This window comes from Lotus japonicus, chromosome 3 (genome assembly GCF_012489685.1).
Source record: "Lotus japonicus ecotype B-129 chromosome 3, LjGifu_v1.2".
In the NCBI taxonomy this organism is placed as follows: Eukaryota; Viridiplantae; Streptophyta; class Magnoliopsida; order Fabales; family Fabaceae; genus Lotus; species Lotus japonicus.
In genome coordinates, this window is record NC_080043.1 from 35,696,831 (window position 1) to 35,768,919 (window position 72,089).

General features: G+C 39.2%; 4 protein-coding genes and 1 pseudogene across 4 annotated transcripts; 2 read left to right on the forward strand and 3 right to left on the reverse strand.

Annotated features, from left to right (window-relative positions):
- The first annotated feature begins 8,287 nt into the window (after positions 1-8,287).
- LOC130748771 (probable inactive poly [ADP-ribose] polymerase SRO1) lies at positions 8,288-11,373 on the forward strand (annotated as a pseudogene).
- A 2,372-nt stretch (positions 11,374-13,745) lies between these two features.
- Positions 13,746-16,685, reverse strand: LOC130749776 (NADPH-dependent aldo-keto reductase, chloroplastic-like). The gene is made up of 7 exons (XM_057603148.1): positions 16,354-16,685; positions 16,179-16,229; positions 15,810-15,886; positions 15,608-15,695; positions 15,146-15,421; positions 14,275-14,517; positions 13,746-14,093 (listed from the first exon to the last, which is right to left on the reverse strand). The coding sequence occupies exons 1-7, from the start codon at positions 16,471-16,473 to the stop codon at positions 14,007-14,009; spliced, it is 942 nt and encodes a 313-aa protein (XP_057459131.1). The 5' UTR covers positions 16,474-16,685; the 3' UTR covers positions 13,746-14,006.
- A 14,099-nt stretch (positions 16,686-30,784) lies between these two features.
- Positions 30,785-31,354, reverse strand: LOC130744048 (uncharacterized). The gene has a single exon (XM_057596242.1). The coding sequence runs from the start codon at positions 31,352-31,354 to the stop codon at positions 30,785-30,787; it is 570 nt and encodes a 189-aa protein (XP_057452225.1).
- Positions 31,355-35,372: 4,018 nt separating this feature from the next.
- LOC130744049 (uncharacterized) lies at positions 35,373-36,164 on the reverse strand. The gene has a single exon (XM_057596243.1). It carries the CDS (start codon positions 36,162-36,164, stop codon positions 35,373-35,375), a length of 792 nt encoding a protein of 263 aa, XP_057452226.1.
- Positions 36,165-37,898: 1,734 nt separating this feature from the next.
- LOC130749778 (CASP-like protein 5B2) lies at positions 37,899-40,710 on the forward strand. Its single transcript, XM_057603150.1, has 3 exons — positions 37,899-38,223; positions 39,566-39,698; positions 40,294-40,710. Exons 1-3 carry the CDS (start codon positions 38,093-38,095, stop codon positions 40,492-40,494), a joined length of 465 nt encoding a protein of 154 aa, XP_057459133.1. The 5' UTR covers positions 37,899-38,092; the 3' UTR covers positions 40,495-40,710.
- The last annotated feature ends 31,379 nt before the right edge of the window (positions 40,711-72,089 follow it).

Below are 72,089 nucleotides of genomic sequence, written 5' to 3' on the forward strand. Positions count from 1 at the left end.
TTTATAGAGAGAGGCAACCATTAAAATTATTTTATCTTATCAACAAGGTATTGGTCTAGTATTTTATCTTATGATCAACAATGTATTAGTGTAGTGGTAAGTAAGTTAAACCCCATAAAGATGATAGCACAACTAAGAAAGGTGGGAAGTGTTTCCCGAACAGGAAGCAACATTCATCAAAGTAAAAAAAGATAACACTATCCTGTATGGTACTTGAAATTCATCATACAGTTTCTTTCAGAGAACTCAAATCCATATATTAATATCGTAAAGCATAATGAAATTGCACAAGTGTCACCGCCTATATCAATACTTATAGGACATTGTTCCTAGTCATTTCATTCAATTCAAAATTCGAAATAAATCAATCTATTTATCTCTTTTTATTTGGTTTTTTGAATCATAAAATAAATCAATCCATTCTTTTAAAATCTGTAATAAATTCATTCAATTATTTATTTTTATTTATTTAGAATTTGAAATAAATTAATTGATATTTTTATTTTTTGAAATACGAAATAAATAAATAAATTATATTTTCATTTTTAATAAATATATATTTTTAAATTCAATTACTATATTTTAATTTTTTGGAATATTAATGTGTAAGGGTATCAAGTCTAAAATATATGTTTCAAGTGATAGACTCTATGTTAAATTTTGGTGTTTGTTTTTTCATACCAAAATAAATAAGGCCTTTCCATATGACTTTTCTCCTTTGTGTTTGTTCAAAAAGTGGAAGAAGCATTGACAGTTGCAATGGTCTAACACAATGAATAAGTCTAAAATTAAATCAATATATTTTATTAATTTTGTTTTGTTACACTTGGAAAAATTTGATAATTTTTATTTGATTTCATCAAGTATTTTTTTATATGTTTACGTTCAAAATATTCATATTATAATTTACTTTTATAATAAAAAATAATCAATAAACTTTTATATATAAAATAAGCATTTCCAATGTGAAACAATCTATATATTTACAAATAGGTAATTTCAACTAAATTAGAATTTAAATCATAAATCATCTATATATTTATATTTAATAATAAATAAATATGGAAAAAATTAATTACAATTAAATCATATTAGAATTTACTTTTGAAATGACAAATAATCAATACATTATAATATATAAATAAGTGTTTCCAATTTGAAACAATCTATATATTTATAAATAATTAATTTCAATTAAATTATAATTTAAATCAGAAGTTATCTATATATTTAAATTTAATATAAATATATTTGGAAACTTAAATGAATAAAAATTAAATCAGATTTTCCTCTTGTAACAAAAAAAAAGATTAGAATTTACTTTTATAATGAGAAATAATCAATACATTTTAATATATAAAATAATTATTTCCAATGTGAAAGAATCTATATATTTACAATGAGAAATGGCTTAACGCCTCTCCTACGTGTATTCAGTCTTATGTTCTTGTGGTCTTTCTCATGTACCAAAAAAGTCTTATGTTCTTGTGGACATTTATCCTGAAACTTCTTAATGAAATAATTACATTTTCTGTCAAATAGAATTCATATATTTACGAACAGTAAATTTTCACTAAATTAGAATTTAAATCAGAAATTATCTATATATTTACATTTAATACAAATATATATATGGAAAATAAAATGAATTAATTAAACTTAAATTAAATCATATTAGAATTTACTTTTAAAATGAGAAATAGTCAATAAAATTTAATATATAAGATAAGTGTTTCCAATGTGAAACAAACTATAAATAATTAATTTCAATTAAATTATAATTTAAATAAGAAATTATCTATAAATTTATATTTAATGTAAATATTTTTTGAAACTAAATGAATTAAAATTAAATCAGAATAGAATTTACTTTTAAAATGAGAAATAATCAATATAATTTAATATATAAAATAATCAGTTCCCATGTGAAATAATTTATATATTTAAAAATTATTAATTTGAATTAAATTATAATTTAAATTGGAAACCATCTATATATTTGACTCCAAAATGAATTAAAATTAAATCATATTAGAATTTACTTTTAAAATGAGAAATAATATTTAAAACATAAAACAAGTATTTTTGGAAATAATTTATTGTATTTTAATTTAATTGATAAAAAAATTCTATAGTTACTTTTAATTAAATAGTTATACATAGAATTGAAGTTGTTAGTATCAATTTAATTAGTATTTAAATCAGAAATAATCCATATATGTAATTTAAAACATATATATTTTGAAATAATTAATTTAAATTAAATTATAGTCAAAACCATAATTTAAATACAAAGTAACCTACATATTTACTTTTAATTGAGAAATAATTCTCATCTAAGAAATGATTGATTTCAATTAAAGTAGAATTTCAATTAGAAATAATTCCAAAATACATACATTTCCCAATAAGACAAGAAAAATAGAAAATAAAGAAGTTTCGTTAAAAAAAGGGGATTGGATAAATGGTTAATGGAAAAGAATTTGAGGGTGGGACTTGAGAGAAACACTGAATCTGATGAAAAGTGAGTTACGCCACAGGGTCTAATAAAAGAGTATTAAAATACAAGGATCACATTTAGTGAGTAGGGATAGTATGAGGATCACATTGTAGATAGTTAATAGTTAGTTAGGCAATTATATGCTATATATAGCAAGCTCATTGTATTTTTCTATTATCAATTTTAATAATGAATGAATATTGGAATCAATTTTCCTATTCTCCCTTTTGCTATGTTTGGGATCCCATTGAAGAAATCCATGTGATTTCTAACATGGTATCAGAGCTAGTCTGATCCAAGCCATGACTTCCGCTTCAAAAAAAAAACGTAAAAAAAAAATTCGAAAAAAAAAGTAAAAAAAAAATATATTGAAAAAAGAAGAAGCAAAAATGGCAGTCCCATTTGCGCAAGCCAAGACCTCAGACGAAGGAGCACAAGTCCAAGGAACTCCGATGTTCCCGCTAGAGTACTAGCCCAGACAAAGAAAGTCGAAAGGTAGACTCATACGAAGGAGCACAAGTCCGACGACCACTGATGTTCCCGCTGGAGTGCAAAAAAAAAATGAATGGAGTCCCAATTGAGGGTGAGTAATAGAGATAATAAAGTGGTGACTCAAAGAAGTCCCACATTGCCAAGATTAGCAAGTGCACAAGTGCATATATAATAAAGAACACACACACCCATTGCCTTAAGCCTAAGGTTTTGTGGTGTTGTGTGGTTCTAACTTAGGATTTATAACATGGTATCAGAGCTCCAATGGAGCTCACCGCCTCTTCCGCCGCCGCTGCCGTCACCGAGTTACGAGCGCTTCCTCCGACCTGCTCAACGTGGCTTCAAGCGCTGCCGCCGCAGCACCACTGCGAGATTATCTTCCTTCAATTTCTCTGATTTGGTCACTGATTTTGGAGACATTGCTGTAGTTTCATCTTCTCCTTCATCGTTCTCTGATTCGATGGTCATGGATTCTGATTCTCTCATGGTGCAAGAAACATTCGTGAAGGTTGAAGATGAGGATTCTGTCTTGCATGCTCCAGTTCCTCTTTCCTCTGCGTGCTTTGATTCTGCCATAGATGAAACGATTTCTGAGAAGATTCTTGATCATTTTCCTGTTTCTTTCTTCGCCGATCGAGAAATCAAGATTCCGGCGTGGAAACCGGCGATTGAGCCGTTCGTTTTTTGGCACTATCAGCAAGGGTTTCTTCGTTTCTTCTTCATTGCTGGATTCATCGTCCACTCGCGATGCTACTACAACTTCCAATTATGGTTCTTCGTCCTTCTCTGATTCAGCCATGGTTGAAACTGTGCCTGAGAAAATTCTTGAAGCTTCCGCTTCATCAATTTCTCTCGTGGAAGAAGCCATTGCTTCTGATTCAATGTCGACCACTGATCTTGGTGTAGCATCTTCCCTTATTTCGCGTCTTTCGTTCTTTGCTGATCAGAATGTTCAATTTCTGGCATGGAAACCAGCCACCAATGCTTATGCTTTTGGAAATTTTAGTGAGGCTGTGATTAATCTTGGAGCAGATTCATCTTCCTATTCTCCATGTCTCATGAAGAATTCTGTTACTCAACAAATTGATGTTCCTCACATCATCGATCAGTCTTTTGGAGAAAGTTGTGTCACAAAGGTAACTCAAATCCTTCTTTCAATCAAAGAATTTCAATTGTCTTGACTGGGATTATGGGATTTCTCCTTTAATTGGATGAATGGTTCGAACTTGTTGCTTGAGATTGATGGTTTTTGGTGTTGTCCACAAGCTGTTTGTGAAAATGACACAATGATAGGAGATTCTTCTAAGTCAATTTTACTTGATCCTGGTGGATTCAGGAGCTGCACACAAGGTGTTTGTGTAAATGCACCCATGATTGATAGATGCTCATTAAGCAGTTTGGAGCAAGTTCAGCTTGAGTCATTTGATAAACAAATAGGTTGTGCTTCAAATTTGAGCATATATCAGGATGTATTGGTGCTTGTCTGTTGTAACAGTTGCAGAGAAGAACTTGGGCTCTTGAGATTGTTGATTGTGAATGTAGGAGATAAGTTTTTATGTGTTGAAGATGTCAAGTTTTCATTAGAAGTGCCTATGTCTCCTTAATTCAGAACTGATTCATTTTACTCCATTGCTAACACTGCTGAGAAGGAGATTGAATTGATGATATCTGTATTCTGTGCTGGATATTTTTCATTATGTCTTTATAAGATGTTCAAGGGAATAAAATGGAAGGAAATCACTCTCAAGACAACATCCATATATCTTGCTATTTCATCTGAAGTATTCTTTGTGCTAAATGCTCTTATCTGGAGGCAGAGATCTTCTGGGGCAGGGCCTTTTGATGCAGTGATTGCTCATGTTTTCTTATGGTTTGGCAACTCAATTCAACTTGTTTTTGTTGCTGCTGCCACATTGTTCATCAAGTGCTTACTTGAGTATTTGCATGATCAGTACTTGGAAGCAATAAAGCAAATAGTTCAACAACTACTGCAGCAGTGTATTAATACTGCAGAGTTTCTTAATGATGAGAGTGAACCAGTGATGGTAACTTCCCATAATCAATTTTTCCTCTCTGGAACCAAGGTTCAAGATGGATCAAGCATTATGTTTGTTATGCTGAATGAGTTCTGTTTAGAGGATAAGAGAAGGCTGCCAGTTTATGAGTACATGATATGAATTGAGACTTGAGAGCTGCGGACTATGAAGATTGCTACTGCTTATATACTGAATTTGATTTTCATCATTACATTTTTTGTTTAGTTCTATTTTCAAGCTGGATGTACTACCAAATACTACTTCCAGCTTGCGGGAGGATATTAAAATACAAGGATCACATTTAGTGAGTAGGGATAGTATGAGGACCACATTGTAGATAGTTAATAGTTAGTTAGGCAATTATGCTATATATAGCAAGCTCATTGTATTTTTCTATTATCAATTTTAATAATGAATGAATATTGGAATCAATTTTCCTATTCTCCCTTTTGCTATGTTTGGGATCCCATTGAAGAAATCCATGTGATTTCTAACAAAGAGGTTGTGAACTAAGTTTGAAGTGCATGGATCAAACCCATCATCTGTCTGAGTTGGGTTTGCTTGGAAAAGAGGTAGTGTCCGGGGAGGATTAACAGATATCCATGAAGGGAAAATGTACCCTCCATCAACATCTTCCTTTTCAAACACCCTCCATCAATTATCTTCCTTTTTAGACTCGATGCTTTCATATCTGTTGATTTGCGACGTCCTCTCCTCGCAAATTTTCTTATAAATAGGACCTTCACTCTCCCCTGACACATAGCTTCAAAGTAGTTACTGAAAGAAATAATAAGTGGTGTCTGGTTTATCGAGGTTTAATTTCTTATGTGTGTTCGCTGTTTCGAGGCAGCTCAGGTATTTTTCAGAAGCCTTCTCAATTTTTTCATTCCATGCTTTTTCCGTTTCAGAATTTGAGTGATTTTCAGTGTTTTGAAATTTTTTCATGTATATTTCATTTTTCAATTTGAGGCTTGAGTTCATCAAATGTGAGTCGGTTTCTACTGTTTCTCTTTTGTTTGAGTAGTTTTTTTTTTCCTGATTTATTTTCTTAGACATTTCATCGATGCCGATTTAGCTATTGAAAGCGATGTTGATACAAAGTGTGTGTATATAGTGTGTTCCGATTTTGAAGGGTGTCTTTGGCTGAGGTTGGACACCGCTATAACCTCTTTTTTTTTAACTATACAAAGTGCTTATTAATAAGGATGACTTTCTCGTAATCATTTCTTTCCATCTTACTAGTAGGTCTGTGGACTGTGGTATGATATTTCCTTGAAAATACGTTGTCTTTGCAATGGCACATGTTTGGTTGTTTACATTATCTATTACACAAACACCATAAGTTTTGTAGTGCAGCTAGAGGGAAAGAGTACACATTTATAAAAAAAAAAATTATCAAATGATTACTTTTTTAAAAAAATAGATTGATCGAAAATATATTATATGTGTTTTTTACTCGGGTTAATCGTCTACTTGGTCCCTGTCTTTGTCTCGCCGTCTGAAATTAGTCCCTCCCCGGAAAATTTGCAAATCCGGGTCCTCTCGTTTGCAATAAGTCTGGAGCAGGTCCTCGCCGGAGGCCGGAGCTCCGGCGAGTGATGAATAAGCATGCTGACTGGATTAACGAGACTGACGTGGCAATTAAAAAAAATAAAAAAATTACAAATCAGAATTATTTATTTAACAGACCATAATTAACCCTAAAAATTAACTAATCCTACTTAAAAAAACAAAAATATTTAACAAAACAAACCCCTAATTTAACAAAACTAAAAGAAATGCATAAAGGCAAATAATTAACAAACCTAACATCAGAATGTAACAAATTTTTTTTTAACAAAACTAACATATCAAAAAAAAAAAATTCCCAATCTTCTTCTTCATCCAAACACGCAGCCCCACCGCTTCTTCACCCTACCACCGCTGCAGTCTGAGTCGTCGGAGGTCGATGAGCCAGAGAGGGTTTTGGCGTCGTCTTTTGTGACTGGGAGGAGGAAGAAACAAGGAAGAGGATTGAGAAACAGGGGAAGAGGAAGAGAGAAGAAAAAGAAGAAGCCATGGATGGGAGAAGAGAGGGAAAGGGTTTGGCGGGTGGTTTTTCTGGGTTGGAAGGGGGGAGGGTTTTGCGCTTGGAGAAGAGGCCGCCGCGGACGGTGGAGCGGTTCTGGGCGGCCTTCCTTTCCTCCATCATCACCATCCAGTTCTGTGTTGCTTGCTACCACGGCGGCGTTAAGGAATGAGAAATTGGTCTGTGCTTCATTGTGACAATTGGGTATTGCTCAGGATCAAGGTTTGGCCACTAGATTGGTCTGTGTTTACAGCATCTGTAACTCTCTAAGAAATGACCATCTCTCGAACCAGTTCTGGCTTCCTCTCTCTTGATCTCTTGTTTGGATTCCTCTTTCTGGTCGTGTTTGGGTTTTTAGGTTTGGGTTTTTCAGGTTGAGGAACGGTTCAAGGTTCAGGTGGACGTGATAGGGGGGGATGGAGATAAGGTTTTGTGACAGTAAATTGGGGAAGAAGAGATGAAGAAGATGAACCCTAATTTGATTGGGACCTGGGAATTGGGAATAGAGGTTAATTTAGGGAATTGGATTTAATTTGGGAGGAATTGATTTTGCTAATTGAGTTAAATTATCTGATGTGTTATTTATTTATTTATTTTTTCAAAAAATCCACGTAAGCATAATTTATCCAGTCAGTATGCTTATTCATCACTCGTCGGAGCTCCGGCCTCCGGCGAGGACCTGCTCCAGACTTATTGCAAACGAGAGGACCCAGATTTGCAAATTTTCCGGGGAGGGACTAATTTCAGACGGCGAGACAAAGACAGGGACCAAGTAGACGATTAACCCTTTTTACTCATCACTTTCTCATTATTTATATCATATTTTATCATTATCCAATCCACATCAAATATGAGATAAGCTAGATAAAAGTTTATCCTCCTCTTATCCAATCATGTTCTTATAATTTTATTAAATTCTCTTATCTTATCTTACTTATCATGTCCTAACCACCAAATGGTACAACTTGATGCCATTAAGTACTATTTTATTATTTAATAAGTTATATATTATATTTTTTCAAATCTTTCTAGAGATGGTATTTTTGCAATATTTTATCTATGCAAGTGTTTCAGATCACTTGCTTTGTCATACAGGGAGTACTTTTTACTAATTAACTTCTTCCATTATATATTATGTCAAAATTAAACACGTAGGGTTCTATCTGGCTTACATCTGAACTTATATTTGTGTGTGTTTACAGATACTCATCTAATATATTGAAATGGAAGCTAGAGAGCTATATAATGACGCAAAAGTATGTTGTTGGTTGTGTTGCACATTTAAAGCAAACTTCGCAACTAGTGATTTATCAACAACCATCACTTGCATCAGCCACAAACAGAGTTGTAAAAAAATGAGATTGGAAGATTATGAAAGAAAAAGGTCAACTATTGGTCCTCATAGTGGACAATCATTTCATAGGTATTATTTGAACTATAAGAATAGTGAAAGACCTAAACGCGTGATGTTATACAATAATGGTGAATGGTTGGATTATCCTAAAGATGTTGTTAATTTGGTTAAGAATGATTTTGAAATAAGAAAGGCAATTGTGGAAATAAGGTTAAATGGTCGTGAACTTATGTTAGATTTTTTACACATGTGTCAAGTAGACTTAAAAATTGGTTTGCGACAACCCATAGCATGGATTGATGAGGCAGGGGGATGCTTTTTCCCCGGAGATTATGCTTCTTCTGAAGACAAATCTTATAAATGAGAACATGAGGGTATGAAAATATGTATTGAAATCAAAGCGAATGAGGTTGTTGAATCTAAGTTGAGGGAATATAGTGGGGAGACCAATGTGTTAGTTAAGGATACTCTAGTAGAATTTGGAAATAGAATGATCAAGTTGGACCGTGGAAATAATGGTGAACTCATCCAGCAGAATAAATTAGGTTTAGCTCCTTACACTAAATCTATACAAGGAAAACTGAATTTGAATTTTGTATAGAAAATGTTCATTGATGGAATGAGTAGTTTTGGAAATACTGATTTTGAGATAGTGGAGGCATACCGTTGCTCAGGGGCATCAATGGAAGCACGGTTGGAGCTATTCTGTACTCAAGCTAAAATTACAAAAGAATTTCATGGGGATGCTAATGTTCGATATGCTTGGCTTCCATTTTTAAAAGGAGAATTATCTACACTGATGGAGTATGGACTTAGGCATTGTGCATTATGTGCAACCAAATGCACATACGACATTGGTGTTCATCTTGCAGATGTTACTTGCCCTTATGCCAGGTTAGTTTTCTTATGATCAACTTTGAGATATAACATCTTTTACATACTAACAATAAGACTTATTTTTTCCATAACTACAGTGCTCGTTATTGTGATATTGATGAAAATGGTGTTCGACACTTGATCCTTTGATGCTTAATAATGGGGAACATGGAAATTCTTCGTCCTGGCATTGGCACCAACGCGAGTCAATTTCAATCCAGCAACTCTAAATATGATAATGGGGTGGATGACATCCAATGCCCAAGATACTATACAATATGGAATATGAATATAAACACTCACATCTATCCAGAATTTGTTATTAGTTTCAAGGTTTCTAGGGATGTTGAAGGTAATTTACATTGAACCTTTGGTTTTTTGTGTGTGTTTGCTATTGAGATATGTTTTCCTAGCAAAAATAAGTTATACATTTTTTGATATTATATAACTAGTACTCAGTAGTTTGATTAAAGGTAAGCTAATTTATATTTATAATTCACTATTTCCATTTGAAAGGAAAATTTTACAAAATTTTGTATTAGGAATTAGGGAGCCATCCATTAGCTGTTAACTCCTTGTGGTTGAACTCTCTATATAATGTTATTCCTTTAGAGAAAAAAGGATTCTTCTCAATCACTAATACATGATGCTTTGTTACAGGCCATTTTTGTGGTAATGTGGGAGAGATTAATGATTCTCGTGCTAATTATTCTGGGAATAGCTTGGCTACTCATGGTTCTAGTGACATATTCCAGGCAACCTCTTTAGTAGATAACGTAAGTTACTTGATATGAGTTTTCCATCTTTTGTTTTTCCAAGCTTTATATCTAAAAAGTGATGCTAATACCATTTTTTTAGTTGTGGTTTCATCTAAGAAAGCTTTCACATTGTATTTTAAATGTAATTATTCCCGTTTTAATTTACCATGAAAAGAATGATGACATAGTTTTTCTATTCTAAAAAGACAAAAGTGGTTAGCTTGCTATGTCTTTATTTTGTGAAAGAATTTACTGGTGAAACCGGCAAATATGGTGCAAATTTTAAGGCATATGATCATATGAATACCTTTTCTCTATGATTGGCGACATCTAATTCTTCTCATATTTTAAGGAATGTAGCTTTTTAGGTCGCCATTGTTTTATTAATTCATTTTCTTTCCTCTAGCGTTTTATGTGAGGTTGGTTGGTTGATAAACATATTCGTTTAGCTTCGATGCCTCTATGAATAATTTTTTATGGTGGGATACCTCAAGGAATAGTGGCTAACGAGGTTGCTAGCACTCCAAAAATTCCGAGATCTCCTTGGCTGCCTTTTTCTATGCTTGTTGCTGCTATTAGTGACAAGGTTGCTCCTAGTGATATGAGTCTAATCATTGCACATTATGAACTATACAAGGTATGTACAATAGCTCCAAATCTTTCATGTCTATCTTCATTGTTGAAAGAAATGTCTCTAAATATCAGTTGTTCTTGTTTAGACAAAGCAAATTTCCCATGATGATTTTGTGAAGGAGCTGCGGTTGATAGTTGGAGATACTCTACTGACAGCTACAATAACAAGTCTACAATTTCGCGTACAAAATTTCTTTTATCTTTTCCTAGATATTTAATTTGAATTAAAATTGTTGTGTTTGTGCATTGTCTTCTCTGCAGTTAATAGGCCATAATTGCCCCGTAGGATAGCTAAAGTGATAGGAGCTAGGGGGCATATGAGTTGGGTTGGGGAGGTCCAGAGATCGATTCCTGACGAGTGCAATTTATCTTTCCGATGTACCAAAAAAAAGTCATAATTTCCATTTGTTTAAAAAATAAATTGTAATATCTTATTTGCAGTCTTCTATTATGTGGTTATGCCTCTTAAATATGTTTAACTTATTGCTTGCAGATACCATCAAATAGTGAATTGGAAGGCTCAAACCAGAACAAGGTTAAGACTATAGCTATCTAAGAGGAGCCAAAAAACTTTGCACCAGAAGTTTACTGTTGTCAACTTTTTATTTGACTGTCAATATGAAGTTGTGATATTGTTTGCTCCTAAGAAAACAGTTTTTCCATGTGTTATTTATTTCTACCTAGAACTTAATTAGAATTTGTTTTACGTATCTCATGTGTTACACATTTTATTATAAAATTTATTTGTGATTTTGTTTATCTTCAAAAATGAGTGCACTTCTACTGAACCTGCATGATGTATGTTGAAGTTCATATATATGAAGGCCTCCAACATGAATTTCTATAGTGCCAATAAGGCATTGATCACACTATCTTCTATGGAATAAATATACTCGATGTTGGTGTGAAACATCCAAAGAAGCTATGGACTTCAATCATCAAATTAAAAAAAAAAAAAAAATTGACACTAGCTAAAGGACTTCTACAGAAAACTTGATGATGTTGCAATACTTTGCATCAGAAACAAGGTGAAATGTATAAAATAAGTCGCCATTGTGTTGATCAAAGTGCAGACCAAGAGGAAGAAAAAGAGTGGCAATTGGAAAATAATTTATGACTTATCCATTTCTAGCATTTTTCATTCCTTTTGGTAGTAAATCCTCAATAACAGCAAAAAAAATCTTTGCTCCTCGGTGACGCAATTCAGCTTACCTCATTTACATGTTGTGTTAAAACTTTATCGGATAGGAGAGAATAGGAAAAGCAGGTATAATTAACTAATGTTTTCCTATATATTTAGTTTCTAAAATTGCTTAGAATTTTGCAGAACTTAATTAATAGATTCACTACTCCCACATCACCAGTAATCTAAATTCATAATATTTTAGAACGTCAAACATAACATGTTAAAATTAAATCCAGATTACGATTTTGAGAGAATTACATACAACCGTGAAATCGTAAAATCTGTCTCATTGAATTAAACCAATGACAAACTATTATGATTAGAAATGCATAAATAGTTAAAAGGGTAAAAATGCTTAACTTGTTGTGCAAGAAATAAAGAATCAAAGTTTACAATATACAACCCAAGGGTACATATACATCAAATCTACTAAATAATACTAAATTTTCTAAGAAGATAGTATGAGCATGAGCATGAGCATGAGCATGAGCATGAGCATTGAGAACTGACCCATGTAGTAGCAAGTGTTCGGTGAATTCTGCTTCCTCCCCACACATTTAGCAAATCTCTCCATCTTTCAAAGTCATTTCTCCTAACATCAAATTCTGTTTAGAAGGTATAATTAGCTAGTCATTTTGGAACATACCAGCCGCTATCACCAAATATTTGGTTACAACCAAACAGTAAGCCTTAACAGAGAAGTGACCAACTTCATCAAAGCAAAAGACCAGCTTATCTTCATTCTTTATCGCTGGAACCACATGATTAATCGGATCTAGTAAGGAATTGAATTGATCAATCTCCCAAATCAACAAGTTCTTTCTTAGGGATATATATATATATATATATATATATATATATTCGATGACCAAGAAGAAATGTTCTCTCAAGTACTTACTTTTTCCTTCTATACATAGGAAATTTCCTTCTTAGAGAAATATAGTTGATGCAACTTCTATAAAGTGATTAAAGACATAAATTGACGATTTGCAATTACTGTTGGATGAACTATAGACACCAAAATGTAAGAATTCTAAAATGATGCACTATGGGCCTTTTACGGTTCTAGAACCAATGAACAACTTATGGTGATTTTGGCATGATATATGTATATGAGGAAAAGGAATGTGATTGCTTGTGAAAAGGCTGCTAAATGTCCTTTATATAGGAACACCAAACCATCATCTGAAAACAACATCTCTAGAAGAAAACCCAAACCAAAACCACCAGAAAAACACACCAGCCATACCAGCCTCAAATATGTGCATATCTAAGCAGAGCGCATGAAGAAAAAACCCCATCAGAGCAACGCTGCGAGGAGAGGAGCTCAGGCGAACGGGGACGAGCGACCCAATACACGAGAGGGCCGGAGAAGAGAAAGGAGAAGCACGCAAGGGAACGAGTGAACGACGCAGTGGCCACCCGAACAAAGCCTAGAAACACCGATGCAGAAACAGGGGAAGAAGAAGTCCCCAAATCTCGAACATCGGCATGCCTTCATCCTAGTTGTACCACCATCAACGCACCCGCAGAAGCCAGGGATAGACATAGATGAGGGCAAAAGCGCGGAGAAGACTAATCAACCGATATGAGAGCCAGAGACCCGCCGTCATGAAAGGAATGAGGAGCAGCAAAAGGTAGAAGAGGGAGGAGCCCCCACCTCATGCAGGGGAAGGGGCGCCGCTGACACACCAAGTTGAATCCTAGCAGAGCCCCTTTTCTTTCTTTGTGGTTTCTTTATAGATGGAAAGTTAGAATAAAATAGTTTTATGATACTAGTCATATAACAAGCATCATTGGACATTGGTTGATAATGCAGACCACATGATTATAAATACGATATCGACATTAATCACCGCTGATTTGATTAGATTGAAGAAAGCAAAACATGAATATCAATTTCTTTTGGCCATTACATTTGTCAAATTCACTGCTCTTATTTTGAACAAAAGTTTACATATATGAAAATTAGCATGGTTTCTTTTTCTGTTTCATCATCAACAATAACTTCACTCTGAATCTCAATACCCGAAAACATAACAATTGGTGGTTTGCATCTGGTAGCAGCAGTGCAGTTTTCATCATCTCAATGTCGAATGCTGCTCACTGTTCACCATCCCAGAGTTCTTCAACGTTCCTATAGGCACCATAGGTCTCGTGAACAGCAAAAGTACCCTTAATTAGCCTCTCCTGCATGAATAAATTCCATGTGTTATTCAGATAATGAAGCTTTTTGAGTTATCTCTAGCATTATTATTGCTCTGCTACACTTGCACGGTGAAATGGTTTAGGCCTCAAGAAAAGATGTAGAGGAAATAAATATCAAGAGAAACAAGAAAAACAAAATTGAAGTAAGTAATTTTGTACTTGCCTGCTTAATTTCAGAGAACTTGGCAAACAGGCCTTCAGGAATAGACCAGTCAAATACATCAAAATTTTGCTTGATCCTGACCTCAGTTGTGCTCTTAGGCAGCACACTATGTCCTGCTTGCAGGCCCCACCGGAGAGCAACTTGGGCTGGCGTCTTCCCTAATTTCTCAGCAACTTCTGTGATCACTGATGTCTTAAGGATGTCGCTGTTGAAAACTCCTGGTGAGCCCAGTGGTGAATATCCCTGATGAGAAATTAATTATAGTTACCAATATCAGAAAAAACAAGAATGATTGAGGTACCATCATTTGAATTTGAATAGATACAAAAAAAAGATAGACAAATTTAGGCGAAAAAAGGATATTTGTTAAGAGTATGAGGGGAGTCCAATAGGGGGGGAAGATCTCTACAATGTGCTTAAAAGATATGATCATAATAGTGATCCGACACCACATCTTGAACCAAAACTTCAGAATTTCCAACATCCCCCCTAAGTGTGAGCATGAGTCCCAACATCAAACTCTCCCTCAAGCAAAACCAAACCATCAGCTCTGATACCACTGCTGATAGAGTATGAGGGGAATCCAAGAAGAGGGGATAATTCTATAATGGGCTTAAGTGATAAGGGCATAATAGTGATATGAGTATTTGACACCACATCTTGACCCAAAACCTTAAGACATAGCTTGTGGGTCTTCACGCTTACATTGTCCTTAATTAACTCATCCTTAACCAATGTGAGACTTATTACCCACACTTGAATTTCCAACATAATTTTTCTTTTCCTGAACCCTCATGATTTTGCAACAAGTCACCAAATGTACTTGTATGACTATCAGCTCTTATAAGTGAACTATATCTGCTATACTTACAGTTAGATGAATTCCTTTAGATTCACAGAACGCATGCAACTTTGGCTGCTGAAATCCTGGGTGCAATTCCACTTGGTTGACAGCAGGAGGCACTCTAGCTATCTCCAGCAGATCTTGAAGCTTCTTTGACGAGAAATTGCTCACTCCTATAGCCTTCGCCTTGCCAGAGTCGAACAGTGCTTCCATTGCTCTCCATGTGCTGGGTATGTCAGGTTGATCAAGATTTTCAGGCTTAAATCCAACTGCTCCCTTTTTCGTGCGGATTGGCCAGTGGATCTACAAAACAAAGTCAATTCAGCAATGGATGAAATGAACTGCTGACAATTGAACCAGCGCCACATTTATTGTGTAAAATCAGTGCAGTCTCCTCAATTGAGAAACCATAATTTCAACTTAAAGCATTAGATCTTCCACCAATTTAGCAGCATAAAATTCACATTTTAGTAAAGCTCATATGCATACCAGATAGAGGTCAATGTAGTCAAGCTGCAAATCCTGCAAAGTTCTATCAAATGCTATTGGCACATCTTCTGGAGCATGATCTGAGCACCTGCAACAGTCAACAAAGCAGAGGATCTTTCATCTTTGTTCAGCAATCAAATGCAAACATTATTTTCTCCCAAAATTCAGGAAATGCATAGAATTTTCGAAAAGAGAAACAAACCAGAGTTTGGAGGTGATCCATAAGTCCTCGCGCTTAACCACACCATCATCAAAAAGCTTCTTGAGTGCAGAACCAATCTATACAAATTCAAAAATTCAAGATTTTCAGACAACAGAGTTTCAATTCTATTGCCTTGCACAAGTGATTGTTCTATTTAACTTTTTTTTTTTAATTTCAAAACAAGATTAATATACAAGGAAATGCAAAATACAATAGCATCAGCTTAATCAACCCACAATCAATCACAATTCACATCTTATAATAATATCAATGCAGAGGCATGCTTAAAAATAAAATAAAAAACAATTAAAAAGAAGAAAAATAAACCCTAAAATGACAAAAGTTGTAAGTTTTAATCAAAATTATTACCTCAGCTTGATTATTGTAGGCTTGAGCACAATCAATATGCCTGTATCCAACCTGAACAACAGTGAAAATATCTCTCAGGTTACTCTAGATCCAAATCTACTAAAAAGTTAAAATATTTACATGTAAATTCAGAAAATAAAAAAGAGGGGTGGTTGTGGTTTGGTTTTGGATATACCTGAATGGCAGTGGTGACAGCTTTGGCTACAACACCAGGATCAGCTTGCCAGGTTCCAAGGCCAACGGAAGGGATTTTAGCCCCTGTGTTCAGCTGAAAGAACTTGATTGCTGACACCATTTTTCTTTTCTCTATCTCTCCCTCTCGCAGATGACAGTACTGTGAATCAAGTGTTTGATGTTTTTTCAGTAAAGCTATGTGTTTGTGTTTGTTGCTTCTTTTATAGACAAGAAAAAAAGTAACCGAGCTAAAGAATAATCAAAGAATGCATTTAATTTTGTTGTGAAAAGAAAGGAAGGATAAGAAGACGTTTCGATTCACTCTTGAAAGAAAGTGAGAGCCAGGTGATGATATGTGCACACACGTCATTAATTCATAGAGATTGGTCGGCTTGGATCATAGCTAGTTATAGGCATGTGTTTTTTCATTGACCAAAAGTGGTTTTTTTTTGTCTGATTTGATGAGATTGAATCTGTGCCATCTCTTAATCAAAAGCTTAAACACTAGTAATAAATGACTAAATGTAATGTGGTGTCAATTCTGGTAAGTCCGCTATTATGACCCTATTTTATTCAGCTCATCAAACCTATTTTCGGGGAATTGGGTTTGGTGCCCCACCCCTTAGGCTTTGCACCCCACTTTATTAAATACGGAATTTAAAGTTCCGTATCAATACGAAAAATAAAATTCCGTATCTGTTTTAGTATATAATGAGTGGTTGAAAATGTGACACGCATGCTTAAATACAGTACGGAATTTTAAGTTCCGTATTCAATAGGGAGAATACGGAATTTTAAATTCCGTATTTGATAAAGTGGGGTGCCAAGCCCCATAGGTGGGGTGCCAAACCCAACTCCCCTATTTTCGGTATATGGAATGTGTGAGTGAGTCTTCCACCTCCAACGTAGATGAGAACTCATATTAATTGAATGTACAGAGGAACATCTTCAACTAAAGCGACCTCATACAATCTAGGCAATACATATGTAAGGCCCAAGTTTTAACGCTTTGGATAAGTGAATAAAATAAAAAAAGTTATTTGATTAAGATAAATTTGGGAAGGAAAGAGGTTCAGGAAAAGTCCAAGAATGTATCGAAAAACCGAAAGAGTTATAGCACGACTAACATACGCTTAATCCTAGGTCGAAGGTATTAGTGAATAGTTAATTTACGCTTTAGGACACGATGGAAACTAATTCCAAAAATCCTCAGAGAAATGTTAGAACTTCTCTTTTCCGTCCTTAAACAACCATTTCGATGCGAAATCCTGGAATGTACGAACGTCAAATTCCAATTCTCGGAAGTTTGCCGAAACGGAATCCCTGATAGTTCGGAAAACCTAAGATCGACAGACGATGAAGACTTTTTCTATCCGGAAACTCAAACGAAGATTCCACCCGCGTTCTCCTACATCTCTCATCATTCCTAATCTTTCTTCAGAAGGAAGTTTTCTCATCCGACGATCACTGCAAAAAGTAGTTTTTCGGGATAAACCGACTTACACCGACTTATGCCGATTTTGGATCTTTTGGTTTAATTCCAAGAATTCTATTTTGAGTTCTGGAATTCTGTCGCCAGAACCTATCTTAGAATGCGCAGAGGAACGCGCAGGAAAAATCGGAATCGCAAAAAAATCATTTTTCCGTTTTTTCCAAAACCTATAAATAGTTGAAAAATTAGATTTTTTTTCACAAAACCCATTTTCCCCACCCCCCAAAGCCGCGAGTTTCTAGAGAGAGAGAGAGATCCGGATCTTCGTCGATTCTTGCCCGTTTGCTTCACCGTTCGTCACTAATCGAAGACCTCGAGGTAGGTAATCTATACTCTCCTTCGAATCGTCGTTTCTGTCCATTTCTCCTGCGACTTTCTGAGTTCAAAATTTTGAGGTTTTTGAAAAACTGTTCAAATCAGTTGATTTCAGCGTCTAAACTTCTTCCCTGCATGCTCCTGAGCGTGTTCTGCGGATTAGATTTTGTCAAATGTCGACGAAATGCCGCCGGGATCAATTTCTACCCTAAATACCCATTTTTCGCCAAAGTCGCAACCTTTACGCTCTAATCTATCGACTTGGCTTAGTGCTAGTAGGATTTGTCGTCATAAACGTCGTTGTGGACGTCCCCATCCAATTTGTTTTTCAAAAATCCAATTTTGAAATTCTGAGCTAAAAATAATGACCAAACTACCCCTATATCAGTTTTCGATCCGAAAATTTTTCCGAGCCTAGAACCGTCTTAGTTACGGCTTATGTTAACCTAGGAACCAAGTTTGATCGAAGAAAAATCGACCCTCCCAATTAAGGAAAGTGGCCGAGAGCTATATCAAGGGGGGAGGAGAATCCGATTTTTCGAAAACTTGTCTTAACGCGTTAGATTGTCGTACCACGGAGGTAGTAGTGTACTGTGTAACCCTAGGACTCTTTGATTGCTGAGTTTCTGACTCTTGGTGTTGATTTCTGTGATTTTTGCTTAAGGTTCGTTTGAGGAGATTCCAAGAAACCAAGGAGAAGAGCTTGAAGAACATTTGGAGGAGGAAGCTGGAAGACCCACCGGTGAGGGCTACTCTCTGAATTACTAGATAATGCTTTAGGTGTCGATGAAATTCGACTTGATTTATGTGTTATGCACCTAATTGCTAAATGTCTGAAATGATTTCTGAGGCTTCGGCCGAACTTGTTGAGTACTTGATGCCATGATATTGTGTGCTAAATGATTCACATGCTATGTGCTACATGGTTAACTTAGGATGTGTTGGAATATGCTGTTTATGTCTTTTGGTTGAGCTGTTTCAATGATGCTATTCCACTTGTACCTGAGATTCTGAAAAGTGAGGATTACGGGCAGGTCATGCCGAATTTTTATGAGATTTTGAGAGAGTTTTAAAAGGACGAACGGAGTTCGGACCTTGTCATGCTCCAATGGATCGAGACCTTCTCAGGGAATTACTTGGGTTTTATGGGAACTTTGAACTCATAGGGAATACGATAAGACTAAAAAGAGCTATTTTTATAAAGAAATTCATAAGATATTAAGCAACCTCTAAACCTTTAAATAAAGATAACAATCTCGGATGCAAGCTTTGGATTGAAGTTTAGTTTTGGAAAATGAGAAGTGTCGTCGGATCCAAGTGTTGGGAAGATTTCGAGTTTTGGGTATGTTGATACTCATTCGCTCTGGGAGCAGTTTGTTTAGCCATCCAAGGGATGAGCCGAGAAGCTTCACGGAGGTGTGAGACCTTGTGAATGCGTGATACTCCACTGAGGCGTGAGACCTTGTGGAAAGCATGGATCTTCACTGAGGCGTGAGACCTCGTGAACAGCATGATACTTCATTGAAGCGTGAGACTTCGTGCAAGTGTGTAAATTCACTGAGGCGTGAGACCTTGTGAAAGCATAAAACTTCACTGAAGCGTGAGACTTTGTGAATGTGTGAGACTCCACAGAAGCGTGAGACTTCGTGAGAGCATTGATGACTCGAAGAGTTGTCGTGAGTGGTTGCACTCTTTTGTTTATGATTAATTGTATTTTGTCGCAGAATCGACATTTACCTTAGGGTATTCTTTTAGAGACTTTAAGTTAATCTAGAACACGTGGCGACGTGTCGGGTGAGGTCGGAGACGTTGTTTGGCTAATCACTTGCATTCATGCACTCATTTTGAGGTTAATACACGGCGTGATACCGGACCTCGGTGGATTCCAAAATGGTCATAAGACCCGGATTTCCATATTTAGGACACTACGGTGGTCCTCAGTAGCAGACGGAATGGCAGACCTACGGGTTCACTGCTGATCTGACTACTTTTGTGTGGTGTAAGAGACACGCGAGCAGGAAGGTACCCACCGTGGCTGGTGTTAGGGCCGTCTCGTTGATGTCCATCCTTCTTCCGGAATGCATTTTGTTACCCAGCATTGCATTTCATGCAACATACATGCTAACTTAGTTGCTGAGTGTGATTGGTAACTGTTTATCCTATTTTTGAGGCATGCTACTTGTTTTTATGGCTCTTTATATTTATTGTGATACATGCAACCCTAGGAAGCTATCCCAAAACTTATAAGCCTGAGAGGCTAGTATTTATTATCCTATAATTATATCTGGTTTTATTAATTATATAATTCTTTGGAGTTGACCCTCGCGTCTGCTGTGTGTGTTTGGGCGGACTACGCCATTTGTCAGATGAGTATGGGGGATTGGTTTACCATGGTCAGCCCGTCAGGGGGGACCAGGTACGAGATGCTTGACCAAGACGACCCAGGTGCATGGGTGGTCGATCCCGAGGGCCACCGTGCGACCTACACCGGTCGGATCATGGAGGACCGTGTCGATCGATTCGGACGCTTGACGGAGGGAGTGATGAGGAGGCACATAGTGAGCTTCAACCTGCCTCCAGGAGTACACTGTGGACCCGGCTTGGGAGTACCTCCACCGCCACCATCTCCTTCAGATGATGAGGACCCTTCTGAGGAGTTGCCAGTAGGTGGGGCTTCGACGGAGTCTAGTCCGTCTACTGCTGCTGCTGTCGTTGCGGATCTCGTTCCGGGCCCCGAGCCCGAGAGTCCAGTGCGGGAGCGCATTAGGGTGGACAGAGAGGGCAGTGTTGAGTACGTCGACCTAGTCGTCCTGGATGCAGATTCGGATGACGACCGCGCTAGCATGTAGGATCGAGTGCTAGTGTGGGCTCCTCGGGTAGGGATAGTGTAGGAGTTGTGTCGATGCTCTGACCGTCATGCTTCCGTTTTGGGGACAGGGTAGTTTTCCTACCGGTAGCTTTTGTGTGGTTTCCTATGGAGATCACAGAGAGCTGGTTGGATTTAGGGGGTCTTTTCTTAGGCCGCTGGGCCAACTTGCTCTCAGTTTTTGTAGGTTAGTGTTGCGGACACAGTATCTTCATCTTGGACTGTACATATTGCCTTCGGGCGTTACTCTTTTCTGTCACCCGACACGAGGCATGTATATATAGTTGTATAGTAGTTCCTTTTATCTTTTGTTGGGGAGTTTTATTGCTTTTTGTCTTTAGTTATATTGTCGAAAAAAAATAATTCACGTTTTTCCGCTTAAAGTATTTTCTTTTGGTTACTAAAGTGACGCCACCGAAATCGGGGTGTTACATTTGTGGTATCAGAGCTTAGTCGAGTCTTTCGGGAGTCTTTGGGGAATAGGTCTTCTGTGCTAGGTTGTGTGACTCTGCAAAGAGTAAAAATTGATTGTCTGCCAAGCGATTTTTCGCTTAGAATTGTTTGAAGTTATTGCTTAATCATATTGTATAGTTATTTTGGATGCTATCTTATGATGAGCACTAACTGTTTGTTAATTTAGCAGAACATGGTGAACGCTAACCAACTAGCTGAGATGATGGCCACTATGGCCCAAGCTGTGACTGCACAGGCAAACGATAATGCTATGAGGCGTGCTGCTGAGGAGGCACGTGATCAGCACCAACGCCAGAGGGAAGTGACAATGGATCAGAACAGAGGCCTGAATGATTTTAGGAGACAGGATCCACCTAAGTTCTCGGGGGGTACGGACCCGGACAAAGCGGATCTCTGGATCCAGGAGATTGAAAAGATCTTCGGTGTATTGCAGACTGCTGAGGGGGCCAAGGTGGGAATGGCAACCTTTCTACTGTTGGGTGATGCTGAGTACTGGTGGAGAGGCGCCAGAGGAATGATGGAAGCAAACAACCTGGAAGTGAACTGGACTTCGTTTCGTGCTGCTTTTCTGGAAAAGTATTTTCCAGATAGTGCGCGGGACGAGCGTGAGTCGCAATTCCTGACACTTCGTCAGGGTAGCATGTCCATCCCGGAATATGCTGCCAAGCTGGAATCGTTGGCCAAGCACTTTCGATTCTTCCGCAATGGGGTCGATGAACCCTACATGTGCAAGCGCTTTGTGAATGGGCTGAGGCCCGATATTGAAGACTCGGTGAAACCGTTGGGGATCACTCGTTTTCAGACTTTGGTTGAGAAAGCCACTGAGGTGGAGATAATGAAGAACAGGAGACTGAACCGTGTTGGGACAGGAGGGCCGATGAGGTCGGGCTCTCAAAATTTTCAAGGCAGAGGGAGATTTCAGAGTAGGAAGCCGTATCAACGTCCTGCAGGTAGAGGAATTGCTTCAGGATCTTATAGGCCCATGGTGGGTACTGCTGGGGGTTCTGGAGGTCAGACTGTGAACAGGGAGATGACCTGTTACAGATGTGGGCAGCCTGGGCACTATGCCAATACTTGTACTGACATGAGGCCCAAATGCTTTAACTGTAACAAGTTGGGGCATACTGCTGCTCAATGCAGAGCACCTAAGACAGAACCAGCTGTAAACACTGCTCGTGGGAAGCGTCCTGCTGCCAAGGCAAGAGTCTACACCATGGATGGTGAAGAAGCTGAAGATGTTGATGGTCTGATCAGGGGAGATTGCGAGATTGACGGTAATCTCCTAACTGTACTTTTTGATTCCGGAGCAACGCACTCTTTTATCTCTAGGGAATGTGCTACTAGATTAAAACTTCCCGTTACTGCTTTGAGTTTCGATCTTATAGTTACCACACCTGCCAAAACTCTGCTTGCCAATACTGCATGCATGTATTGCCCAGTAACCTATAGGGATAAAGTTTACCATGCTAACCTAGTGTGCCTAACTCTCAAGAACCTAGATGTTATCCTAGGGATGGACTGGTTGTCTCACTACCATTGTCTTCTGGACTGTAGCCGAAAGAGAGTGGTATTTCCTGACTCGGACCTTTCCGAGTATCTATCCGCCAATCATATTAATGTCTCTCTGAATGAAGGATCTCAAGAGTATTCAGTTTTGTTGAGCTTGGAGAGTAAAGGAAATTCGGAAGTGAGTAATATTCCAGTTGTGAGGGACTTCGCGGATGTTTTTCCTGTCGATGTACCTGGTTTGCCGCCTGTACGCGACATTGAGTTTGCTATTGACATCGTACCGGGAACAGGACCGATTTCGATTGCACCATATCGGATGGCACCTGCGGAATTGGTGGAGTTGAAGTCTCAACTTGAGGATCTTCTGTCGAAAGGATTCATCCGACCAAGCGTTTCACCTTGGGGAGCACCCGTCTTATTGGTGAAGAAGAAGGATGGGAAATCTAGACTTTGTGTCGACTATCGACAACTGAACAAAGTAACCGTCAAGAATAGGTATCCGCTACCCAGAATTGATGATTTGATGGATCAACTACGAGGAGCTGCGATATTCTCAAAGATAGACCTGAAGTCGGGTTACCATCAAATTAGAGTAAAGACTGAGGATATCCAGAAGACGGCATTCCGGACTCGTTATGGACACTATGAGTATCTAGTGATGCCATTTGGGGTGACAAACGCACCTGCTATCTTCATGGATTACATGAACAGGACATTCCATCCGTTCTTGGATCGATTCGTCGTGGTGTTTATCGACGACATTCTGATCTACTCAAAGAACGCTGAAGATCATGAAGGGCACTTGCGTCAGGTTTTACAAGTGTTGAGAGAGACAAAGTTGTACGCCAACCCTTCTAAGTGTGAATTTTGGCTCGAAGAGGTAAAATTCTTGGGCCATGTGATTTCTAAAGAAGGTATAGCTGTGGATCCAGCAAAGGTAGAGACGGTGTTGTCATGGGAACGGCCAAAGACCGTGACTGAGATCAGGAGTTTTGTCGGTTTGGCGGGATACTATCGTCGCTTCATTGAGAATTTCGCCAAGATCGTTGGACCCTTGACTCAACTCACGAGAAAGGATCAACCTTTTGCATGGACCGAAGCGTGCGAAACTAGTTTTCAGACAATGAAGGAACGTTTGACGACGTCACCTGTACTCGTCTTACCGCAACCAGAGGAACCGTATGAAGTGTACTGTGATGCTTCGCATCAAGGTTTGGGATGTGTGCTGATGCAGCATCGAAAAGTGGTGGCTTATGCTTCACGACAACTGAAGACTCATGAGAAGAACTATCCGACTCATGACTTAGAACTTGCTGCCATTGTGTTTTCGTTGAAGATCTGGAGACATCACTTATATGGATGCAATTTCACCATATTTAGCGATCACAAGAGCTTGAAGTACTTGTTTGACCAGAAGGAGTTGAACATGAGACAACGACGTTGGATGGAGTTTCTCAAGGATTACGATTTTACCTTACAATACCATCCTGGAAAAGCTAATGTTGTTGCTGATGCATTGAGCAGGAAAATGCATATCTCGTCAATGATGGTGAAGGAGCTACAACTGCTGGAACAATTCCGAGATTTGAGTTTGGACGTAAGATTATCCGAGGGAGAACTGAGGTTCGGGATGATCAGGATTACCAATGGATTGATGGAAGAAATCCGAGACCAACAGTTACAAGATGAATTTTTACTCGGAAAAAGGAATTTGGTAATTCAGGGTAAGGACCCGGAATTCAAGGTAGGAAGTGACAATATCCTACGGTGTAAGGGTAGAGTTTGCGTACCCAACAACCCTGACCTAAGGAGGTTGATATTGGACGAAGGTCACAAAAGTAAGCTGAGCATTCACCCTGGAATGAAAAAGATGTACCAGGACTTGAAGGTAAATTTTTGGTGGCCAGGAATGAAAAGACAAGTGGCAGAATATGTAGCTGCATGTTTGACCTGTCAAAAGGCGAAGGTGGAACATCAGAAATCTGCGGGTATGCTACAAAGCTTGGATGTACCTCAATGGAAATGGGATAGCATATCGATGGATTTTGTCGTGGCATTACCAAGAACTCAAAGAGGATATGACTCGATTTGGGTAATCGTGGATCGACTGACTAAGTCGGCTCATTTCATACCGGTGAGAACTACGTACAACGTGGATAAGCTATCAGAGATTTATATAGCGGAGATTGTGCGACTTCATGGAGTGCCAACAAGTATCGTTTCCGATAGAGACCCGAAGTTTACTTCACATCTGTGGGGAGCTCTTCATGAGGCTTTGGGAACGAGGCTGAGATTAAGCTCTGCTTATCATCCACAGACTGATGGGCAAACTGAGAGAACTATCCAATCATTGGAGGATTTGCTACGAGCTTGCGTGTTAGACAATAAGGGCAGTTGGGACACCCTATTGCCACTGATTGAATTCACATATAACAACAGTTTCCATACGACCATAGGTATGGCACCGTATGAGGCATTGTATGGCCGCAAGTGTAGAACACCTTTATGTTGGTATCAAGATGGAGAGAATTTGTTAGTAGGACCGGAACTTCTGCAACAGACAACTGAGAAGATTAAACAGATCAGGGAAAAGATGAAGGCTTCTCAGAGTAGACAGAAGAGCTATGCAGATCAAAGGCGCAGAACCCTGGAATTTGAAGAAGGGGATCATGTGTTTTTGCGAGTTACCCAGACTACAGGAGTTGGTCGAGCAATCAAGTCAAGAAAGCTGACGCCAAAGTTCATTGGACCTTATCAGATTACTCGTCGTGTAGGACCGGTAGCTTATCAGATCGCACTACCGCCTTTTCTATCAAACGTTCACGATGTATTCCATGTGTCACAACTGCGGAAGTATATTGCTGATCCGATGCACGTCATCGAGCTGGATGACATTGAGTTGAAGGATAACTTGTCTTTCGAGACACCGCCAATCAGCACTGGTGACACAAGGGTAAAGCAGTTGAGGGGTAAAGTGATCGAGTTAGTGAAGGTTATTTGGAACAAGGACACCGGTGATGCAACGTGGGAGCTGAAGGAAAAGATCAAGGAACAGTATCCAGAACTTTTTACTGACCCTTAAGTTTCGAGGTCGAAACTTTCTTTTTGGAGGGTAGTAATGTAAGGCCCAAGTTTTAACGCTTTGGATAAGTGAATAAAATAAAAAAAGTTATTTGATTAAGATAAATTTGGGAAGGAAAGAGGTTCAGGAAAAGTCCAAGAATGTATCGAAAAACCGAAAGAGTTATAGCACGACTAACATACGCTTAATCCTAGGTCGAAGGTATTAGTGAATAGTTAATTTACGCTTTAGGACACGATGGAAACTAATTCCAAAAATCCTCAGAGAAATGTTAGAACTTCTCTTTTCCGTCCTTAAACAACCATTTCGATGCGAAATCCTGGAATGTACGAACGTCAAATTCCAATTCTCGGAAGTTTGCCGAAACGGAATCCCTGATAGTTCGGAAAACCTAAGATCGACAGACGATGAAGACTTTTTCTATCCGGAAACTCAAACGAAGATTCCACCCGCGTTCTCCTACATCTCTCATCATTCCTAATCTTTCTTCAGAAGGAAGTTTTCTCATCCGACGATCACTGCAAAAAGTAGTTTTTCGGGATAAACCGACTTACACCGACTTATGCCGATTTTGGATCTTTTGGTTTAATTCCAAGAATTCTATTTTGAGTTCTGGAATTCTGTCGCCAGAACCTATCTTAGAATGCGCAGAGGAACGCGCAGGAAAAATCGGAATCGCAAAAAAATCATTTTTCCGTTTTTTCCAAAACCTATAAATAGTTGAAAAATTAGATTTTTTTTCACAAAACCCATTTTCCCCACCCCCCAAAGCCGCGAGTTTCTAGAGAGAGAGAGAGATCCGGATCTTCGTCGATTCTTGCCCGTTTGCTTCACCGTTCGTCACTAATCGAAGACCTCGAGGTAGGTAATCTATACTCTCCTTCGAATCGTCGTTTCTGTCCATTTCTCCTGCGACTTTCTGAGTTCAAAATTTTGAGGTTTTTGAAAAACTGTTCAAATCAGTTGATTTCAGCGTCTAAACTTCTTCCCTGCATGCTCCTGAGCGTGTTCTGCGGATTAGATTTTGTCAAATGTCGACGAAATGCCGCCGGGATCAATTTCTACCCTAAATACCCATTTTTCGCCAAAGTCGCAACCTTTACGCTCTAATCTATCGACTTGGCTTAGTGCTAGTAGGATTTGTCGTCATAAACGTCGTTGTGGACGTCCCCATCCAATTTGTTTTTCTAAAATCCAATTTTGAAATTCTGAGCTAAAAATAATGACCAAACTACCCCTATATCAGTTTTCGATCCGAAAATTTTTCCGAGCCTAGAACCGTCTTAGTTACGGCTTATGTTAACCTAGGAACCAAGTTTGATCGAAGAAAAATCGACCCTCCCAATTAAGGAAAGTGGCCGAGAGCTATATCAAGGGGGGAGGAGAATCCGATTTTTCGAAAACTTGTCTTAACGCGTTAGATTGTCGTACCACGGAGGTAGTAGTGTACTGTGTAACCCTAGGACTCTTTGATTGCTGAGTTTCTGACTCTTGGTGTTGATTTCTGTGATTTTTGCTTAAGGTTCGTTTGAGGAGATTCCAAGAAACCAAGGAGAAGAGCTTGAAGAACATTTGGAGGAGGAAGCTGGAAGACCCACCGGTGAGGGCTACTCTCTGAATTACTAGATAATGCTTTAGGTGTCGATGAAATTCGACTTGATTTATGTGTTATGCACCTAATTGCTAAATGTCTGAAATGATTTCTGAGGCTTCGGCCGAACTTGTTGAGTACTTGATGCCATGATATTGTGTGCTAAATGATTCACATGCTATGTGCTACATGGTTAACTTAGGATGTGTTGGAATATGCTGTTTATGTCTTTTGGTTGAGCTGTTTCAATGATGCTATTCCACTTGTACCTGAGATTCTGAAAAGTGAGGATTACGGGCAGGTCATGCCGAATTTTTATGAGATTTTGAGAGAGTTTTAAAAGGACGAACGGAGTTCGGACCTTGTCATGCTCCAATGGATCGAGACCTTCTCAGGGAATTACTTGGGTTTTATGGGAACTTTGAACTCATAGGGAATACGATAAGACTAAAAAGAGCTATTTTTATAAAGAAATTCATAAGATATTAAGCAACCTCTAAACCTTTAAATAAAGATAACAATCTCGGATGCAAGCTTTGGATTGAAGTTTAGTTTTGGAAAATGAGAAGTGTCGTCGGATCCAAGTGTTGGGAAGATTTCGAGTTTTGGGTATGTTGATACTCATTCGCTCTGGGAGCAGTTTGTTTAGCCATCCAAGGGATGAGCCGAGAAGCTTCACGGAGGTGTGAGACCTTGTGAATGCGTGATACTCCACTGAGGCGTGAGACCTTGTGGAAAGCATGGATCTTCACTGAGGCGTGAGACCTCGTGAACAGCATGATACTTCATTGAAGCGTGAGACTTCGTGCAAGTGTGTAAATTCACTGAGGCGTGAGACCTTGTGAAAGCATAAAACTTCACTGAAGCGTGAGACTTTGTGAATGTGTGAGACTCCACAGAAGCGTGAGACTTCGTGAGAGCATTGATGACTCGAAGAGTTGTCGTGAGTGGTTGCACTCTTTTGTTTATGATTAATTGTATTTTGTCGCAGAATCGACATTTACCTTAGGGTATTCTTTTAGAGACTTTAAGTTAATCTAGAACACGTGGCGACGTGTCGGGTGAGGTCGGAGACGTTGTTTGGCTAATCACTTGCATTCATGCACTCATTTTGAGGTTAATACACGGCGTGATACCGGACCTCGGTGGATTCCAAAATGGTCATAAGACCCGGATTTCCATATTTAGGACACTACGGTGGTCCTCAGTAGCAGACGGAATGGCAGACCTACGGGTTCACTGCTGATCTGACTACTTTTGTGTGGTGTAAGAGACACGCGAGCAGGAAGGTACCCACCGTGGCTGGTGTTAGGGCCGTCTCGTTGATGTCCATCCTTCTTCCGGAATGCATTTTGTTACCCAGCATTGCATTTCATGCAACATACATGCTAACTTAGTTGCTGAGTGTGATTGGTAACTGTTTATCCTATTTTTGAGGCATGCTACTTGTTTTTATGGCTCTTTATATTTATTGTGATACATGCAACCCTAGGAAGCTATCCCAAAACTTATAAGCCTGAGAGGCTAGTATTTATTATCCTATAATTATATCTGGTTTTATTAATTATATAATTCTTTGGAGTTGACCCTCGCGTCTGCTGTGTGTGTTTGGGCGGACTACGCCATTTGTCAGATGAGTATGGGGGATTGGTTTACCATGGTCAGCCCGTCAGGGGGGACCAGGTACGAGATGCTTGACCAAGACGACCCAGGTGCATGGGTGGTCGATCCCGAGGGCCACCGTGCGACCTACACCGGTCGGATCATGGAGGACCGTGTCGATCGATTCGGACGCTTGACGGAGGGAGTGATGAGGAGGCACATAGTGAGCTTCAACCTGCCTCCAGGAGTACACTGTGGACCCGGCTTGGGAGTACCTCCACCGCCACCATCTCCTTCAGATGATGAGGACCCTTCTGAGGAGTTGCCAGTAGGTGGGGCTTCGACGGAGTCTAGTCCGTCTACTGCTGCTGCTGTCGTTGCGGATCTCGTTCCGGGCCCCGAGCCCGAGAGTCCAGTGCGGGAGCGCATTAGGGTGGACAGAGAGGGCAGTGTTGAGTACGTCGACCTAGTCGTCCTGGATGCAGATTCGGATGACGACCGCGCTAGCATGTAGGATCGAGTGCTAGTGTGGGCTCCTCGGGTAGGGATAGTGTAGGAGTTGTGTCGATGCTCTGACCGTCATGCTTCCGTTTTGGGGACAGGGTAGTTTTCCTACCGGTAGCTTTTGTGTGGTTTCCTATGGAGATCACAGAGAGCTGGTTGGATTTAGGGGGTCTTTTCTTAGGCCGCTGGGCCAACTTGCTCTCAGTTTTTGTAGGTTAGTGTTGCGGACACAGTATCTTCATCTTGGACTGTACATATTGCCTTCGGGCGTTACTCTTTTCTGTCACCCGACACGAGGCATGTATATATAGTTGTATAGTAGTTCCTTTTATCTTTTGTTGGGGAGTTTTATTGCTTTTTGTCTTTAGTTATATTGTCGAAAAAAAATAATTCACGTTTTTCCGCTTAAAGTATTTTCTTTTGGTTACTAAAGTGACGCCACCGAAATCGGGGTGTTACAACATATTAGGCATAATGCGAAATTGGTTAAAGTAATTTTCTAACTTTTAAAATATTATTATTTGATATTATTTTTCTTGTTTTTTAGCTGAAAAATTATTTATTAAAATTTTAAAATCAAGTAATTCTAAATTTTCGCTGTCTATAGACAAAATAGCTAACATTTTCAATCTATCTTGATTGTTGACCGTAGATATGATTTAATCAATTTTAATTTTAAAAAACTTTTTCAGCAGTAGCAACCGTTATAGGGATTGTTAATAAAATTTTATGGGCAATATATACATTAGGAAAAGAATCTAAAGTTTTTTTTGTTATAAGAGGAAGGCTAAGATCCAAAGTTTTAATATAACTCAATCCTTCTATGTGTGAGTGTTAATTTATTTTATTATTAATTACTGTTAGACTTAGTCACTTAGAATTTCTAACTTCCCATTTTTTCAAATTGCTGCATACTTGACTTAATGGCAATGATCTTTTTTTTCTTGTCAATAATAGCAACTGTCCTTTTTTTTTTGAGGTTCAATGCATCATTGTATTAATCTGAAAAAGTTGAGTCTACAATCAAAGCATGCACTTTCTCATTTGGGGTACTATCCCACCAAATTTTAGAGAGGTATTTGCATGCTACAGAGGCTAAAATGTGAGCAGGGGAATTGGCTTTACGCCTTACATGTGAGAATGAGATGGAGGGAAAGGATCTAGCTAAGGCTTTACAATCTTGTATAACAGTCTGGATAGTCCAAGCGGTTGAATCCGTTCTCATTGCATTGATTACAGAGAGAGAGTCAGATTCAAAAATCACACTATCCATACCTAACTCCTTCGCTGTCATTAAACACCACCTTAAGGCCATTGCTTCAGCTAACAGGGGATCCATTCTTTGTTCTTCTATCTGAGATCCAGCCACCATTAGAACTCCTCTTGTGTCTCTTGCAACGAAACCAAATCCTGTCGAGCTCTCTCCTGTCCAGCCTGCATCTATGTTGAATTTTATCCATCCAATTGCTGGAGCTTTCCAGGGTTCCTCTCTTGTTTCTGGTTTGGTTTGGTTGTATTTTTCTAGTGCTGCTAACCAATCTGAGAAGCATTTCATAGCTGTATCCATCGAGGTATTGGGTTGGAGCTGGGTGTTGTTGAAGAAACATTCATTTCGTGCCTTCCAAATTGCCCAAATACCTTGGAAGATTTGTGCTGCTATGTCCTCTGTGTTGTTCATGCATATGTCTTTTAGCCACTCGACAAAAGTGGTTTGGATCAGATCTATGCGAACTCCTAGAGGGTGATGGAACCAAGCAGCTCTAGCCCAGGGACAATGGAGGAAGAGGTGATCTTGTGTTCCAGGTACTTCTTGACCGCATAACACGCATGATTCTTCTGTTTGGATGCCTCTTCACTTTAAATTAGCTCTGCAGGGAGTGATGTTGTGAGTTGATCTATAAATGAAGTGCTTGATCTTGCTCGGTGCTTTAGCGGCCCACAGTTTCTTCCAAGGGAAATTTGCAGTTCTCGATCCACTAGCAGCAGCTTCAATTTTTTCAAGTTGAAGTTGGTAATAGGCAGACTTGACTGTGTATTTACCATCTCTGCTCCATCTCCAGACAATCTTATCTTCTGCCCCCCTCCAGCTTAGAGGAATGGTTTTAATGAGCCTAGCTTCGGCTGGGTTGAAAAGTTGATGAATTTGGAAGTGATTCCAGCCTCCATTCTCCTCTATTCTGAGTTCTTCCACTGTCATGTGTTCCATGCCTGGGGCTATATCTGACATCACATAACCACTTCCTGGTCCTGGCAGCCAAGGGTCTTTCCATATACGAACTCTCTTTCCATTTCCAATCCTCCATTTCAATCCCTCTTTAATGAAGCCCAACACACTCCATATGCTTCTCCAAGCAAAACTGGGCTGGTACCCAATCTTTGCATTCAGAAAATCACATTTTGGGAAGTATTTAGCTTTCCATATTCTGGCAAGAAGAGAGCTTTCTGAATTTAAGATCCTCCAAGCTTGTTTGGCTAGGAGAGCTTTGTTAAAATCCTCAATGTCTCTGTAGCCGAGCCCCCCTCTATTCTTTGGTTTGCACAAGTGCTTCCAGGCTGCCCAATGTATCTTTCTTTCGTTTTCTTTTTGTCCCCACCAAAAGTTTGCAAGAAGGCTCTCTATTTTTGAGCACACACCTGTGGGGATCTTGAAGCATGTCATCACATAATTTGGAATGGCTTGGGCTACCGCCTTGATGAGGATCTCCTTGCCGGCTTTTGAAAGAGCCTTTTCCTTCCACCCTTGTAGTTTTCTCCACACCCTCTCTTGGATCTTCCCAAAGATTGCTTTTTTTGATTGACCAATGACTGTGGGCAGACCTAGGTACTTATCATGGACTATAACAGCCTTTACTCCCATCCTTTGCTGGATCATATCTCTGCTTGGTTGAGGCACATTTTGGCTGAAGGAAATCTCCGTTTTGTCCATATTGACAAGTTGTCCTGAGGCTAGCTCATAAGCTTTGATCACTTCAAGCAAGCAATCGGCTTCCTCTTGTGTTGCTCTACTGAAAATCAGACTATCATCCGCGAAGAACAAATGGCTAATAGTTGGTGCCCTCCTTGCCACTTGAATACCATGTAGTCTTTTTTGCGATATCTGATCAGATATAAGGCCCGAGAACGCTTCCACACATAGGATGAACAAGTAAGGAGATAGGGGATCTCCTTGTCTAAGTCCTCTTTGGGGATTGAAGAAGGGAGTTGGTTCCCCATTCACAAGTATAGCATAGGAAACCGAAGAAACACATTTGAAAATCAGATCTGTGATTCTTGTGGGGAAGCCCATAGTAGTGAGAACCTCTTTGAGAAAAGACCATTCAATTCTATCATAGGCTTTTGACATATCTAGCTTGAGGGCCATGTACCCCTTCTTTCCTTTTTTTTTCTTCTTCATATAATGGAAAACCTCAAACCCCGTGAGTGCATTATCCGTGATTAACCTCCCGGGAATGAAAGCACTTTGTTGTTCTCCCACCACCTCGCCAAGGAAGCCTTTAATTCTGTTTGCTATGCATTTTGTCACTAGTTTCATAATGACATTACATAGGCTAATTGGCCGGAATTCACTTGGGGTTTCTGGCGCCTTTGTCTTTGGTATGAGGTAGATAAAGGTCTGATTTATGGTGGATGGATCTTCCCCTCTATTCAGAATTGATAGGACCTTGGTTATAACTTCTTCGCCTATGATTCCCCAATATTTTTTGTAGAACAGGGCTGGGAAACCGTCGGGACCAGGGGCCTTTAAGGAATGCATTTGGTGTAGAGCATACTTTACCTCCTCAGCTGTGAACTCCTCTTCAAGTTCCTCTACTGTTTCCGGGTCCAGTCGGTTTGTGATTTTTTGACATACACCTGCAATGTTCTGTGGTTGGCTGCACTCAAACATCTTCTCAAAATGATTTTTCATAAGAGTAGCAATCCGTTCTTGTTTGTGAACCCAGTCCCCATGGGAGTTTCTGATCCTCACAATTCTGTTCCTCTTGTTTCTCTGTGTTGCTTTCCCGTGGAAGAACTTTGTGTTCTTATCCCCTTCTTTGAGCCACATGGACCTTGATCTCTGCCGCCAGTAGAGTTCCTCTTTTTCTAGTATATCTGCATAATCTTGATCCAGTACTTTTCTTCTCAAAATGTTTTCCTTCGTTGGGCTCCAGTTCTGTGCAGCCTTAAGTTGTTGTTCTAGCTGCTGTACCTTTTGTCTGAGGCTTCCAAATTCTGTTTCCAGGGAGATTATGGTCTCTTTTGCACTCTTTAATTTTTCCTCCACTCCTTGTCCACCACGGTTCCATGTATTTCGCAGATGGTATCCCAGATCATGCTCAATTGTCATGTGCTCTTCTAGTCTGAACACCCTTTTCTTTTTCTTCTTTTCTTCTATTGGTTGGTTGGAGATTGTAATTGCTAGTGGATTGTGATCAGAGGTGTATTTTATGAGGTGCCTCACTACTGATTCCGGCCATCTCTTCTGGAAGCTGTTACTTGCTAGGCTGCGGTCCAATCTTTCTTGAATGTTTGCCTGATCCTGTCTGCCATTTGTCCAAGTGAAGGGGTCCCCCACGAAACCCATATCCTCCAAGCCTGCATGCTCAAGGCAGCGAGTAAAGCTCTCCAGCTGTTCAATTGTTTTGTCTACCCCCCCTCTCTTCTCCTCATTAGAGACTATGGCATTAAAGTCTCCAAAACAGATCCAAGGGTCTGTTATGCTTTGTTTCAGATTCAAAATGAGCTCCCAAGACCTTGCCTTATTGCGTTCTTCGGGGAAGCCATAAAAACCACAACAGAAGTTGATTCTCTGTTCAAAATCTGTCCATTTAAATAGAATATGGTTGGGGGAGTATGATACAATGTCAATCTTACTCCCCTCTTTCCACAAAATAGCTAATCCACCTCCTCTAGACCCTGTGTTACCCCTACAGTCCACCCCCAAGAAATTTTTAAAACCCGTTTCTTCTGCTATCTTCTTCATTTCACCTCCTCTTCTTCGTGTCTCCATAAGAAACACCACATCGGGATCTTCACTGCAAATGAGCCTTAGCAAGGCTCGAACTGTCCGGCGGTTCCCAAGCCCCCGGCAGTTCCAGCTTATCGTTTTCATGGCTCCCGGCAATGCTGGACCTCCAGCACCGCCGATATTTCATCAATCACCATATCTGTTCTGTTCTTCTTCTCGCTGCCCCTGTTTTCCTCTTCCACACCATCGATCTCCATCTCTGATCTCTTTGACCCCGCACATGTTACCTGTGTCTGTGGAGCGTCTGTTTGATTGGATCTTGCAAATCTCTTCCATCCTTTTAGACCCCCCTTTTCTTCAGTTCTGTTTCACCTTGGTTTTGATTCTCCTCTTCCTTTTCCCCATCCTCCTCATTCTGCTTCTCTGCTTCTTTTTTCTTCTCATGGCCTGATTTAGTGTTAATGGTGAAGTTTTGAAAAACCTCAGCCACTTTGTCAAGGCTTTGGGGTTTTGCAGGTAAGGTTTCTCCTGTATCTTCTTCGTCGTCTTCATTTATTGCAGAAACCTTTTTTCCTTTCCCCTTTGAGCTTCTCTCAGTTGACGTTTGGCCCTCCTGGACTTCCTCGGAGTTCTCCTTCTATGACTTGAAGAGAGACTTTCTCATGCTTTTCCCACTCTCCGCATATCCTTCCTTTCGGACTAAAGTTACTTTTCTCGGCGAAGCCCTCATCCATTTTCCAAAGGGAAATTTCTGCTTTTCATCTTCCTCGCGGTCATCATCTCTGTCCGGGCAGTCTTTGAAGGTGTGACCCAGCATCCCACACTCATAGCAAAAGTCAGGGAGCCTCTCATATTTGAAGAAGATTTTACCTTTCTTAATCGGAGTGATTTGGGCTATTGCACCCCTCTTCAGAGGTTTTTGCAGATCTACTGAGACTCGCACTCTGGCATACTTTCCTGCTAAACACTCCTCTGATTTGTCGTGTTCCATGAACTCACCCAGGCTGCCTCCTATTTTGTTTAGGTTCTCTGCGTCTCTCAGATTCAGGGGCAAATCATAAATTCTGACCCACATGGGACAGGTGTGTGGGTTGATTTCAGATGGTTGCTCCTCCCCTGTTATCTTCTGTAGTGCTACAACATGACCATTGAAAGTCCATGGTTGACCTCTGAGAACCAGATCTCTATCTCGTGCTGCAGCAAACTTGAAGGAGAACAAGTTTTTTTCCAGCTCAATAATTTCCACTGCTTCTCTCGTTTTCCAAATAGTCAGCAGTGTGCTTTTGAAAGCTTTCACGTTGAAGGAATCTTGTGCCCAAACTTTTCCAACAACTGTGTTTTCAAAAGCATTGGGTGAGGTGTTGTTTTCTCCAAGGATAAGTGCTTCACTTTCCTCCAGTGAAAAGTCAAGGTCTTTCCACTCTTCCATTGTTGCTTAGTTCCTAGACAAGGGGACCACTCCACTCAGTGGGAGACAAAGCCAATACAGAGATTGGAAAGAACCAACACAGAGATTGGAATAAACCAGCCAATACAGAGATTGGAATAAAAAAACTCCACTTGATCTACTTGGTCAAAAACCTAAAAGGTCAAAACCCTAGCAGAGCCATATGGGAGACTCGGTTGTAGTTGTACTCTTAATAGCAACTGTCCTTATTCATAAATTGTCTTTGGCTAACTTTTTGATCTTTCTAAAAACAAAACAAAATCTGGCCAATAATAATGCTTTATAGGTAACAATTTTTTTTTCAATAATTGACCAACAATTAAACGGGACTGGTCTACCTTATATGAAAATAATATATACAAACTAATATTTTTTTTGGGGGGCGGGGCCTAAGGCCGGGCCTATTTAGCCTTGTGCTCTCTACGACAAAATCTGGCCAATAATAATGCTTTATAGGTAGCATTTTTTTTTTCCAATAATTGGCCAACAACTAAACGGGACTGGTCTACCTTATATGAAAATAATATATACAAACTATTTGGCCTTGTGCTCTCTACGACAAAATCTGGCCAATAATAATGCTTTATAGGTAACAATTTTTTTTTCAATAATTGGCCAACAATTAAACGAGACTGGTCTACCTTATATGAAAATAATATATACAAACTAATATTTTTTTTGGGGCCTATTTGGCCTTGTGCTCTCTACGACCCTGCATGAAGGTGGCCTGCGATTTGTTCAAGCATACCATTTAAACGCTTTTCAGTTCAAGAATCACGAATAGTTTCATCCTCAAAAATCTATCATTTTTCATTCCAGATCTGAAACATGGTTAGCTTGAGTAGCTCCGCAGTACTCAGTCTAAGATTGATCATTGTTTACTCCACTATTTACAATACCTTCAAAAAAATAATATAAAATACTAAGTTGATATGTTAAAATAACAATCATTAATAAACTAGAAGTGAAATTTTATTTTGAAAACTTACAAATAAGATCAACCGAATATTAGAGATAATCTTAAAACGTGAAAGATATTAAGAATTAGAGTTGAGAGTGAAAACGAAAATGAGTGTTTATGGAATTTGCTAAGGTCCACACGAAGTCATTAATTCACCATGGTCAACGCGTATTCGCAGTCTCATGCTTCACACGTTAGGACTCCGCTTGAGTCAACGCAATGTCCCAGTCTCCTGTCGCTATCTCCCAAAGCCTTGACACCACGTGCTACGCTCGTCATGACTTCACTTCAGTCCATGCGAATTGCCACCCTACACCTTAGGAACATGCATATTCTTTCAATTTAGCCCACTCCACGCGAATTCCAAGAATCCAAGCCGCATCACCACTTCATGTGGCCAAAACTAAACCATACAAGTAATTTTAATTGACTTTGATATTTTTTCGGCATTATATAAAAAAAACCTTTTTTCTTTGTAAAAAATATCGTATTTTATAATTTTCTCACTTTTATTTCTATATCTCTTAACATGTGGAATATGATGCATTATTATTGAAATCTACACACACAAAAAAAGGGAAATTTATTGCTAAGATTTCCACATTTATTCAAGTCATTATGTGTGTGCGGTATGAAAAAAATGTTTTTATATATTTATTTTTCACACAACGCTATATGCATTTTTGGAAAGGGGTGACATGAATAATTGTTGGGAACTTGAGATAACATTAATAGATTTTGCCATTAAAAAAGTCACCCATGACCCAACGATTCCATTCACTTTACCAACTCCACACTCTCACCCCAAAAAACTGCTTCAACAAAACACACAGAATCCGCAGTCAAAACCCTCCCATGGAGAGAGAGACAGGGTGAGAAAATGGGACAATTCTGAAATTTAGGGTTTCTATTTTCGTCCCCCTTTTCTCAAAGGGACAGAAGGAGAAGAATGAAGCATTTGTTGGGTGGGCCTGGAACGGTTAGCGGGTGCTTGTTGAGGATAGGACAATGTGCATTTGGTGCTGCTTCGATTGGCCTCATGGTCACAGCTTTTGGCTTCTCTACTTACACTGCTTTCTGGTATTGCTCTATTCTATTTCAACTTGCTCCTTCTTTGTTTTTAGATCAAATTTTGATGCATGATTTTTAGCTTTTTTGGGGTTTTGTCTAGTGGGTTTTGATTGGTTTTGTGATTAAGGTTTGATCGGTGGTTAAGGATGGGTTGCTGAAATTGACTTGATTTCTTTGCTTTTGGTGTGCAAAACATAACATGTCTTTACTCTTAGGGTGTGATTGGAGGGGAGGGTTAATTTTTTTCATTTCTAAATTAAGCTTGTGATTAGATGTTTGTGCAAATGAATGAGGGATTTCGGGAATAATCTCGCATGATAACCGAGTATTTTCGGTAAGATTCTCAATTGAGGAGAATAATTACTTAAAATGAAAAGTCCGCTGTCTTTTTTTTCCTTCCAAATGTGCTCTCTGTATTTGGAAATCTTCTCCTATATATCATGCCACCTGGCCTGGGACTAAGTAAGGAGGAGATTGGGGAGTCGTTGGAGAATAAGTATAACTGCACAGAAATAGGGGAACCGGTCATAATGATTTGGAATCATTCAAATTAGTACCAGAATTGGATTTTTGAAATCAGACTGCTGGCATAGTAATCACATTGCAAATTGGACTCATAGTGTTGCTAATGAGGAGCGGCCCAATGTGAGGAAAAATAATAGTTTGGTGTGGACTAGACCTGGACTGAGTAGAATGAGGGTCAATGCACAAGATGGAATATAAAAATACCATTTAAGGGTATTAAAGTATCATTAACTGGCTTGAGTAGAATGGGGGTCAATGCAGGTTGGCATAATTTTATTGAGGAGCCGGTCCAGCAATCCAAATTGGTGAAATCCCCTGCCCCACGTGGCCTTCATGCTGTCCCACAATGTCACATTTGGATGGCACATTTCCAGTGAAACACCAAACAAAAGCACATCCTCTTAGAGCCACTGCAAGCCCGTGATAGTTTCTTCTCCTCTAGGATTCCAATGGCCTCAAAATACCGCTTTACATTGATCATCCACCAATGACACCCTCCATTCCTCAAATGTTGGAATCATTTTAAAGAACAATCTCCGCAGCTCTGATAATAATTTATTGGTACTGGTTCATACTTCATAATATAGAAGAAAATGATGTTTATTGATAGAAAAATCTCCACTACACTCAGGTACTCAAGAGACGCAGTTCTCTCGCCAAAGTCCTTTTCAGAACCGAAGACGGACCCACTAATCTTCCCGACCTATTATTTACATCCAACCATCTTTACTCTTGTAACTAACTCTCTAACTAACTGTTCCATCTAACTGAAATTGATTTCATATTTTCATGTGAACATAACTCTGGTACTTTCCTGCACTTTCAGCTATTTGATTGCATCAATGGGACTTCAAGTGCTCTGGAGCTTGGGACTTGCATGTCTTGATATTTATGCCTTGAGAAAAAAGAGAGACCTACAAAATCCAATTCTTGTCAGCCTGTTTGTTGTTGGTGATTGGGTAAATAATCATGCCACTTTCCTTTGTTTTTTTCTTTCTATTTTCATGTTGAAAAATAAGTTTATCAAAAGAAATCAAAGGAGACGAATATGGTTGGACATGATTATATGCATAATTTAATTGAACATGGACTACTTTTGAACTTTGGTAATTACTAAGTACTTGAAATTGTCAGAAAATAACTTGCTGGAGTTGAATACTTTGGTAATTACTAAGCACTGATGTCTGAATGCCTGTGTCTTCAATTTTTGTCAGAGCTCTTATTCTTTAAAAACAACTAATGAAGCAGAACTACTGAATCAGTGCCAACTGCAACTTCATGTTACTCATTGATCTCTTTCTTGTAAAAAGAATTGTCAAAATTTCGAAATGAACATAACTTACTGCTTTAGCATCCATGTACTTATGCAGAACAGCATGTTTCTGGTGCAGTGCTGATAAAATCTTGCTTTTAATTTCCAAATTTTATTTAATAATGATGATATTGGGATCAAGCGTTTGTTATTTTCCTTTTCTTCTATGGCACTACATTTATTATATTCTGATGAAAAATTGAGATTAGCTGGTGAGATCATCATAGTATTATGAAATACAGGTGACATCGACTTTGTCACTGGCAGCGGCGTGCTCGTCAGCAGGAATTGTAGTTTTGTACACAAGAGACCTAGACTTATGCGCTACTCGCAAGGGTAATCCTTGCAACAGGTACCAGATTTCTGTAGCCATGGCTTTTATCACCTGGTTTTTTACTGCAATGTCATCCCACGTCATGTTTTGGATCTTGGCGTCCGACTAGCTCAACATATTTCCTTAGCTAGACAGATGACCGCGCCATAGACATCAGAGTATCGTTGAGATCTTTTGTAAATTTTTGGTTTTTGTTGTATTAGCAAATGTTTTCATTGTCCCTGCTCAAAACTCAATTGATTTCTGTTTTTAGTCATGCCACGTCCAGTCTATAGATATATATAGATTCTTTTTCAATCAAAGCTTTGGATGTGATTCTGTGATCTTTCTTATGGTAGCAAAAAGATATCATAGTTGCATGATGTTCAAAATTGGCTCCTTGCATCCTCAGAATTCTCACTTGATACTGTAAGCTGATTAAACTGCTTGATAGTTAAAATAAGAATATGGTACAATATTTTTCTAGTCCAGGTAAAGTTATCAGTATTTAATTTTTGTCACTGATTTTTAATACGCCATAAATTGTTCCTCGTGTGTGTGTCCATATGCGTTATTTGGCATCAAAATAAGATTTTCTATCAAATTCAAATCCTTCATGGTAGAATATTAGCTTATTATTCCTTAATGAAAATTCGGATATTTTAAAATAAAATTAAAAGTTCAATAAAACCATAAAAGTTTAAATAGCATAAGTAAACTAATATATATTGACTAAATTTGTAGGCTTGAAGTTCATCAACTAAAGATTTTGAATCTGATTTAGTCAATTGTTAGCGTTAGTTATTATGATATGAAATAAGGCAAACGAAGTTTTTTCTTAGAAAAAGACTGAAAAATTATGAAGTATATTCGCTGCGTGTTGTGCAACTATATATGCTCAAATAATTTTGAGTTTAATGTTTGTGCATCGTCAATGTAAAACATATTTACACAGATATACAATAATTAAATGTCATTTATTCTAAACTTTTAATGTTTCTTTTTATTTTAATTAAATTTAAAAGTGCAGTATGAAAAATGTTTACACTGATCGTATATTAAATTCAATAATTTTTGGTACAAGGAATAATTTTTCAGCATTAATGTACCAGTAACACCAATTTAAGCTCTAAAAGATCCGTCGGTACCGTTCATGAATAAAGCTCATTGTTTCGATAAACAATTCATAATATTTGCGCACACGTTTTTTTTGTGCAACACTCTATCTCTATGTTAGGACCAAGTTCTTTGTTGTTCGGTCTTTAGCCCCCTTCTACCATAAAATTAAGTATTAAAAAAATCATAATGTTGGGGTGGGGTTGGGGATAACCATTAACCCACCTTGATGCTTGAGATTGATAAGGTGAAGGCTCAGAACCAAGAAGATAGAGATTGAGAAAAGAGGAAATATGGAGATCGCTAAGCTCAAACAGAAACTTGACAACATCACAAATAGACCACATGCAACAGTTGATTGGGCCTAAGTAGCCATGTACAAAAAGAAGATTAGCCAATTATGGAAGCAAGAGGAGATGTACTGGGGAATGAGATCACGATTAAAATGGGCCAAATGCGGGGATAGGAACATCAAGTTTTTTCATGCCACCACCATTTAGAGAAGGGATATGAATAGACTGGAAAAGTTAAGGGATGAGAATGGAGATTGGATAGAAGGTCCAGATACCATCATGAGCACCTTTGTCAAGCACTATCAAGATATCTACACCATTGATTGCTCTCAGGGTACCGGGGAATGCTTACGAGACATCAACGTGGTCGTCCCTCAATTCTCAATGATGATTTGATCATACCGGTTTCAGATGAAGAAATTAAAGATGTTGTAAATTGCTTGGGCAGCCACAAGGCACCGTGCCCTGATGGATTGAATGGATTGTTCTATAAGAATCACTTGGAAACCATTAAGGAGGTGTTTTGCAAGGCAATCAGAACCTTCTTCACTGGCTACCTTCCCCCTGAAGTTAATGAAACAGTTGTCACCCTAATTCCAAAGACTTCCAATCTAGAAACCACAACACAATATCGCCATATTAGTTGTTGTAACTTCACTTATAAAGTGATCTCGAGAATTATGGTCACACAGCTGAACGGAGGTCTCAACCATAGCATCACCCCTAACCAAAGTGCCTTTATGGGTGGAAGAAGGATTCAAGACAACATCAAGATCGCACAGGAAGCCTTTCATAACATCTTGAAAAAAGGAAGAGAAAGCAAGGACCATGTGGCTCTCAAACTCGACATGAGTAAAGCCTATGAGAGGGTGGAATGGAACTTCCTAGAAAAGACTATGGTGGCTTTCGGGTTTTATAGGAGTTGGATGGGATTGGTGGTGCAACTAGTCAAAGGAGTTACCTGTAAAATCAAGATCAATGGCTTCATCTCTCAAAAGATTACACCACAAAGAGGACTCCGGCAAGGAGACCCACTTTCACCATACCTCTTTGTTATATGTGCTGATGTCCTTTCTCGCATGCTAAGGAAAGAACAAGTGATGGGCTCAATTGTAGAAACCAAACTTGCCATCACGGCCCCACCTCTTACACATCTCGTTTTTGCAGATGATTCCTCCTCTTCACGAAAGCAAACACCCAGGAAGCTTATAATCTCATCTACATCCTCAACACCTTCTGACTAGCATCCGGGCAACGCATCAACCCACACAAATCTGGAATGATATGCAACAAAGTCCTAGACCATAACATGAAGAGACAACTAGCAAGCATCCTCAACATCCAAGGTTGGGAGTCATCGAGTGTTTACCTTGGGCTTCCAGCTATCTGAGGAAGAAGTAAAACACACTCTCTGGATGGCTCAAGGAGCGGATAGAAGGGAAGATAGCGGGATCGAAAGAAGTTCTTCTTAACCAGGCTGGGAAGGAGGTTTTGATCAAGACAGTCATTCAAGTTATCCCCACTTACACAATGGCTATTATTAAATTTCCTAAAGGATTCTCCTCTTCTCTTAATTATCTGGTGGCAAGGTTCTGGTGGACGGGACAACACAATTAGCGAGGGGTTCATTGGAAGAAATGGGGCCTACTTATGAAGCGGAAGATAGATGGTGGAATAGGGTTCAGAGACTTTCATTATCAAAACATTGCTCACCTTGCAAACCAATCATGGAGACTGTTCAATAACCTAGAGGCTTTGCGGGGTCACATTTTGAAGGCTATTTACTATCTTGAACATGATTTTTTGAAGCTCCCAAACCAAGGAACTCTTCATGGATATGGAAAAGTATATTAGAAGGAAGCAGGGGGGAGAGCCACCGCCCGGCGACCCTGGGCACTTGCCCGGGCTCCATGGCGTGGCTTCGTCTTCAAATGTGAGCAGCCCAAGGGCAGTATTGAGGGTCGCATGGGTAATTTTAGGGTCGCAGGGGCATTCTGATCCAAAGCCCTCTGTTCATCCTTGAAAAAAACTCTATTCTTGCATGTAGATCTCTGCAAAATCTTTATCTTCTTCTTGCATGTATAGATATGTGTTCGTTGAATTAAGGAGCTTATGGTCGGCCATTGTGAGGGATAATGGAGAAAGAGAAAAAGTTGTAATTTGGGGAACCAAAATTGAGAATTTGCCGATGTGGGACTTGAGCATAGTCAAGAGAAAGGCAACAGACAGTTAATTATTTGATTTTCTTTTTACTGGTATAACGGGTGTGAGACGGAAGAGCCCATGGTTGATAACAAACAGTGTTCAGTGAAGAATCTGGTTGTGCTGATGTGCAGGTGGAATTATTCTTAAGATATGGTCATACTTTCAGTGTGTGATGATAAATCAACAGTTCAACACCCCCTACCCCTATCTAAAAATTGTTTTGATTTGTGTGAAATACTTTTGTGTTGCTATTGTTAATTCATGTAATTAAAAAATTAAAGTACAATGTATATGTTTTGTTGTCTACTTTGGGTAGGGAGGTGTACACTAGTACACTACAATGAAGGTACGTAGCACATGACAAAATCAAACAGCTGGTTGCCTTTTGTGACATTGGTACATTTCTTACTGGTTGATTTTATCTATGTAACTTAAGCAGAGTGATTTATGTTTAAGGTTTTACAATGTTATATACTTTTCTTATTTTTTTTTTGTCTAATTAAAATTAAATTGGAAATTATTATGAGATGTTAATGCTAAAAGATTTTAATTTATGTTTCCTGAATCTAAATAGGAAGAAGTTTTGGGAGGAATCTAAGCCGTATATGAAGGAGGGAATGTGAAACAATTTGAGGTAAATATATAGGGGTTGGAAAAATAAACTTCTATTGCGTGTGAAATCCCTTGAGATTTTCTAGCAATCAACACAGTGACAAAAGCAAGCTTGAGCCACACCACACAGTCGCAACACCGCAATGCCTGCAACTGTAACACATGCAACCGCGATCGCAATCGAAATTTAAAATCCGGAGTCGGACGTAAGGTTAGGTTTAGGTCTAACGTTGCCCAGGCTCCACAAAAATCCTGGCTCTGCCACTGGAAGGAAGGGACTTCATCAGGAAAAATGGTAGATGAGCTATTGCTAGAGGATAAAGGATGAGCATATGGAATGACAATTGGCTATTGAACGGAGATTCTCTGCAAAGTAGTAGCAATGGGCAAGCTATCATGGTAAGTGACCTCATCGATCCTACTTCAGGAAAGTGGAATGAAACAAAAATAAGAGGTCTTCTCCCTAATGCACAAGTTGTGACTATCTTACAAACACCAAAACGTCTGATAGAGGATAATGATAGTTTCTTCTGGCCTCACCATCCTTCGGGGATCTATTGCATCAAGTCCGGTTATCATACAACAAAGAACTCGATTCCTTTGCATGACATGGCGGCTGGCCCCTCTCATATCACCCCTAATTCCTTTTATTTTTTTGTGTGATTTTTTTGTTTTCGATGGAGATTTTTAGTCCTTGCCCCCTTCTTATATTTCTTTTTTCTAATGCATGAAGGTGATGGAATTAAGAAAATCATGAGTTAAGTTATCTATGGTTGTCTATATAATGGAAGATTGCTAATACAATTTACCTTGCTTTCTCAACTAAAAATTGTTATGACAAGAGGTGGGAAGTAGGCAGAATTTCAAGAAGGGTGTGACCAAAATCTAAAAGACTATTTACATGTTTGGATATACGTTAGGAAATTGTCGTGAAGGCAAAACCGCGCCATAGGTCGTTGTCACCTTCTCTTTTCTCAATCACCGGAAGCGACATTCACAATTACATCCTCCAATCTACGTGCCAAGTTGAAGAGTCCTTATATCTGGTCTTCTTTTTTGGTTTCTTAGAGGTCGGTTTCCATGGACATCATCATCTTTAGGGACTCCTCCAAGTTTCGGCAGCGATTTTGGATAGAAATCTTCGTCAACCGTTGTGTGGGGGTGGAGGTAGGCCTGTCAAAAAAATTTGGGCCCTCCCGAAACCGACCGACCTGCTACTAAAAAAGGCCATCTCGGTTCGAACGGGTCAGTTGGTGGGTTGGCTTATGGAAAAAAACCGGTTCGATTTGGTTTGGTTCGGTCGAGTTCGGTTTAGGGTCAGAACCGACCGACCCGACTGAACCAACTATTAAAAAAAAAAACCTTACCACTTACCAGCCGGCCCAGCCCAATCCCATAAAAAAAATGTTCAGCCCAACCCTAGGCATATATATTCAAAAACTAACCTAACCCTAGCCACTCCACCACCTCTCTCACTCTCTGATTTTCATTTCTTAGAAACCCTAGCATGTCGCCGCCACTCCACGCCGTCGCCACCTCTCTAACTCTTTGATTCTCAGCCGTCACCTCCACCACCTCTGACTCTCAGCCGCCACTCCACTACGTCGCTCACTCAAGCCTCAGCCGCCAGTGCCACTCCACCACCTCTCTCACTCTCTGATTCTCAGAAACCCTAGCCAGTAGCCACTCCACCACCTCTCTCACCCTCTGATTCTCAGCCAGCCACCAACTCCACCACTTCATCGCTTCACCCTCCATGCTTCTCTCATCCGAAATAGTTTGTTCATCTTCACCATTGATTATGATGTGAAATCCCAAGGATTAAATGAACAATCTCTTTCGCATGAGGAAATGAATGGAAAGCTTGTTCTTGGTATCTCTGGATCTGCTCTTTCTACTCTGAAATTGAATGAAATTAGGGTAGTAAAGTGTGGGTAATTGTTTGCTATAGATCTGGTAAGAAACCCGATAGAACCCGCCCGACCCGCCAGTTACCCGACCAACCCGAAACCGAAACTTCTCACGGTCGGTTGCGGGTCTAATTTTGTGTGCGCGGGCTAGGTCGGTTTGGGCTTTTTGGGCCCGAAACCGACCAAACCCGACCGATGGATAGGCCTAGGTGGAGGTTTTTAATTGGAAAAAAAAAGATAAAAAGAGGGATGAATGGGTTTGGGGTAGTCACCGAATAATACATGGAGATCGGAGAGGAGGAGCATAAAAAATATTATAAAGTATTGTTATTTTAACGTTGAAAATTGGGGATCGTATGTCTCTTGGACCGTGACTAAAATGTAGTAAAAAGATGTAGCTTGGAGTCAGGACTAAAAAATTCATTAATATCTAAATATTGTCTTACTAATATAAAAGTTTAAAAATTAAAAATTAAAACTTAAATAGACATTCTACATAACTATAAATCAACATTTAAATTGAAATATAAATTATTAGAAGGAAAATAACATTTTAAAATAATTACATTATTTTTTTTAATTATGCCATAACTTAGCACAAATAGTTCAACTGTTTTTAATAATATTGGATGGGGTGGGTAGCTCACATAGTTAAGTTAAGCGTAATTGCAGGTGAAAAGTCAGGATTCGAACCATAAGGAGGGATAATTTGTATTAATTTAGTAACAACTAACATTTACCTATAAAAAACTATTTTTAATAATGTCAATGTTTATAATTAAAAATATTAGTCAAAAATAATTTTTTATATAATTTTTAATTTTTTTTACGGTTATATAAATTTTAATTATTAATCAAACATAATTTTTGATCCCCTCTGAGGTAAAAAATAATACCGTTGTGGCCAGGGACATCACTACTGTATCCCGAGCCAGATTAGTCACGTTGGGCCCCTTTCCCCCGTGGAGACTGGTGGCCAAAGGATCAAAAAAAAATCAAACATAATTTTTTTTTTTGATATTAGTCATAACCTTTCCTCATTAAATAAACTTTTATTTTAAAGAATTAATTATTAAAAACAAATAACTACTCCCTCTATTTTAATATAAGTGTTCACTTAGAGACATAGATGATCAAATCAGAGCGCGTAGGTTAAGGCAGAGTGAGTTTGGAACCATTTTGGGTTTTCTTTTCCTTGCCTTGCTGGTTGCCATTTTTTTTGGATTTATTCGTATAGGGGCTGTTCTTCGTTGATTGGTGATTAGCTTTTTTGTTGCTCTAATTACCTTGTTACCCTGTGTATTCACTTTATGCTATGTTCTCAAAGCTGCTATCTAATATATATTTTGCTTTCTAAAAAAATAAGTGTTCACTTAGAGTAAAAATATTTGTTTCATAATAACTGTCCACTTAAAATTTCAATGTTGCATTTATTGATGTTTTTCCATATAATACTCTTATGAGAACAATAAATGAGGAGAGATAGAAATACACCTTAAAGGGCAAACTAGGAAAATAATGGTATATTTCTAAAAGTTGACAATATTAATTACACTTCTTAATATGTATGCATCTTCTTTAAGTGAACACTTATTCTAAAAAGAAAGGAATATTAAAATTTTATCTGTAAAAAATAGCCCCGTGTATTCCACGGGCTACTGCACTAGTTGATTGGCTGTTAGGTGGGAGTTTTTGAATTAAATGTATTAATTATTTCTACTACATGCGTGAATTTGGCATGTTGGACTATTCCAAGCATTTAAGATTGTTCATTAATGGATCGTAGAAAACCTGCAATTAGTAGCAGCATGGTTGTCAATCTCTAAATATTACCTAATCTCGTGGAGGGGAGGTAATATCGTAACGTATGAAGGTATGAAAAACGATAGAAAGGGGGGGTTTGAATAGCGTTTTCAGAATAAAACTTCCCACTTAATGAATCACTCAAGGATTTTATCCTGGTTCACTTGATGAATCACTCAAGCTAGTTCAGTCCACCCGTGAAGGTGATTTCTTCCTTCTTAGAATGAAGGACATTCACTAATCAGAGATTTGTTACAACTGCACTTGAAACCTACAAGTGACTAACAATACACTGACTTAGCTCACACTAAGATTCACTCTCTTAGTCTTCTCTAGGATCCGATCAACCTTGATCTCCTAAAGGTAAACTAAACAACTGTTTAAAAGATGTTGTTTACAAAGAGATTGCTTCTGAAAAGCTTATAGTAAACACAATGAGTTCGATGAAGAAAGATTCCTAAGAAGATTTGAATATTGCTTGCGCGTATAAGTTTCTTCAACAGCATCTTTCAGTCTTCAGCCTCTATATATACTCCAAGGATTAGGGTTTGAACATTGCATGGGAATGCTACCGTTGGAGGGCAGATCTGGGATTTCCAGCTTTTGTTGTGGCTGAGAATGTTAGGTTAGGTCGTCAGGATAGTAATTTTTTTTTTTACTTTGGATAGTGACGTGACCTTTAACCTTGTTGACTTCTGATCAGAGGAATGCTTCGTGTTGGAACTTGTGAAGCTTGTTGATCAGAGTCAAAGGGAAGCATGGATCCTCTGACCGTTGTATCTTCTGATTCTGAACTCAGAGGAGAAGTACTTGGTCTTCAGAGCCAGTTTGCTTCTGGACTTCAGAGACTACACTTTTCAACTTCTGGATCTTCAGAGTTTTCTAAACCATCAGAGCTTCTGACCTTCAGAGTGTCTGGGTTATCAGAACGTCTGGATCTTCAGAACTTCAAGTGAGTTGAGTCCACATCAGAGCTTGACTATCTTCAGATCTTCTGAAGCTTTTCTATTGTTCAGTTTGAACATAGAGATTGCGAAAGCGTTGCTCGGGTCACTCTTTAAGCAAAGTGCTTCTGATTTGTGTGAGATTATATCAAGGTCAGAGCCTGTCATGAACACACTCAGAAAACACGTTAGAGTACCATAATTGTTCATACTAAAACGTTAACTTGTAATCATCAAAACATAGAGTTGTACTACATGATCAAAACTTGATCTTACAATCTCCCCCTTTTTGATGATGACAAAACCAAGTATTTTGATGAACAATTCTTAAACAATAAACTGAATTCACTCAGAGTTTAGAGAATAGAAATAAACTTATCCTGATGTGAATGATTTATTTTGCTCATTCTGAATCCAAGTCACAGCTTGATTCTGAGCTTAGCTCCCCCTGAATCTAAGACTTAATGAAAACGCTAGTGATATCTAGATTCTGAGCTAAATAATAGAAGAGTTCAGAGTGAAAACGCATGACATAGATGAAATGAAATAATCAGAGCGCATAAGTATTCAGAGTCATGAGCAGAGTAAGGTATCAGAGTCAACCAATATCACTTCAGAAGAAGTGAAAATGTATTCCTTGTATTTGCCCAGTGACATATCTATGGTCATAAAGGTGGAACTCTTAAATTCTCCAAAAGAAAAAGAAATCACACTAACACAGGTTACACATAAAAAAAAACTGGGTTATACTCCCCCTTTTTGTCGTAAGCAAAAAGTTTGGGGTGTGAAAAACTTAGCTTGAAGTACAAGGTACTCCCCCTTAGAGAAGGTCTAAGTTTCAAAAAGATGGAGAAGGAATTAATGAAGAAAAAGAAATTAGCAAATTAATGAAATGAGTTAATGCATATGCAGAACGTTTACCACCGGCCACGGGAGTAAAGAGAAGCTTCAGTTACCAATAACTTATCCTCGAGAAACAGCTTCAGCATTAACGTCTGGAGACTGAATTGAGCTTATAAATAGCGGTTAAAGCATAACAGTCTTCACATCCCAGATACAGAAGAACACAACTAGCAATGGCTTCCTACATAGATTGTATCGAAGAGATGAGGAGGAAGGCATTTGATGAAAGTTTGTTCTTTAATATTCGCCATCCAGAGGAGCCAACAGTGTATGATCTGACCAACCGGCTCTTGGGAATGGATCTGAGTCCAGAAATGGACACAATCCTCAGAGGCTTCCTTGCCTTTGTAGAAAAGCTACAAGACCTCTTCCAGCGGGAGCTGGATAACATGGTGAGGAGACAGGAAGTGGGGGACGCACTAGTGTCCATGGGAGAGGGTCCGGAGAAGCAGGAGCTTCATCTGACCTTGAATCGTCTGGAATATGAGCAGCATCGTCTGGAGCTAGAGAAAGCAGCGATGCATCGAGAATGTAGGAGCTTGAGGAGAAATCCTCCTTTTTAATTGTAACGATGCAAATGAATGATATTACCATGAATAAAAAGCGGTTGTTTGTTGGTTAATATTAAAACATTTTATGATGAACAACTAATATGCAGCACATAATGGGAAATGTAATAGAAAAACATAACATAAAAAGTAAAGAGAAGAAAACATAGTTTAAAAAGAAAGAAAATTAAAACAAAGAAATAAAAACAGATAAAAACATATAAGAAGAGAGAGTTCCTAAAATCTAAGGATTGTGTGTTCTCCGTAGAAGCTCTGTGCACATCTGCTTTAGCTCTTGAAGAATGGCATCATGAGATTCAAGGCGTTGTCCAATGAGATCAATCCTAGAATCTGACTGAGGGGGAATAGATGTTGTAGCTTGATCAGAGTGAGAAGCTTGACCTGATGCAGAAGCAACTGGAATAATGCTAAAAGCTTGATTTCTGAGAGCCTCAGCTTCAGCTTGAAGTTGAGCAGCTTGTTCCAGAGTTTGCAACCTTGCAGCTTCGCGTTGCTCTTCTTCAATCCTTGCAGCTTCTTCTTCTTGTTCTTTCTTCTTTCGTGCTTCTTCAATAGCAGAATAGAGCTGTTCCCTTATCTGTTGTTCAGCCAAAAGTTCTCTTCGTCTGAGACGTTGGGTAGTAGTTTCAACACACCTTGCCTTCTCAGAGTTGAGAAACCCCATCATCAGAGGAACTTGGTCAACCATCCAAGAACACAGACGTTCCCATTCTTCAACAACCAGGTATGGACTTGCACTTAGGTCAGTGCGACCATGCACATTGCTAATCCTTAATGATGCTTCATGATTAAATGCATTGATGCAGTCAAGAAGGGTGGTTGGTCCAGAGTACATGTAGGGAATAAGGGAAATGTTTGGTTCAGGTGATGAGGAGTGGTTGCTGCTGGCAACTTCAGAGGGAGAACCAATCTGCAGAGTTTAATGTGCAGAGTTATTGGTCTCAGGGTTTGGTTGAAGAGTTTCAGTCTCAGGATTCTGTGTGTTAGCTGGTGAATGGTTGGAGACTGACTCAGCATTCTCTTGAAGAGGAGGAGGAGGAGGAGGCATTGAGGCAATAGGAATTGCCTGGATGAGAAAGTCAGGAGGAACCAAAGGTTCTGGCCTAGGTCCAGGGTAGCGGCGAGGACTAGGAACATTGATGAAATGCTCAGGGATTTCAAAGAGCATTTCTCTAGCAATTTGAAAGAATTGCCTAGTGGCTTATGACTTGTTGGATGGAGAAGAAAATGGAACATTTGTGGGAAAGGATACAAATGGAATAGGAGAGAGGTTGTCACGATCAGATGGATGACGTGATTGTGGATTGGTAGTGGTTTTATCAGAGTCTTGAGGTTCAGAGGCTTGTGGTGCGGAGGTTTGTGGTTCAAAGGCTTGTGGTTCAGAGGTTTCTGAATGGTATGGAAGAATTATAGGTGTAGTGGAGGCAGAGGGTTTGTTGGCTTGAAGCATTTTCCAAAGGGGTTCTTCCTCAATGGTAGGTTGAAAGAAGAAGTCTCTAGGGGGTGAAGGGTGAGAGGTTTGTTGATGAATTGGTGATGGTTCAGGATTGGTTGCATCAAGGGTTGCATCAAGCAAATTTAAATTATCATCAGAAAGAGCAGCAAACTTACTTGAAGCTCTTGCTGCAGATCGTGTGACTCTGATGGAGGGTGCAGGTCTAACTTGTTCCTGAGTAGTTTCCACGATAACTACTTGAGGTGCAATCCTGACCTTCTTAGCCTTCTTCTTAGGCGGTGGAGCATCATTATCATCGTTGTCATCACCATCAGAGGGATCCTTCTCCTCAGATGCTTCAACTTGCTTCCTCTTGGTCTTCTTCTTCCTTGGGGACTCAAAGTTCGAAGGGTCTTGGAGATTTCTGAAGAATTGGTTCACATCAATCTCAAAGCCTTGCTGCTTCAGATCCTCAAGATAGTATCTGATTGCCTCTGGATCATCAGCCTTGGACCAGAGAGGATAGTCCTTTAGAGGAATCCTTTTCCTTGGCCTTCCTTCAGCAGTGCTGGAATCAGCTTTGGTTTCAATCATGCCCATTCTTTTCAAAGATGTGGCATTGAAAGTATCTCCAGCTATTGTTGTCAAGTCTTCAGAACATCCAAACCTTCGCAGGGCATGCACCAATTTGCTTTCCACAAAGAAGCCAGAGAGAAAACTACCAAAAGGTATGTATTTTATGGCAGATTTTGGTGAGGCGGTGGTTCTGGATTTCTGGATGCACTCCTTTAGATAGGAGAAGAGGAAGTAAGGCAGGCACACCTTCTTGTGGTCTTTGACAAAGAACAACAACACCTTCTGGGTGAAGTTGATGTAATTAGGAGAGCTTCCCTTTGGTCTTTGGTTGATGCAGTGCAGAAGAATCTTGTGCCAGATTCTCAAATCGGGGTGAAGCTCCATGGTCTTGCAATCATTCTTTCCTGGCTTCCATGTAGAGTAGAGAGCCATGTTGACTTTCTCCTTGGTGTTGGTTGAGACCTTTGATTCTTGCAACTGAAACCTGTAGCCCTTGCTTGATTCTAGACCCAGAAGCCTTGCAATTGTTTTCTCAGTTATGATGATCCATTTTCCCAGAATGAAGGATACCACTTGGTGCTCATTGCAATTGCGTGTTTCCAGAATTCCTTCACAAGCTTATCATACACAGGACCACTGATTCTTTGAAAATACCCTTCCCAGCCTTGTGCTTGAATCTCAGGATGCAAGTCAAACCCATTTGCAGCAATGACATCAAAATCAAATTTCCATTCAGCAAGAACCTGGAGTTCTTCAGGAGCAAAGCAGCAGGTAACCACACATTGTCTCTGAGAGAGTGGGACAACATCTTCAGCATCTTGCACTTCATGTTGGGCATTCTCAGTCGAACGAGAACGCAGAACAGGACCTACTTGCCCAGTTGGAAGACCCACAACCAAATTGGGAAAAACTCTTCCATCGGCGGAATCAGACTTGTCACCGGAGTCAGCTCTTTCTTGATTCACCATTGTGGAGGATGAAGGTTTGGGTAGAAGAGAAGAGGTTGAAAGCGAGAGAGAATTGAAGAAGATAAGGGTTTTGCAAAAGCAGGAGAGAGAAGGTAAAACCGAAAGTGATGGGAAACGTGTGTGCGTAGTGGTTTTAGAAGGTAACCGTTGTTGATTAAAAAGCAAACTAAAATCAACGGTTAAAAATTAAAGACATCATTACAAACAGTTAATACACATATCACACGGTGGAGAGAAGGACATCTACACTCATTACAACAGATTGTCAGCACGGGCACAAGGAACGATGTATCATAGCAACTGACACACGTTTACTGTCTCAGCTTCAGAGTAGGCACCAATGGGTACTTAACCTCTGATAGAGTTACCTTCTGAACTAGACATTTTCTGATAGAGAAGCATCATAGCCAGAAGTTCTGATCCATCTTCATGCTGGACAAAAGTCCATTGTAAATACGGTTCTCGCACAGGACAGATGTCGAACGCGATGCTGGGACAACCGGTTCGACAACTGACTAACAGTAACAAAACCAGAAAAATAATAAAGTAGAACACAGAAGATTGGTAACCCAGTTCGGTGAAACTTCACCTACGTCTGGAGGGTTTGCACCCAAAGAAAGGAAATCCACTATCTCAAGATTCAGGAATTACAGACACTCATGAACACCACAGTTCATAGTTCACTTCCTAATCTACCCAAGTGTATTTCTACTTAGTATCTCAACCTAAGTATGAGAGCCTCTCTCCCTTTCTCTCAATCACTGCCACAGTGATTGGTAACAAACAATCAACAATCAGAGTTTGAAGAATCAAAGAACACAGAACACAACTTTGCTTTATAGAATCAGGGAGCAAAGTTTGTTCACAAGAAATAAGGATAAAGAACAATGAACAACCCTAAAACACTTGATCTCTCTCTATTAGCTTCAGTCGTCTTCAAGCTTTAGGTCTTCATCCTTTTTATAGACTTCAGCAGCAGCAGGTAGGCACTAGGGTTTGCTTGGGCTGAAGTAACAGATTGCAACAATAATCAAATCAAAACAGAATCTCCAAAGATCTTGTTGCGTTTTACCCAAGTAAAGATAGAAACAAATCTTTTATCAAAGATTGTTTCAACAAATAACAACCCAACAATTAAAACCCTTATGGAATGGCTACTTGCTCCTCAAGTAACTCAAAAACATATCTTCAGTAAATCTTCAGAGGGCCCACAAAATTAAACTTCAGCAAAGGACTGATGTCCTAGCTTCACGAAATCAGATGCCACGGCATCTGCTTCGACAATCAGTTGTTTTTGACAAAATGCATGACAAAATGTTCCAACAATCTCCCCCTTTGTCAAATTTTGTCTAAAACAACTCACAGATCAGAGAAGATAAAAACTAGAGAAACAACTCTCCCCCTTAGTCAGAGCTCCCCCTCAACAAACACATCTACACATCCAACTACCATACTTCAGAAGGCATAGTCGGAACAAACCACTTTGCAGCACAAACACACAACCAGAGGTGCAATCAACCTAAGCACATGATGACACCAAAATAGATCAGCTTGAACATCATCGTATCAGAAATACTACCATCAGAAGCTGGCAGCACATGATCAGAAGTACTACTATCATAAATACTACCATCAGAAGCTGGCAGCACATGATCAGAAGCACTACTATCAGAAGTAACGTCAGAAACAAACACGGCCATTGTCTTGAACTTGTCTTCAAATTGAACTGATCAAAGCTAACACTATCAGTACACATATAGCAGAAACAGAAGAAACAGACGCAACTTCTCCTAACTTCTGAGAACATGAACATCTGAACCAAAACAAACTTCTGATCTGCGAACATCTGAACAAAAACAACTTCTGATCTGCGAACATCTGAACAGAACCAACTTCTGAACCACTAACTTCTGAACATAAACAACTTCTGAACCACAAACTTCTGAAAACTCAAACATCTGAAACACAAACTTCTGAAAACTCAAACATCTGAAAACATCTGAAACATCAAACATCTGAAACATCAAACATCTGAAAACACTGTTCACAAACTTCTGAAACTTCAAACATCTGAAACCATCTGAAACATCAAACTTCTAAATCACAAACTTCTGAAAACTACTCCCCCTTTTTAGCACAAATTTGGCAAAGGTAGCACAGCATAAACAAACCATCTCTTCTAAGACCAGAATGACAACAATTCATGAACACTTTCAATAACTGACTTCTTGCAAACGGTAGATGGTTCAGAACCCAAGGTAGATTGATGGATTTGGAGATCAAGTTCAGATGTGTCAACAATGAGGTTTGGATTTCCAGCAGAGGGTTCCATATTCACATCTGAAGTAGTCTCAACTAATGTGTCAACATGGGGTTCAACATTTGGAACAGAAACAGATTCAACTGATATCTCATGAATCACACTAGGCACAATAGCATTAGGATCTGCACTTACAGATTCACCTATGCTTGCATGAACAGTTGATGGTGCATTTGAACCTTCAAGAGAACTTGCAGCAACAAATTTCTTCCTCCATTCCTTCATAACATCTACACCAGAACTCTGAGATTTAAGAAGAGCAACATCCTTGTTGGTCATGAGAAAATGCCTAGGAGCCTTCACAATCTCTTTCTTCTCCTTCTCTTTAAGCCCACTTGGTTTCCATTCTTTCCTTGTTGGAGCTACTTGTGGATTAGTCCTTGGTTGATCATGAGACTGAGGATATCCATATAGCTTGTAACAGTATGGCCTTATATGACCAAGTTTTCCACAGTGATGACATCTCCAAGTAGATTTCTTGGATTTTCTGAACTGAGGGTCCACATGTCGTACAGAATGATGCAACATTGGGTCTGACATTGGTTGCTTAGTTTTCTTTTCAGATGAAACAGACTTATTTGCACTCTTGTACTTGAAGCCTATCCCTTCCTTATCTCCAACTGTTTTCCCAACTTCCAGAATCTCCTCTAACACATTGGTACTATTATTCATCATACGAATAGACTTTGTCATACCTTCAAGCTTGGAGTTCAAAAGAATAACTTCCTCTTGTAGCTTTGCATTAGTAATCTGAAGTTTCTCATTCTCCTCACGCAACTTGCTGGTGGTCTTTACTTCTTCTTGCAAGCTGGAGTTATTACTCTGAAGTTCCTTCTTCTCAGCAACCAAATCCTTGATTTCTTTTCTCATTTTCTCACCATACGTACATGATTCCTCCCACTTAGCCAGCAACAATTTGTAGGTTTCAACTAGTTCTTCCTCATCACCATCACTTGACTCAGCATCAGAATAGTACTTCCCAATGAGAGCTTTTACATGAATAGCCTTGGTTGTATCATTCTCATGTTTGCCTTTGAGTTGAAATTCAGTATTCTTCACATTGTCCGACACATTGTCCAGGACATTTGTATTTGACATTCTGCCCAAACTCTTCAACGCTTTGTTAAGTAATGATATAGCTTCTGCAATACTTGCATCAGTATCCTTCTTCCTCTGATCTTCATCTTCTTCAGTATTGGACACAAAAGTTATACTCTTTGTCTTCTTCTCAGATCTACCATTAAGAGACATCTCAAAGGTTTGCAAAGAACCAATGAGTTCATCAACCTTGATGTTACTGATGTCTTGGGCTTCTTCAATGGCAGTTACCTTCATATCAAACCTCTTGAGGAGAGACCTGAGAATCTTTCTTGCTAACTTTTCTTCAGACATGGGTTCCCCTAGGGCAAAAGAAGAGTTGGCTAGATCCCTTATACGCATGTGAAACTCATATATGGATTCATCCTCATTCATCTTCATAGTCTCAAACTGAGTTGTAAGAAGCTGAAGCTTTGACATACGAACTCTTGATGTTCCTTCATGGGCAGTCTTGAGAATCTCCCATGCTTCTTTAGCCACAGTACATGTGTTGATTAACCTGAACATATTTTTGTCAACTCCATTAAAAATAGCATTCAAGGCTTTGGAGTTTCCAAGAGCTTCGTCATCTTCTCTCTTTGTCCACTTATCTTCAGGCTTCAATTCAGTTGTGGATGCTATCACAGGATGTTTCCAGCCCTTGACTATTGCCTTCCATGTTATATTGTCCATAGATTTGAGAAAAACCACCATTCGAGCCTTCCAGTAGTCATAATTGGTACCATCCAAAATTGGTGGCATATAGATTGATCTTCTTTCATCCATAATGTTGTCCTTGAGAACAGTATATATTCCCTGGAGCTCACCCAACAGAATAGGGTGCCTGCTCTGATACCAATTGTAAATACGGTTCTCGCACAGGACAGATGTCGAACGCGATGCTGGGACAACCGGTTCGACAACTGACTAACAGTAACAAAACCAGAAAAATAATAAAGTAGAACACAGAAGATTGGTAACCCAGTTCGGTGAAACTTCACCTACGTCTGGAGGGTTTGCACCCAAAGAAAGGAAATCCACTATCTCAAGATTCAGGAATTACAGACACTCATGAACACCACAGTTCATAGTTCACTTCCTAATCTACCCAAGTGTATTTCTACTTAGTATCTCAACCTAAGTATGAGAGCCTCTCTCCCTTTCTCTCAATCACTGCCACAGTGATTGGTAACAAACAATCAACAATCAGAGTTTGAAGAATCAAAGAACACAGAACACAACTTTGCTTTATAGAATCAGGGAGCAAAGTTTGTTCACAAGAAATAAGGATAAAGAACAATGAACAACCCTAAAACACTTGATCTCTCTCTATTAGCTTCAGTCGTCTTCAAGCTTTAGGTCTTCATCCTTTTTATAGACTTCAGCAGCAGCAGGTAGGCACTAGGGTTTGCTTGGGCTGAAGTAACAGATTGCAACAATAATCAAATCAAAACAGAATCTCCAAAGATCTTGTTGCGTTTTACCCAAGTAAAGATAGAAACAAATCTTTTATCAAAGATTGTTTCAACAAATAACAACCCAACAATTAAAACCCTTATGGAATGGCTACTTGCTCCTCAAGTAACTCAAAAACATATCTTCAGTAAATCTTCAGAGGGCCCACAAAATTAAACTTCAGCAAAGGACTGATGTCCTAGCTTCACGAAATCAGATGCCACGGCATCTGCTTCGACAATCAGTTGTTTTTGACAAAATGCATGACAAAATGTTCCAACAATATTCAGATTTTTCAGAATGAAATTAAATCTATCATCTGCTAAGGGCTTTGTAAAGATATCTGCCCATTGATGGTCAGTATCAACAAACTTCAGAAGAAGTATGCTCTTCTGAACATAATCTCTAATAAAATGATACTTTACCTCAATATGTTTTGCCCTTGAGTGTAAGATAGGATTCTTACTCAGTGAAATTGCAGCAGTGTTATCACAATAGATTGGGATGTTTCTCTCAAGGATTTGATAATCCTCTAGCTGATGTTTCATCCAGAGCATCTGAGTGCTGCAAATGGCTGCTGAGATATATTCTGCCTCTGCAGTGGATAATGCAATGGTTGGTTGCCTCTTGCTTGCCCATGAGACTAAGTTACTTCCCAGAAATTGACAATTTCCAGAAGTGCTTTTTCTCTCAGTTCTATCTCCAGCATAATCAGCATCACAGTAACCTGAAAGCTTATACTCTGATGTTTTCTTATACATCAAGCCAAGGTTAGTGGTACCTTTCAGATATCTCAGGATCCTCTTAACAGCAGTTAAGTGGGTTTCCCTTGGATCTGATTGGAAACGAGCGCATAGATGAACACTAAACATAATATCTGGCCTAGATGCAGTTAAGTATAGAAGTGATCCTATCATACCACGATAGAGCTTCTGACAAACTTTACCACTTGCATCTTCTTTCTCCAGGATGCATGTAGGATGCATTGGAGTCTTAGCAATTGTAGATTCTGTCATGTTGAACTTCTTCAGAAGTTCTTTAGTGTACTTGCTCTGATGGATGTACGTTCCTTCTGGTGTTTGATCAACTTGTATACCAAGAAAGTACTTGAGTTCTCCCATCATACTCATTTCAAATTCAACCTGCATCATCTCAGAAAACTCTTTGCATAGAGATGGATTAGCAGATCCAAATATAATATCATCAACATAAATTTTCACAATTAAGAGATCATCTTTGTAAGGTTTGCAAAAGAGAGTTAAATCTACTTTACCCCTTACAAACTTATTTTCCAGAAGGAATGAGCTGAGTCTCTCATACCATGCTCCGGGAGCTTGCTTCAGACCATAGAGAGATTTCTTCAATTTGAAAACATGGTCAGGGTTCTTCTCATCTTCAAAACCTGGAGGTTGATGAACATAGACTTCCTCTGAGATGTAACCATTTTGGAAGGCACTCTTAACATCCATCTGATGAAGAACTATGTTGTGATTCACTGAGAATGAGATTAGTAGTCTGATAGCTTCCAGTCTTGCTACCGGAGCAAACGTTTCAGTATAGTCTATTCCTTCTTGCTGACTGTAGCCTTGAGCAACTAGCCTTTCCTTGTTTCTGACTACATCTCCTTTCTCATTCAGCTTGTTTCTGAAAACCCATTTGGTTCCAATCACGTGAACGCTTTGAGGTTTCTTCACTAGGCTCCAAACATCATTCTTGGAAAATTGATTAAGTTTTTCTTCCATAGCCAGAATCCAGTCTTTGTCTTGAAGAGCTTCATCAATTGACTTGGGTTCAATTAAGGACACCAATCCTTTCAGACTGAGCAGAGTCTCTTCAGAGGGTCTGAATGCTGATCTGGTTCTTACTGGTTCATCTTTGTTACCCAGAATCAATTCCTTAGGATGAGACGCAGTGATTCTACTCTTCTTCTGAGGTTGTGAATCAGAGGGACCAGCTTCTTCTGTTTCATCTTCCTCTGGCTCAGCTTCCTCTGGAGCTTTGCCTTTATCAGAAACATTTATACTCAAATCTGCAAACTTTTCAACTAGCTTTGACTGATCAGAGTCAAGTTTATCATCAAATCTAACATGAATAGATTCTTCAATAGTTTTAGCATCAGTATTATAAAATCTGAAACCTTTAGATCGATCAGAGTAACCAAGTAATAGACATTTAGAAGATTTAGCATCAAACTTATGCAATCTATCCTTAGTGTTTAGAACATAGCAAACACAACCAAAAGGATGAAAATAAGAAATGTTGGGTTTTATATTCTTCCACAATTCATAAGGAGTCTTATTCAGAATTGGTCTCACAGAGATTCTGTTCTGAATGTAACATGCTGTGTTTACTGCCTCTGCCCAAAAGTGCTTTGCCATGTCAGTTTCTTGGAGCATGGTTTTAGCCATCTCCTGAAGAGTTCTGTTCTTTCTCTCAACAACCTCATTTTGTTGAGGAGTTCTGGGAAAAGAGAAATCATGTGCAATTCCATAGGAATCAAACAGACTCTCAAACTTGTCATTCTCAAACTCTCCACCATGATCATTTCTGACACGCACAATCCTACAAGTCTTCTCGTTTTGCACTTGGGCAATGAAGGTAGAGAACACAGAATGAGACTCAGTTTTCACCGGTCCAAACAGGTCGATATGCAGAAGTTCCAACGGCCTTGAGGTTGAGACAACATTCTTTGCCTTAAAAGGGACTTTTGTGAATTTGCCTTTCTGACATGCTTCACAAAGAGCATCTGAAGAGAACTTCAGAGCGGGTAAGCCCCTGACAAGGTTGAGCTTACTCAGCTGAGAAATCTTTCTCATACTGGCATGCCCTAACCGTCTATGTCATACCCATTGCTCCTCATTAACAGAAAGAAGGCACTTCACATTCTGAGATTCCTACTCAGATAATCTGATCTTATAAATGTTGTTCTTCCTCTTGCTGTTAAACAGAACAGAGCCATCGATCTGACTTACAGCCCTGCAAGACTTTTGATTGAAAATAACATCATAACCCTAGTCAGCTAATTGACTTATAGACAATAAGTTGTGAGTTAAGCCATCTACCAATAAAACATTATCAATGCATGGACTACTATCAACACAAATAGTATCAGTACCAACAATTTTACCCTTCTCGTTGCCACCAAAGCCAACTTCGCCTCCAGGCTTAAGTTTTAGCTCTTGGAACATACGCCTTTCTCCCATCATGTGACGCGAGCATCCACTGTCCAGATACCATGATTGGTGTTTCAGTGGAGCGATCAAGGATATCTGCAACATAGATAATCTTATCGTTAGGTACCCACTTTCTGGGTCCTCTCTTGTTAGTTACCTCAGAGATTCTGATCACCTTAGGTTTCTTAACATGATAGTGTAAAGGAATTTTAGCATGATATTTAGACATGGAGAAGGTTCCCTTTTTGAGAGGGGGGTCAACAACTTTAACAGGTAAAGGTTCAGATAATATAGTACCAGAGGGTACAAAATGTTCATATAAGGATTTAGCCTTAGGCATAGGAGGCTCACTTCTACTGGGTCTAGAATAGCCAATGCCATACATTCCATTTCTGCTTACGCCATAGATCATTGAAGCCATCAAGCTTCTGTCTACACTTTTAGCTAGGAATCTTTGAAAGGATTTTTCATATTTAGATTCATTCTTACTATCAAAGACATCACAAGCAACTGTTAAGTTCAAACGTGTTACAACGTGTTTCAATCTTATTTTGATCCTAACAATTTTTATAAATACTTTTCTCTACTAAAATCTAATTCCAGATGTTAATGACATTTTTCAGGAAATATATATTATAAGGTCGCATGCTTCAACAAATATGTCTAAGCCTTATAAGGAAAAAGAAGTCTACGCAAGATATGACCGCATCGTCCAGTAAACAAGGAAGACACTTATTCTGTATTGTTTCATGCCACGTCATACCTCAAGATTTCAGAAGATGCCTTTGAGCGGGAAAGTCAAAATTGTATCTCAACTATTTGCCCCATGCTTTAGTCAGAAGGAAACTAATCTGGTCACGTGCAAACTGATTTACTTTTGAAGAGAGAAGTCTCGATGACCAATGAAGAGGAAAAAGGACAACACGTCAACATCACTTTTCCAAAATGTCTCTCTTCTGCAAAGTAGCCCAAAGCTATCGCCACCTACTAGCTGACAAAGTACACCTTTTTGGCTAAAGGATAGCTTTGAACAGCAGCATGCATTTAATGAAGCTACCAACCGGAGATTTGAATCAATGGTTAGATGACACTCACAACGGCTACAAACAACGGCCAGATTTTGTGTCTCAACGGCTACACAACTAGCAAGATCATATATAAAGGACATATCTGAAGATTGAAGATGAAGAAGAGAAAAATTTATTGCAAGAAAAGAAAGAACTCAGAGCAGTTAATCAAAACATTCTTCAAAGCATTAAAAGCTCACAACAGATTTCCTAAGAGTCAAATCCGATCTCATACCTCTGCTAAATCAAGAGAGAATACCAAACCTTAAAAGAGTCAAACCTCTTCTCTTACTTCTCTCTTAGATTCTGAACTCCTGTGTGTTCCAACGTCCTTTCAGAACCCAAAACACCTGAGAGTTCCAGTGCCATAAATTGTCTACACCAACTCTTTTGAGAAGAGATTTCTTGTAGAGCCAAACAATCTTGTTGATTGTGGGAGGAGTCCTGTACAATACTTGGAGAAGTCCGTGATAATACTAGGAGGAGTCCTGTACAATACTTGGAGAAGTCCGTGATAATACTTGGAGAAGTCCTGTCTAATACTTGTATTGGAGAAGTCCTTGATACTTGCTAGTGAAAATCTTGGTGGTGGCCAAGTACTGGACGTAGCCCAATCGTTTAGGGTGAACCAGTATAAATTCCTGTGTGCTGATCGTTCTGCTTCATTTACTTACTTCCGCTGCACTAAACAGTTTTTGAAAAGTCACCAGAACAATTTTCTTAAGAACTTATCTTCTTTTCATAAACTAAAGTTTTAACAAGTAATTTTTAAGAACACAATTCAAACCCCCCCTTTCTTGTGTTACTTATTTACATATCAATTGGCATCAGAGCTTAGGCTCTAGAACTAACATCTTAACAGGTGTAGAGTAAAGATCCATGGCAGAAGATCAAGCTATCGCTACGGGCTCATCCACCAACAAGCCTCCTTTCTTTGATGGAACCGAATATCCCTACTGGAAGACGCACATGCAACTTGTCATAGAATCCTCAAGCTACAAGTTGTGGGATATCATTGAAAATGGCAACATCGTCTATAAAGATGACGCTGGTGAACCCATCAAGAAAGATCAGCTGACAGAAGCTCAACGCAAAGACTATCAACTCAATTCAAAGGCAAAACTATTTCTCTTATGTGCCTTAAGCAAAGCTCAGTTGGACAAAGTTGATGGACTCGCAACTGCCAAAGAAGTATGGGAAGCTCTAGGGCTTGCCTATGAAGGTACAGCAAATGTACGTCAAGCCAAAGTAAGTTTACTAGTGGCTGAATATGAAACCTTCAAAATGAAGGAAAATGAAACCATTGATGAAATGTTCGCAAGATTTCAAACCATTATCAATGGTCTTCGAAATCTCGATCGCACATACGCACACATTGATCAAATCACAAAAATACTGAGGTGCCTTCCTAAAAGATGGAGACCCAAAGTTACTGCTATCCAAGAAGCAAGAGATCTTAGCACACTAAAACTTGAAGATCTCCTGGGATTTCTGAAGGTTCATGAGATTGAACTTTCTCAAGATGAAAGCCTAAAGAAGCAGAAAAGCATCGCCTTCAAAGCTAACATCTCTAAAAACAGTCAGACGAAAGAAATGTCTGATGAAGAAGATTCCTCAGAAGAACTGTCCGATGATGAGCAAGCACTGTTCAACAGAAAGTTCAAAAAGATGTGGATCAAACAACAAAGAGGAAAAGGCCTGAAGAAGGACAACAAAAGAGAATCAAGTCAGAAAAAGAAATCCTTTCCACACAAAGGTGAAAGCACCTCAACTGCAGACAAAAGCAACATTACATGTTTCGAATGCAAAAAGCCAGGTCACATCAAACCAGACTGTCCTAGACTAGCTAAAAAGCCTGTCAGGAAACCATTCTACAAGAAGAAGAAAGCTCTAGTAACTGGCTGGGATGATTCTGAGAACAACTCTGAAGATGACGAGGAAGAAGAAGATGAAGAATCTCTATTCGCTCTCATGGCTTCAGTAGATGGATCAGATGATGATGAAGATGATGAGGTAAGATCTGAAAACCTTGAAGAAGAGTTTAATGAACTGCTTGAACATTCTTACACTTTATCTGAAAAATACAAGAACCTGAAGAAACAGTTTTCCAAGTTGCAAAAAGAACATGAGAAAGTTTTAAAAGAAAAAGATTCCATTATTCTTGAAAATGAGTTTTTAAAGAAACAAGACTCCACAATGGAAGTATCTGCTTTAAAGAAAAGAATCAAAGTTTTGATTGATGATTTATCTACCTTCACAATAGGGCATGACAACTTAGTTAAACTATGTGGAAACAGTAGAGACTTATATGATAAAAGTGGTCTGGGTTTTGACAGCAGTGAACCGTCTAATGAAACCATGTCTGATATATCGTTTACTTCTTCTATTGATAGTGAATCTAAATTTGTTGTGAACTGTTCAATAGAAAGGGAAGGAAAGAAAATCTTCTATGAGAAGAAGATTCCTCCCAAGCGTGCAACTAACCCTATAGGACCCAAGAAAATCTGGGTACCTAAGAAATCAATAATTCCTGTTGCAGATTTACTTAATAGAACGAAGGAAACGCCAACAATGGTACCTGGACAGTGGATGCTCGCGTCATATGACGGGAGAAAAGTCTATGTTCCCCAAGATTCGAGTTAGATCTGATGGTGGATGTGTAACCTTTGGTGGAAATCAAAAAGGATTCATTGTTGGAGAAGGTACTGTTGGTAAGGAACCTCTTCCAGTAATTAATAATGTCTTATTAGTTGAAGGGTTAAAACATAATCTACTTAGCATAAGTCAATTATGTGATAGTGGATTCACTGTTTCCTTTAATAAAGTGAAGTGTAGTGTTACTGATTCCGATGACAAAATCATCTTTGAAGCTCAGAGACAAGGGAATCTATATAAGACGAACTTGGAAAACCTAGCAAATCAAAATGTAACTTGTCTAGTATCATCAGAGGATAATACATGGCTTTGGCATAGGAAGCTAGGGCATGCATCCTTAAGGACCATTACTAAAATCATAAGTAATGACTTAGTACGTGGTTTGCCAGAACTATCTATTAAATCTGATGCTACATGTTCTGCATGTACTCAAAGCAAACAGCATCGTACCTCCTGTCGTGCTAAAAACTTTGTCAGTACTAGCAAACCTCTGGACCTCTTACATATGGATTTGTTTGGTCCCACTAGGGTAGCTAGTGTTTCTGGAAAAAGATTTTGTTTTGTCATTATCGATGACTACACAAGATTCTGTTGGGTCTACTTCCTAAGAAGCAAGGATGAAACATTCCAAGCATTCAAGATCTTCAGTAAAAGAGTTCAAAATGAAAAGGGCTACTGCATCACAGCCATTCGCAGTGACAGAGGAGGAGAGTTTGTGAATGAAGATTTTGAAAAATTCTGTGCACAAGAAGGTATCAGCCATCAGTTCTCAGCTCCAAGGACACCACAGCAAAACGGTGTAGCTGAACGGAAGAACAGATCACTTCAAGAAATGGCAAGGACAATGCTCAGTGAAACTTCCCTACCAAAGTATTTCTGGGCTGAAGCTATTGAAACTGCATGCTACATTCAGAATAGAATATCTATGCGACCCATGTTGAAAAAGACTCCATATGAACTATGGAAAGATAGAAAGCCAACTGTATCGTACTTTCATCCATTTGGATGCAAGTGTTACATTCTCAACACCAAGGACAACATCGGAAAATTTGACAATAAGTCTGATCAAGGAATTCTCCTTGGATATTCTTCTCACTCCAAAGCCTATAGAGTTTACAACTCAAGAACAAAAGTTGTTGAAGAATCTATCAATGTCAAGTTCGATGATAGTTCAATCAAGGCCGTTGACCGTTTAGAAAGAGATTTTCTCAATCTAGACCTATCAGATCATGATGAAGCAGATGACGACACAACAAGAGCTCAACCATCAGAATCAGTTCATGAAGATCAATCTCCGTCACCTCTTGGTACTATTCCTGAACAGTCTGACCAGTCATGACTTCAAGCGGAATCTCACTTCCAAAGGAGTGGAAGTACAGAAGTGATCATCCACCAGAGCAAATCATTGGAAGTGTATCAGAAAGAGTAAAGACCAGATCAGCATTCAGAGAAGAATCAAACAGCGCATTCATCTCAGAGATTGAACCAAAGAACGTTGAAGAGGCTCTACAAGATGAAGGATGGATTCTGGCTATGCAAGAAGAACTAAATCAATTTGAAAGAAGTCAAGTATGGACCCTAGTTCCAAGACCAACTGGAAAATCTATCATTGGTACTAAATGGGTCTTCAGAAACAAGATGGATGAAAACGGGAAAGTCACTAGAAACAAAGCGAGACTAGTAGCACAAGGTTACAACCAACAAGAAGGAATTGACTACACTGAAACGTTCGCACCAGTTGCAAGAATTGAAGCAATAAGGATACTCCTAGCTTTTGCATGTCAACATTCCATCAAGCTATATCAAATGGATGTCAAAAGCGCCTTTCTGAACGGAGTAATTGAAGAGGAAGTCTATGTGAAGCAACCTCCAGGCTTTGAAGAACCATCCACTCCAGACTACGTGTACAGGTTGAAGAAAGCTCTGTACGGTTTAAAACAAGCCCCAAGGGCTTGGTATGATCGTCTAAGCAACTTTCTCATGATGAATGGTTTTTCAAGAGGAAAGATTGACAACACCCTCTTCAGGAAGCAATTGGAGGACGACTACATCCTTGTACAATTGTATGTTGATGATATCATCTTCGGTGCAACTAGCGATAAACTGTGTAAAGAATTTTCTACTCTCATGCAAAGTGAATTTGAAATGAGTATGATGGGAGAACTGAAATTCTTTCTGGGACTTCAAATCAAGCAAGAGAAAGACAAGATCTTCATACATCAGTCCAAGTACATAAAGGATATGCTCAAGAAATACAACATGCACAAGTCAAATGAGATGAGTACTCCTATGTATCCCAACACTGTTCTGGACAAAAGTGATGAAAGCTCACCAGTTGACCCAACATCGTACAGAGGGATGATTGGTTCACTTCTTTATTTAACGTCCAGCAGACCAGACATAATGTTTAGTGTTTGTCTATGTGCAAGGTTTCAGGTAAACCCACAGCAATCTCATCTTAGTGCTGTTAAGCGAATCTTTAGATATTTAATTGGTACTGCTAATCTTGGTCTATTATATGAGAAAGGTGAAGATTTCAGGTTGAAAGGATTTTGTGATGCGGATTATGCTGGTGATCGAGTTGAACGGAAAAGCACTAGTGGAGGATGTCACTTTCTGGGAAACTGTTTAGTATCCTGGACAAGTAAACGTCAAAGCACTATTTCCTTATCCACTGCTGAAGCTGAATATGTGGCAGCAAGCTCTTGTTGTACACAACTCCTATGGATAAAGCATCAACTTGAGTATTACAACATTCATGAAAACAAGATACCTCTTTTATGTGATAACACAAGTGCTATCAATATTGCCAAGAACCCAGTTCAGCATTCAAGAACAAAGCACATTGAGATCAAACATCATTTCATTAGAGACCTTGTGGCAAAGGGAAACATTGATATATCTCGTATACACACAGAAGATCAACTTGCTGACATACTCACGAAACCTCTTTTAGAAGGCAGATTCTCAGATCTAAGAACAAGGATAAATATGCACTCTGCTCAATAAAAGGTATGGAAACAAAGGCTTCTATTTTGCAGGTTTCGTTCTTCGAAGAACATCCGCACTGTTCTGTCTCCTCACTGTTCAACCAGTAGATCAAATCGTTCAACAACTCTCTGTTCAATGAAGTTGCTCTCAGGAAATCTATATCGTTTGGTTAACAGCTGGCAAAGACATTGTTTAGTTCAAGCATCATTACTCCTGCACGTGCTACAACAGTGAACTTTGAAAGGTCTCATCACATTAAATGCGAAGCAGTTATCTCTCTTACTTTTAACGCGCGTGGTCTCAACTGCTCAATTGTTTAATAGTTTCTCTCTCATGAAAAGAAAACCGCCATCTGCACACCACCCAAAACTGCCATTCCTTATTCCAAATCAAATATATCCAAAAGATTTCCTTCTCTCTCTTTCACCTCACTTCATTTGACACTTACTCTCTCTCTCTTCCAAGTAAAGAAACCCTAAGCCTCCTCTGAAACTTCCTCTCATTCCCAAATGGCTGGAGTTCTTGCTACCTCTTCCAAAGCCCCTTCCAAATCTAAGGCCCCATCCAAGAAAGGTGGTAAAACACCTTACTCTGCTGAAGAAATGGAGATCATCCAGAGGAGATCAGAGAGGATCAACCGCCAACGCTCTGTTCAACTCAAGGAGGTTGGAGCCGTGAAAACTGAGAAACTGGGTGACAACTCTCTTGTGTCCCCAAGGTACTTTGATCTGAAGGTGTTTGCCTTCGTGAAGATGGCTGGGCTTGCAGACTTACTTCATCAGGACTGGGAGACGGTGTACACCATGGCTCAGCGCGAAGTGTATGTGCCTTTGGTAAAGGAATTTTATGACTGTGCCGTTGTGATAAATCACAGACAAGTCATTAAGTCCAAAGTAAATGACAAGATCATCTCAGTGACTCTCAACGACATGGCTGAAGCACTGAATGTGAAGTTGGAAGTTGGTGAAAAATATTCCCCAAATTGGTTTGCAAAAGTTGATGACTGGAAGTGCATTTGGAAGAACCAAGAGGAACCACTGACTGTGGAAGTGGGCAATCTCATTGATGATGTAAAGTTCAACAATGCTGTGATTAGCAAGGTTATCTTACCAAAGGATGGTGCAAGAAATTATTTAAATGCGCATGCAAGGTACGCATTGTACAAGATCTTGAAAAGAGTGAAAATTAACCCTGCACACTTGATGTGGAACTACTTGATCAACTATCTGGAGAAAAGCCAAGGATACCTTCCTTTTGGCTCGCTGCTGACCGTCATTTTCGAAAAGAAAGGTATTATCAAAGAGTTTCTGGAATCAGAGGATCGCTTGAATGAAGATGTGATCTTTCCTTCACCGATCAGGCTGGGAGATGTGAGCAAAATGAACATTCCCTTTGATGCCTCTGAAGTTCCTGAAGAATTCTTGCCCAGAACAAGGAAAACCACCAAAGGAAAAGAAAAGGTATCTGCTGAACAGACTGTCCAGACAAGGAAGAAAAATCTAACAGAACTGTCCGATGTGTCAAAGAAGGAACCGTCCAAGAGAACTGTTCCTGCATCTCTCCGCATCGCACCGTTCCCTGAGGACGAGGAAGAACAGTCTGTTCGAATCAAGATTGTGAAGAGTGGTGAACCATTGCAGTCTCAATCCAACCCCATCGCTTCAAGAACCAGATCAGGAAAAGGTTCTTCGCCTGTCAAGAAGGCTGAACCCAAAAAGCTAAAGAGATTGAGGAAGCAATTTGAAGAACCTCAAGTTACTGTTGAACCACAACCTGCATATCAGAAAAGAAAGATTCTCTCTGCTGAACCTGAGGAGCCCTTCTTTGATGAGGACATTGTCCTTCACACAAGGTTAGCAAACTCTCTCTTACCTTATCAAGAAATTCCTTCTGAAATGTCCAACAAAGAATTTCTGGATTCACTGTTTGTTGACAATACTCAAACACCACACTCCTCTCCAACACATTCACAACACCACACTGAACCATTGCCAAAACTCCCACCAAACACAAACCTCAATGAACCCTTGACTGAAACAACAAATGAACCACTCACATCTCAACCAAACTCTACCATGAACACTGCTTTCATTACTGACCAAACTGTCGTTGCACAAGAGAATGCCTCTGCATTCCAACTTGCTCAATCTTTGCCTAAGTCATTGATTGCTGATGAGCATATGACTTCTACTCTCAAACCGTTCACGGAAGCAAGCACTAAGAAGGCAAGCAGATCCGGTACTGTTCTCTATTTTTCTCAAGCAAGAAAGAGGCGCCTTCAGACGCAAGTGTCCTCTGCTATCCAACGCAGACGCACCTTGAGGACTACCAAGGGATCGTTCAAAAGCTACCTGAACCTTCTGGCAAGAAAGATTGACAAGTCTTCAAGCAATCAGCTCACCGCCACATGGAAACGACAAGAGGGTGACAACTACTTGTTCCAACTTCACGCTTGCAAAGTTCCTGATCCAGAGTTCTGGAAATTGAGTGTCTCTGAGGGATATGTTGGTACTCTGCCATATTCTCTCATGAATCGGACCTCCGCGCTCTCACTGAAATTTGGAACTTGGGTGTTTGTACTCCTACCCACTCACATTCCTGAAGTTGTTTCTCATTCTAAGAAAGCCAACGCTGACAAAGGAAAGGAGAAGATGCTTGAAGAAGCAGAAGATACAGAGTCACAACTGAACAGTTCTGCTGATGGAAAAGAAGAAGATGAATTTGAGGGACTTCAAGCTGATTTCAAGACTGAAGGTGGAAGCTCAAGTGCTCAAGTCTTGGCGACTCAATTTGTCACCAGAGAAGACTTTGAAGACCACCGTGACCACATCAACCAGCAGTTCATGACTCTTGCCCAGAAAATCGATCAGCTGCTGACACGCTTTGGCTAATGGCCAACTCTCTATCCTGAACAATTCGCATTTACTTTTATGTTTTCAGACAATTGTTCACTGATTATGCATATTTTATCGTTCCATCATGCTTATCGTTTTATAACTAACGTTTGCCATGTTTACTATGCATATTATACCTCTCTACTACATTCTTTTCCCTTTCTTTTTAATAATGCCAAAGGGGGAGAAAATAGGAATTAGGAATTATAGAAAAGTTAAGATCAAGTTCAAGGTTGTTTCCTTAACCTAACACCAAAGTTTTATACAACTCAGGGGGAGTAATATGTTTTGAATAAGTTGTTTTTAACATTTATCTTACCCAATTTAGGGGGAGCATAAATTCTTTTTACTCTTGATCATTATCCTTTTCAATAAAAATTGTCATTATCAAAAAGGGGGAGATTGTTAAGTTCAAACGTGTTACAACGTGTTTCAATCTTATTTTGATCCTAACAATTTTTATAAATACTTTTCTCTACTAAAATCTAATTCCAGATGTTAATGACATTTTTCAGGAATATATATTATAAGGTCGCATGCTTCAACAAATATGTCTAAGCCTTATAAGGAAAAAGAAGTCTACGCAAGATATGACCGCATCGTCCAGTAAACAAGGAAGACACTTATTCTGTATCGTTTCATGCCACGTCATACCTCAAGATTTCAGAAGATGCCTTTGAGCGGGATAGTCAAAAATTGTATCTCAACTATTTGCCCCATGCTTTAGTCAGAAGGAAACTAATCTGGTCACGTGCAAAC

What these genes read in the sequence shown, in the direction of transcription:
- LOC130749776 (XM_057603148.1), bottom strand. Translation starts at nt 16,473, where the DNA reads ATGGTGTCAGCAATCAAGTTCTTTCAGCTGAACACAGGGGCTAAAATC. An exon ending in CCTACAATAATCAAGCTGAG is followed by an intron (nt 15,887 to 16,178) that starts GTAATAATTTTG and finishes GAATTTGTATAG; the next exon opens with ATTGGTTCTGCACTCAAGAA. An exon ending in CTAAAGGAATTCATCTAACT is followed by an intron (nt 14,518 to 15,145) that starts GTAAGTATAGCA and finishes ATTTCTCATCAG; the next exon opens with GGATATTCACCACTGGGCTC.
- LOC130744048 (XM_057596242.1), bottom strand. Translation starts at nt 31,354, where the DNA reads ATGGATACAGCTATGAAATGCTTCTCAGATTGGTTAGCAGCACTAGAA.
- LOC130744049 (XM_057596243.1), bottom strand. Translation starts at nt 36,164, where the DNA reads ATGGAAGAGTGGAAAGACCTTGACTTTTCACTGGAGGAAAGTGAAGCA.
- LOC130749778 (XM_057603150.1), top strand. Translation starts at nt 38,093, where the DNA reads ATGAAGCATTTGTTGGGTGGGCCTGGAACGGTTAGCGGGTGCTTGTTG. An exon ending in TCTACTTACACTGCTTTCTG is followed by an intron (nt 38,224 to 39,565) that starts GTATTGCTCTAT and finishes CTGCACTTTCAG; the next exon opens with CTATTTGATTGCATCAATGG. An exon ending in TGTTTGTTGTTGGTGATTGG is followed by an intron (nt 39,699 to 40,293) that starts GTAAATAATCAT and finishes TATGAAATACAG; the next exon opens with GTGACATCGACTTTGTCACT.